General features: G+C 36.3%; 6 protein-coding genes and 1 non-coding gene across 11 annotated transcripts; 4 read left to right on the forward strand and 3 right to left on the reverse strand.

Annotated features, from left to right (window-relative positions):
* Positions 1 to 1302: 1302 nt before the first annotated feature.
* eif4g2b (eukaryotic translation initiation factor 4, gamma 2b) lies at positions 1303 to 11241 on the forward strand. The gene is made up of 22 exons (XM_058751817.1): positions 1303 to 1485; positions 2167 to 2275; positions 2568 to 2662; positions 2956 to 3021; positions 3099 to 3224; positions 3457 to 3559; positions 5611 to 5742; positions 5913 to 5979; positions 6081 to 6232; positions 6331 to 6441; positions 6828 to 7010; positions 7099 to 7237; positions 7318 to 7481; positions 7573 to 7683; positions 7993 to 8121; positions 8242 to 8346; positions 8431 to 8646; positions 8743 to 9001; positions 9102 to 9306; positions 9403 to 9611; positions 9751 to 9872; positions 9965 to 11241. Exons 3-22 carry the CDS (start codon positions 2652 to 2654, stop codon positions 10028 to 10030), a joined length of 2676 nt encoding a protein of 891 aa, XP_058607800.1. The 5' UTR covers positions 1303 to 1485; positions 2167 to 2275; positions 2568 to 2651; the 3' UTR covers positions 10031 to 11241.
* Positions 7728 to 7906, forward strand: LOC131524992 (small nucleolar RNA SNORD97). Its single transcript, XR_009267146.1, has one exon. It is a non-coding gene; the product is annotated as a small nucleolar RNA SNORD97 (small nucleolar RNA).
* LOC131524843 (trichohyalin) lies at positions 10988 to 15892 on the reverse strand. Its single transcript, XM_058752204.1, has 8 exons — positions 15620 to 15892; positions 14028 to 14168; positions 13203 to 13403; positions 12931 to 13118; positions 12556 to 12769; positions 11904 to 12002; positions 11733 to 11800; positions 10988 to 11661 (listed from the first exon to the last, which is right to left on the reverse strand). The coding sequence occupies exons 1-8, from the start codon at positions 15890 to 15892 to the stop codon at positions 11508 to 11510; spliced, it is 1338 nt and encodes a 445-aa protein (XP_058608187.1). The 3' UTR covers positions 10988 to 11507.
* Positions 15893 to 18665: 2773 nt separating this feature from the next.
* lyve1b (lymphatic vessel endothelial hyaluronic receptor 1b) lies at positions 18666 to 20598 on the forward strand. Its single transcript, XM_058751405.1, has 6 exons — positions 18666 to 18779; positions 18888 to 19053; positions 19414 to 19553; positions 19753 to 20172; positions 20264 to 20345; positions 20418 to 20598. The coding sequence occupies exons 1-6, from the start codon at positions 18701 to 18703 to the stop codon at positions 20593 to 20595; spliced, it is 1065 nt and encodes a 354-aa protein (XP_058607388.1). The 5' UTR covers positions 18666 to 18700; the 3' UTR covers positions 20596 to 20598.
* Positions 20599 to 20781: 183 nt separating this feature from the next.
* rnf141 (ring finger protein 141) lies at positions 20782 to 25942 on the forward strand. Its single transcript, XM_058751406.1, has 6 exons — positions 20782 to 20935; positions 22075 to 22269; positions 23463 to 23571; positions 23729 to 23910; positions 24016 to 24123; positions 24709 to 25942. The coding sequence occupies exons 2-6, from the start codon at positions 22136 to 22138 to the stop codon at positions 24857 to 24859; spliced, it is 684 nt and encodes a 227-aa protein (XP_058607389.1). The 5' UTR covers positions 20782 to 20935; positions 22075 to 22135; the 3' UTR covers positions 24860 to 25942.
* Positions 25943 to 26128: 186 nt separating this feature from the next.
* Positions 26129 to 38067, reverse strand: ampd3b (adenosine monophosphate deaminase 3b). Of its 5 annotated transcripts, none has more exons than XM_058751399.1 (16): positions 37921 to 38067; positions 37135 to 37236; positions 32715 to 32937; positions 32437 to 32614; positions 31397 to 31562; positions 30929 to 31148; positions 30237 to 30366; positions 29954 to 30148; positions 29737 to 29868; positions 29448 to 29611; positions 28902 to 29028; positions 28331 to 28494; positions 28078 to 28198; positions 27803 to 27976; positions 27576 to 27686; positions 26129 to 26904 (listed from the first exon to the last, which is right to left on the reverse strand). In XM_058751399.1, exons 2-16 carry the CDS (start codon positions 37190 to 37192, stop codon positions 26728 to 26730), a joined length of 2340 nt encoding a protein of 779 aa, XP_058607382.1. In that variant the 5' UTR covers positions 37193 to 37236; positions 37921 to 38067; the 3' UTR covers positions 26129 to 26727. The 5 variants fall into 5 exon arrangements, with proteins under 5 accessions (XP_058607382.1, XP_058607384.1, XP_058607385.1 ...); XM_058751401.1 differs by lacking the exon at positions 37921 to 38067 and adding an exon at positions 37589 to 37856; XM_058751402.1 differs by lacking the exon at positions 37921 to 38067 and adding an exon at positions 37373 to 37559.
* Positions 38068 to 40701: 2634 nt separating this feature from the next.
* On the reverse strand, positions 40702 to 42999 carry admb (adrenomedullin b). The gene is made up of 4 exons (XM_058751829.1): positions 42869 to 42999; positions 42432 to 42544; positions 42218 to 42346; positions 40702 to 42000 (listed from the first exon to the last, which is right to left on the reverse strand). The coding sequence occupies exons 2-4, from the start codon at positions 42530 to 42532 to the stop codon at positions 41814 to 41816; spliced, it is 417 nt and encodes a 138-aa protein (XP_058607812.1). The 5' UTR covers positions 42533 to 42544; positions 42869 to 42999; the 3' UTR covers positions 40702 to 41813.
* Positions 43000 to 70584: the final 27585 nt, after the last annotated feature.

Here is a 70584-nt window from a genome sequence, read left to right on the forward strand (position 1 = left end):
TTATGGATTACATGATTACATATTTTCAGATTCTCCCTAATTTCTCTTTTTCATCTTTTAAATTTTCCTTTCTAAAATAGCCTACCGATATACATTCAGAAAGTCCAGTTTTGTGGACATTCACACAAAGATCAGTCATTAGTCAGGTGGCGAAGCAGCATTTGACCACTGGATTTACAAAAATCATTTCAGGTTTAAGAAGGGTTTCAACATTGCATCAACTACTGATGAACACATTCGTTTTTATTTGAATTATCACTCTGTATGTTTTTTTTTTTTATCATTTATTATTATGCCTTTTGGAAGGCTTTTGTCTTTAAAACTTATTAAAATGCATATATTCACATTATTTTTTATTTACATGTAATACAGGCATTCACTGCAGCGGCTGTTAGAAGCTCCGGTTCCCATAGAAATCTGAGGCTAGACCAGCCAATGAGCATGCACAGTTATAAGCATGTTAAAAAAAGAAAGAAAAGCTTTTTAAATGCTATTTGAACATCAGAAACAACATTCATGGGTCAATTAATTTTAGATTTTTGTTGCTGATTTGACATGTGTAATTTAATTGCTAGTTCAGCTAGCAGTTTTTGAGATTTCAGGATTCGTCTTGTATGAGCTGCCTGGAGGCATTGCAAATATGGCCGCCGAGTGAAGAGACTTTCCTTGAAAGGGACTTTGTTTTAAAATGATTTATTTTAATTGACATTTTTTTAATGATTTAATTCATTGTTAGCTTTTCATTAAACTCAGAATCCCCCTGCAGTTCCTTTACGAACCCTAGTTTAGGAAACCTTAATGTAATAATGTTTAATACACTTCATGTTGTAAATTACAATGAATGGAACCAGTTTTCTTACTCTTAGCATTTTTTACATCATTATGGTACAAGATAATCTCATTTAAATCAATGTGATAAACGAGTTAAATCAAAAGTAATCTAAAAGTAATCCAAAAGTAATCTGATTATATTACCTAAAATGTGTAATGTACCGATTACGTTACTGACTACAATTTTTGTCATGTAATCTGGAATCAGTAACGGATTACAATTTGTAAGTAATCTACCCAGCTCTGATGACTGGTTTTGTGGTCCAGGGTCACAAATGATAGTTTATGATCAACCGTTTTGTTTATCATCAAATGTATGATTCTAAAATTATAATTACAAATTTTAAAAAATAAATAAACAAAATTGTAGGAGCCCATTCCGAAATATCCGTAGCTAATGTGTTTCTTCTCATAATAACGGAAAATTACTGCCAACGAAAAGTCCTGACAAATACAAATCAAGTTCCTGTGTGACGTCAAGCAGTCAGGCAGGAGGAGGCACGCGCACAACATTTCTCACCCACAGTGAACTGCAATCGTGTCTGACCGGTTACCGTCTCAGTACTCTCAAAAACATATCTATTTTTATATCTATTCTCTTTTCTCTTTTAGAAGAACAAAACCAAAATCAAAACTGAGGTTGACTTAGTAAAGGTAGGTGTTTTTTTTTTGTATTTAACGTAAGTTAAAATGGCTGCTGTAATGAGTGCGTGAATGCAGAAAATGGCGTCGTTATAGAACAAACACCTGAGAGTGTTTCTGCTTGCATTGCTGTTTATATAAAATATCGATATACGTGTCAGTCGTTAGATCGATTAATATGTCTTTTATGGCTTCTCTCTGTGTCCTGAAGCGTGGAAAATGTTACATGACCAAACACCGCACGCATACTGGCTATTACGCAAAAGCTATTATATTTTAGGAAATGTTCAGCTATATCTGTTTACGTTATTGTTATTAGGTGATTTGGTCGTCTTTCAGGCTTTCAAAATAATGAAAACTGAAAGACGTTAACCGGTGTTTGCTCGTTTTTCTTTGTTAGCCTCGTTGCTGTGTTAGCAAGCTAAAGGTTTGGCCTCTTTTGTTATGAAAGGGGGTAAATAATTTGATTCCGACCGAATATATTGGTGCTGTAAACTATTTTTGATCATATTTGATCTCAATCTCTGATGCAGGCCCTTTTTTTTTATCCTTAGAGGAAGAGGAAATTGTTCAATCTGATCAGACTTGTACCTCCAGTGTGTGTAATACGTAGCCATTTCTGAGCATGGCAGATGTTTTCTCATGTTTCCTTGACTTTCTTTCTTTGTGTTTTCTTCTTTCTCTTTAATACAGTTCGGATTTCCCCACCCCGCCCTTTGATTATTATTCTTTTGAAGATTCTTCGTTGTCAAGCCGCCAAAGTGGAGAGTGTGATTGCAGAAGGGGGTGCTTCTCGTTTCAGGTGAGTTCAAACACCATACATTGGCCAGGACTTGGCTACCAGTTTTTCTTAACTTGTCATCCATCAATAGAAGAAACAGCTTAGCTGTACCCTAAAATATAATGACAATTTGCCTGTTTACATCATTGTTTGTTCAGCAAAAGGCTTCATTTTGAGGCACCCAATTTATATGGGATTTCCCAATGTTGAAGCTTTTCACTTCAAGATTGTCTGTGTATAGGCTTACTTTCAGATGAAACACCATAAACATTGTGTATTGACTGGCATTTCTCTCTATTGCACACTGGTTCAGTTGCGTTTTAGACCCGATCATCTGCGTTGATGCCACACCAGTCACCTTGAGCAAGTGGACAGTTCAGTCGATTTAACTTAACTCATGACCGAGGGGTAAAGCATTTGCCTGAATTTTTAAAAGGATTTTTGAATTGAAGATTGAAAATTGATCGAGATGGGGGAACTCTTTTTGATGGGTGTCTTAAAATGGAGTCACTCAGATATTGGGGTACTTGCCACATTAAAGATAAAAAGTCATAAGGTGTATTAACTGGTCCACCAGTTCATTTTTCTGCTGCTTTGCTTTTTAAAATGGCTTCCACAACTTCAGTTATGTATTGTCTTGTGGTTGTTGTGTGAATGATTTTCTGAAGTTGTCTAATCTAGTATTGCGTTTATAATTCTAGTGCTTCTTCGGGCGGAGGAGGAGGTAGGGGTGCATCTCAGCACTATCCCAAGACTGTCGGTAACAGGTATGGTTTGTTGAAGTCAAGAACAGTCTAGCTTTGTAATATGCTTTAGAGACGCTAATCGCTTTGTTTCCCTTCAGCGAGTACCTGGGGAAAACCCCAGGGCCTAGCGTTCAGAGATGGGTTCCTTCACGAAGCACTAGACGAGATGTCAACTCCTCCAATGAAAAAGAACATCATGATGCAATATTTAGGAAAGTGAGAGGGTGAGTGTCCTTAAGGAGAATGAATATTCACTTCAGCAGAGATGGAGTTTAAAGAGGCCTCTGTTTTTGAGCTCTTTTGTTCATTGTGCCCTGAGCCTTGTGAGCATGTTTTTGTGGTTGGGTCAGCTGACGCTCTCAAGCTCAGATAAGCACAAATTACATGTGGTAAACAGTGGTCTTTGTTTTAACTGGTTCAAGATGTTTATTCTTTGCTCTTGTTTCTCTCTTGTAGCATACTTAATAAGCTGACCCCTGAAAAGTTTGACAAGCTATGCCTTGAGCTTCTCAATGTGGGCGTAGACTCTAAACTTGTCCTCAAAGGAATCATCTTGCTGGTAAGATGGTTACTGGCTTTTTTATAAATTTCACCAGATTTCATGGTGAATTTGATTTGAACCATTTAAATGTAAGAAACCAGGCAGACATGTTATGTAGAATAGCCTAAGAGTTAAAAAATAAATACACTAGTGTTAAAAGGATTTTGGGTTATTTTGATGCTTTTGAAAAGTATCTAATGCTATTATTTTATTAAAAATACACTAAAAACAATAATATTGTGTAATATTACAATTTAACTGTTCTACTTTTTTAAATAATTAATTATTGTAATGATAAGGCTGCATTTACTCCAGTTGTTAGTGTTACACTGATTTGGTGCTTTTTATTATTAATGTTAAAAACAGTTGTCCTGCGTAATATTTGTGGGTAAACCATGATCATTTTTCAGCGTTCTTTGAATGTAAAATTCAGTAGAACAGCATTTATTTATGGCATCCTCCTTGAATATATTTCTTCTTTAAAAAAAAAAAAAAAAAAATCTTACTGGCTGAAATCTTAATAGTGTAGGTTATGGGTTTTGCTCATGTATTCGATTGTTTGACTGTGGTGGAAATTATAATAAAATAAATATTTATAATATCTTACAAACTTGTTCAAATATTAGTCATTAGCTAGTCATTACTTTGCCACTCCTAAAGAACAGCTCTCAGGAATGTTTTAATGCTGATTCTGACCATTAAAGCAATAACAATGCATTTCGTATGTTTGAAACACAAACCATTTTGTCAAAGTCATACCAGACATGTTAGGATAATGACTTAAACCTATGCTGCCGTGCAAAGGCAAAAGACCGTAACTTCGATTTTGGTCGAAAATGAGTTATTGATATTTTTGGGACATTCAAGACATCCTTTATCATGTGCATAAGTATCTTGAGTCAATTTCGTTGTTTTTCCTAGAAAATAATGGGTCGTCTTAGCCGTAACTTCAAAAAGCCCAAGAGAAACCAAGGCAGAACACCGTATAACACCAGTTATGGCGTTCTGTCTTTGTTTAGCCGCGCATCAATATGAAGTTACGGTGCTGCCGTCCCGGCTTGGAGTTATAAGGTGTTCTCCCTTTGTTTTATTGACCATTAAAGACTGCTGCGTATTTACTTTCATACAACTGATCTGTCACTGAAGCACTTTATTAGACAAATGAATTAGATTGCGATCTACCAAACAGCTCCATATAACAAAGCACTGTAAAGAGACTACTTTGGCAGCAATGCATAATCGTGAATAACCTTTAAAGATTTTTTTTATTTATTATTTCCTTTTTATAATGCGTATTGTTCGCTTCTAGTTGGACGTGTGTGGACTCAAATGCCATAGCATGATCAATCATAAAATCAGTACTAACAGTCCGCAATTAAATCCATATCCTACCTTGTAACCCGATAAAATCAATCAATGGTGACTAATGTCGCCGTAGATGTTTAATCCACAAGCATTCTGAGCATTATTCCTGCTTGCTGGCATTCACATCAATCCACAAGTTGTTCTTTTAGGTTAAGCTATTTTATTCTACCATTCTTTGTTACTGAGCATAGCAAATAAGGTGGTTGCAAAACGGTATCCACTCGCATGTTTAACTTTTAGTCCGCTTGTTACGGTCAAATAATAGTCACATTTCTATGCAATAGCCCATGATCACTAGATTTTATACAGGTGTTACTGTAACGATTTTGTAAATGGTGATCAGCAGCCAAATATTGATAATGTGGAAGTTACTGTCTTTTGCCTTGGTGTGACTTCTCATGTTTTGCAGACAATGCAAAGGCAGAGTACAATAACTTCAAAATAGGGGTAAAAAATCAAGTTTGAGCTCACAATTTTAATGTAGGTAATTTTCATTACTAAAATATCTAATTGCCAAATTTCCAGTGTCCTACCTATAATTAATTTGGCTGGACAAATAAAAAAAACTTAAGTCATTTCTCTCAGTTTCACACTCTAGCGAGTTAAGGTCTTTTGCCTTGGTAGGGCAGTATAGATGTTGACATCAATTTCATGCATTACAGAATTACTATGGTAACATACTAATTTTGTCATCTATCCTGTAGATCGTAGACAAAGCCCTAGAAGAGCCCAAATACAGCTCACTCTATGCTCAGCTATGTCTGCGTTTGGCAGATGATGCACCTAACTTTGATGGCCCAACACCTGAAATCCAGTCATCACAAAAGCAGAGCACAGTGAGTACCTGAATGCCATTATAAATTGTGGCATAATCGCATTTATTAAGGGTTGTTAAATCTGAAAGAGCTACATGTATTAATTCCCAAATAAATCATTGGTTACCAAATTAATTGCCCCTGTAGTATCATTTTTCTAATAGTGCACCGTACTGCGTATTTGCTTGCAGACTTTCAGAAGACTTCTAATTACCAAGCTTCAAGATGAATTTGAAAACCGCACCAAAAATGTTGACAGTGAGTCACTCCCTCCCCCAACATCCTAGTTGGGGTTTTTTATTGCAAGACATTATGCTGTGTTGCAGGTTTTTAACATTCAACTGTGTCTCTTCATTTAGTCTACGACAAACAAGACAACCCTCTCACCTCTGAGGAGGAGGAGCAGCGTGCCATTGCCAAGTTCAAGATGCTTGGCAATATCAAATTCATTGGAGAACTCGGCAAACTTGACCTCATCCATGAATCTATCCTTCATAAGTGCATCAAAACAGTGTGTATCCCACTCAACATATCAGTCTATTAGTTCCACTCCATTATGTGCTTTGGTTAGTGGTGATTTTGATGACTCACACTCTACACTTTCTGTAGCTTTTGGAGAAAAAGAAAAGGGTCCAGCTCAAGGACATGGGAGAGGATCTGGAGTGTCTCTGTCAGATAATGAGGACTGTGGGGCCCAGACTCGACCATGAAAAAGCCAAGGTACCACCTGACCGATAACCATTAAGGGTCACTATTGTCATTCAGCAGTGCGAAAGGGGATTGATTTGATAAATATTTAAACCCCAATTCAAAATTGATCCTTGAATGATGTACCTTATTTCACCTTGTGTCTAAAATTGGTCAATTTGCTAGAAATTGGCTTTGTATTTGTATGAACCAGACATGACTGATTGGAATAATGTCATGGTGACTTTTTGGAAAGTACCCAAAGTGCCTTTTAAGTCTTGTTTTCTTGAACAAAACAGATCTTAGACTGAGATGAAAACATTTTTCTTGCGGAGCAGTTTTAAGAGGATGATGCAGCCATTAAGTTACGTAAGTGTAATTTGTGGGCATGATCTCATCAATTGTTGCCTTTCCCACAGTCTTTAATGGATCAGTACTTTGGCCGAATGCAATCCTTAATGAACAACAAGGATTTGCCTGCAAGGATTCGTTTCCTACTGCAGGACACCGTGGAGCTGAGAGAGAACAATTGGGTTCCTCGCAAAGCTTTCATCGACAACGGACCAAAGACGATTAACCAGATTCGTCAAGATGCAGTGAAGGTGAGTCAGCACGGGCTTTTCTTTTTTGTTACTTTTTTCAAAAACTGTAAAGTGTTTATTACAAGTCTTTATCTTTCCCTCTCTGAAGGATTTGGGTGTTTTCATTCCACCCATGAACCAGGGAATGAGAATGGACTTCTTCCTCGAAGGCCCCTTCATGCCGAACAGGATGAAACTGGATAGAGAAACACTCGGGGGATTGGCCGATATGTTTGGTCAGATGCCAGGTGAGTTTATCACCTGTCAATTGTATTTGTTTGTTGAGAAATGTGCCATGTCTTCATCTTCACTGTATTTATTTTTGCAGGTAGTGGCATAGGGACTGGTCCAGGTGTGATCCAGGACAGATTTTCCCCCACCCTAGGACGTCATCGTACAAATCCTCTTTTCAATGGCCACAGTGCACACATGGCTTCCCAACCACAGTCACAATTTGACTTGGGTATGAAGCCTTTCATCAAATCTAACCAGGTAAGCATAAATGTTTTTGCAGCTCTTACAGTTTTTTTTTTTTTTTTTTAAACAATTATGATGAGATTACTAAACAACTATATATTCCTAGGGACAGAATCAGCATTTTCACAACCAAAACCAGAACCATTCAAATCAGCAGCAAGCTCAATCTAAGGACATGCCTCCACGCTTCAAGAAGGGGCAGCTCAATGCAGACGAGGTAAACCAGAGACACTTAAGTGCTGAGTAAAACCAAAACATTTTCCACCCTGTGATTATAAAAAGACGCGTTATTCTGAGGGACTCCACTGGATGGTAGTTTTCATACTTTGTCTGTTCTTTGTTTCTTCCTGTTCTTTCTCTCCTCCTTATGCTTTTCTTCTGTCCCTCACTCTTAAACTGCCAGCCAGTCCGCTGACTGCGATTATGAGATATGAGGGTGTGAATTGTCAAAATAATATCAAGCATTTAAATCTTTGTAACTAGCCTAACAATGTTCTGCATGTTTTCCCATGATCCATGCTTATAGATCAGCCTTAGACCTGCTCAGACGTTCCTCATGAATAAAAACCAAGTGCCAAAACTGCAGCCCCAGATTCCCACCATGATTCCTCCCAGTGCTCAGCCTCCACGGACACAGACTCCACCACTTGGACAGGTAGAAAACTCTCAGCTTTGCTGAACTCTTTAGTTGGGGTTACTACTGCATGTCAATTAATTTAGATTTCATGGAATGACTTTGCTTTGAAAACTATCAAAGTCCATGTGCTCTTTTTAGCCTCCACAACTTGGTCTGAAAACCAACCCACCCCTGATCCAGGAGAAACCTCAGAAGACTACTAAGAAACCAGCACCTGCTAAGGAGGAACTGCTGAAAATGACTGTGCGTGTCTTTTGTTGCACTACCCTTTTGTGTCAAAAGGTTATTAGAGACTTTCTAATGGTTTACTGATTTTGTTTACACCAGGAGAACATTGTGACTGAATATCTGAACAGTAAGAACATTGAGGATGCTGTCAGTGGTGTGAAAGAAATGAAAGCTCCCAAACACTTTCTGCCAGAGATGTTGAGTAAGATCATCTTTTGTTCTCTGGAGAGGACTGATGAAGACCGGGAACAGGCTAGCACTCTTATCCATACACTGCGTACTGAGGGCTTCATCACTGGGGAAAATTTCATGCAGGTAAGTTACTTTGCTTTTTTCCCCCTTAAGCAGTCAAAATATTTGTTTAGTTTTTCATTGTCTAATTTCCATAATTATGATTTTTTTTGTCACCAGGCTCTGCTGAATGTCTTAGATCAGTGCCCTAAGATTGAGGTGGACATTCCTCTGGTGAAGTCATACCTAGCGCAGTTTGCAGCACGGGCCGTCATTGCTGAGTTGGTCAGTGTGGCAGAACTGGCTCATCCACTGGAGAACGGCAACCACTTTCCTCTTTTCTTGCTATGCCTGCAGCAAGCTTCCAAGCTCAAGGACCGTGAGTGGCTCACAGATCTCTTCCAGCAGAGCAAGGTCAACATGCAGAAGATGCTTCCTGGTATGTCTCCTTCCTACACACAACATATTGATATTTTGCTATTAAATAGGAGGACTGATTTTGATCGTGTAATATTTAACTAGATATTTTTGTTTCTCAGAAATTGACCAGAATAAGGACCGCATGCTGGAGGTTCTTGAGGGGAAAGGTTTAAGTTTCCTTTTCCCCTTGCTGAAACTGGAGAAGGAATTGCTGAAGCAGATCATGGCAGACCCCTCCCCTCAGACCATCTACAAGTGGATCAAAGACAACATTTCTCCCAAACTCCACACCGACAAGGGCTTCATCAACATACTTATGACCAGGTACAGCCCACTGAATGTGCATTACATTCATAAATGGAGAGATGTGAGACTGAGATCGATATAATTGATGTCATTATTGTTTTTTCCATTTAACAGCTTCTTGCAGTATATCTTTGCTGAGCTTGGCGTGGATGAAGGTGATGAGCAACTGGCCTCCCCTTCTAAAGAGCAGCTGGACCAGGAGAAGCAACTTCTACTCTCCTTCAAGCCAGTCATGCAGAAGTTCCTCCATGATCACACTGATCTGCAGGTCAGCGCCCTGTGCGCCCTGCAGGTGCACTGCAATGCCAACGCTTTCCCAAAAGGTACAGAAACTACTCTCCCTGTATCCTGCTGTGCCTGTTGAGATTTTCTGAATCAATTGAACCATGACTTTTGTTTTGTTTTTTTTACTTGAGAATTGATTTTTTTTTTTTTTTTGTTTGTTTTGTTTTTGTATTTTAGGCATGTTGCTTCGCTACTTTGTCTACTTTTATGACATGGAGATCATTGAGGAGGAAGGTTTCCTTGCATGGAAAGAAGACATTTCCCAAGAATTTCCTGGAAAAGGAAGAGCTTTATTCCAGGTAAGTTTAACCATAATGTTCTCAAATGGAAAGGTCTTTACCATTTTGAGTACAAGTATGTAGATTTACTGGGCTTTAATCTTTCTTTTCAGGTGAACCAGTGGCTGACTTGGCTTGAGACGGCTGAGGAAGAGGAGTCTGAGGAGGAAGCTGACTGAGGAACCAGACTAGTCTTCTAGTACATTAATTTCCTGCTACATGACTTGCTGTCTTCTCTTTGGTTCCTGCACTCTTTGCAGTAGCTCACACTCAGCCAATTACAGTACACTGCTGCTAGGCTCATGAATTAAATGAAAAATGTAGTAATACCATTATCATAACGTCTCTAATGTGTTTTCTCGCATCATAACCAATATCAGGCTTGTTATCTGCTTTAGTTTCAGAACCACTATGCTTTTTCAGTAGAAAAAGTGGTAGCTAAATCTTCCTTTACATGTTTGTTTTTGTTTCACAAGACACAGGACAAAACCTTTTCAGCATCTCGGCGGAAGTGAAACTTGTTATATAGAACCAATGATTTGTTTACGGTCTGTCTTGGGGATTGATTAAAATGAATCATGAGATCCTGGTTGAATGGCCTTTTGTAGGTTACGCTGTAGACGCTTTTATTAGTGTTATTCTGGGTCGGTTGCAATATCCTACACCCCTTGCGCATGATTTAAACATCCGTAAAACTGTAATCACTGTAACATGTTAGCAGTTTCCATTTCTACCTCCTACTGAATAAGCGTTATTTAGTGCAGGCTTCTGATGTCTAAAGTTTTAGTCATGAATTAAGATCCAGAACATCTGCGTAGTTTGATTTTGCACAACACACTACCTAATACGTATCTCAACTTGCAGTAGTTTTAAGTGCTTTCCATTGAAGATGCAGAAATCAAGCTACTAGTGTCAACTTAATGCCTCTGCTGCCCCAGCCTTACTTCATTAATGTTGTCTAGTGTGTTCTGACAAGGTAACTGAAATGTATTCTCTGTTAAATGGCAGTAGTAATGTTGCCCTTCAGGTCCCACTGATCTGCTGCAAATTATTCCAATCTTAAACATCAAAGTGATGGATTGTTAACCTGCCTTTTAATGGGGTCATTAAATGTAAAAAAAAAATAAAAATGGGGGAAAATCCAGAAAAAAACGAGGTGAAAGGCTTTTGCCCTTGTCAATAAGGGGTTCTCGGACAACCTTTTATTGACAGGTGTTTTAACTGTTTGACAAAGTTAATCTTGTACACTTGCATTTGCCAACATGTTAACTGCAATCCAGTTGTCAGAAAGGAAATTGCTTATGATCATGTCATTTGTAAGGCTGTTTAGTGCTGTATTCATCACCACTATTGCTGAATTCACAATAAAGGACAAACTTGATCAGCTAAAGTGTTTTAGTTGAGATTTTTTGTAAGAAATGCTCTGAGAATTTTACCTTTCATTGTGCTAAATCTCTTCTAGTGAAGATAGATTTGACCAGATTATCATTTTTTATTTATTTTACCACAGGGATACAGTACCGTTTGTTAAAGTATATTTTGTAGGTGAAAACATTTACAAAATTAAATTTAGGCAAATTAAATCTAGTAGGAGATTTTTCAACATGTTTACAACTAATATTTTTAGGCAATATATCTAAAACTAAACATTTACAGTTATTCCTCATCAGTGGGGATCCAGAAATATTCCACTTTCCTGTTTCTCCTTGATAATCCCGATTCATGGATGTCTGCCATTGGTGACAGCTCGCTGAAGTGGGCTGGGCCGGTGTCCCGTCCAACTCGAGGTGCAGCCACCCTAAACATCGTCCTGCTTAGATAAGACAAATTAAGTCAATACATTTACTAATCAAAGATTAGCCTTTGATAAATAACACGTACCTCCCTGAACTCCTCTCTGATTCCTCACTGTTGAGGTCAGGCGTGGAGATATACACAGGGTCTCCTTCCTGTTGTGTGCATATTATCAAATGCTGTTATATAGTAACAATGGATGTTTACACTTGTTTATTTTGTTAGTAATGTATTGGAATCACAGACAAGAAACTTTACCGTGAAGTTCCTTGGTGTGCCATCTTGATTTTTTAGGATCTTAACCCTCTGGTCACTTTCAGTCATACACAGGAAGTAGCTCTTAATATTAGCTTGACACTGAAGTGAGATGCAAGCAAGTGTTATTGTGCCATCAATTCAGAAAAAAAAAAAAAAAAAATTAACAATCATTTCACAAGGTCATAGTTACATTTTGAAAAGGCTTTTTTTTTTTTTAGGGTTGGTTCTTTTCTGGTTTTTATTCTGTCATTATCATTGTTATTATTATTATTTAATGTTATGCCCATGAACATTTGATTTTTAAAAAGTTTTTATTTCCATACATACAGGACTGTTCAAAATTTGAACAGTCTAAGAATTTTGCTCAGAATCTTTGATCGGTTAGATGTTTTTAAGAAGAAAAAGAAAACAACCTGTTATGCTCACTAAGCGTAAAAAATACACTAAAAATACAGTAAAAACAAGAAGTGTTTGATAAAGTTAAAAAGAACATTTTTTTATTTTATTTTTTGAAGTAGAAATATTTTGTAAATGTCTTTACTGTCACTTTTGATCAATTGTATGCATCCTTGCCTACTAAAAATATAACTTTTAATAGAGCAAAATTCTGTGTCTTTATTCAAGATAGACACAAAGGGAATGGTGGACATACTGCTTTGGTCTGTCTCAGAGACTTAAGTTCTTCCTGGGCTCTGATGACTTCTGCCAGAACCTGGTGTTTCTCTCTCCAGCTGAGACACTCCCTGGTGCGATCTTCCCTCTCCCGCTCAGCTAAATGTCTTTCCTGCTCGGCTTCCTGCTGGGCTTTATTGGCCCTTTCTCTCTGCTCTTCAGCAACCAGAGCTCTGCGTCTGGAGTTCACCTCCCTACAGAGAGAGGATGACAGTGACAGACAGCATCATAAACCAGACTATTCCTATATAGCTTTTATTGCATTATAATGGCCTGAATGCTGCCGCGCCAGGATCCATTCACAATGCTTGTATTACTGAAGATTAATGGCATTATTGAAGGCTTTCGAGCTTACTTTTCCATTATCTTCACATTCTCCTCAGTCAGCTCCTTCAGTTTGCGTCGTAACGTGTTCCTCTCATCCTCCAGTATTCTGTTCTCCTCATGGAGAGCCTGCTTTTCTCCTGACACCCTGTCTAGTTTTAGCTTGGTCTCAAAGTAATTCTTTTCAGCTTGTGCTAAAAGTAGCTGGACATCATTGTGCTATGGATGACAGAATGCAAATGAATTCAGTGGAGCCATATATAGAATTATTTTGCATTTATGTGTTGTTTGTTGTATCTGTACCTCTTTTTTCAGCAGATGTAGTTCTTCACTGAGCCGTGTTTTGTCAGCTACTGCGAAATCTTTTTCTTGCCTGCTGTCTATTGCCCGAGCCTCCGCTAGTGCCCTGCTCTTGTCCGCCTCTGCACGTCCTCTATCAGCATCCTCAGCTGCCCTGGAGCACAGTGTCGCCCTCTGCTGGCTGAGATGCAGCTTCTGTTTCAACTAGTTATTGCCAAGGAAAGAAGTCAAACATGGTTTTAATTAGGGATGTGTTCTGCTACGACTAATTTCAAAGTCGTTTAAATGGACATAACCGACTAGTCGACTCATCTAAAAGTAAGAAAACGATAGTCAAAAACATTGCGTGTAATATGCAATCCACTTTTAAATACCTTATTTATGAACAATCCTTAAATTATTCCAGATACATTATTATTGGAGTTGTTTTATTTTCCATCAAACTTAAAATTTACAACACTGACGGCAACAAAAGCAGCAGACGTGCTGAATGATAATGCAAATTCACTCTCAGACATTAGGTGGCGCTTTTGGACAAGCAGAAACAGCGGTTTCAAGGGTTACCACTGTAAATAAACAGCGCTAAACTGATAAACACTATTTCATTAGGCATTATACCAAGATAACATTCAAAATGTCAACGAAATCTTTCTGAAGAAACTCAGTTCACTTTGATACATAATGTTTCCCCCCTTTAAACCGGTAAATAAGCTCCCACACCTTTTTCTCCAACAATTTTGACTAGTTGACTGGTATTTCAATGTGGACTAGCAGCAGCAGTTCTGCTCTTCTACATTGACTATGATTCCACATGTGTAATGTGCACACCTCTTTTACATGGGCCTGGAGTTCCTGGTTGAGATTGCGCATGTTTCTCATGGTGAGCTCACTCTCAGTCCTCATCATGATCCTTTCCATGTGAATTTCGTTAGACAGATACTTGTTCTCCTTTTTTAGGTCTTCACATTCCTGAGCAACACAGATACAGTGGAAATTAGGGACTGTGTGCACCCAGTAAGACACAAAATATATTTTGAAGAATGTTTCAGCTTTCCCAGCTTGCTGAAAATTTTATACTTTATACTTAGATTTAAAAAACATAAACTATAGTTAGATAGATAGATAGCTATTTTAGTTTGTTAATTTAGTATAATTGAGTTACTATTATAATTTTAGTTCATATTAATATTTTGAATCAGTTTGTATTTGTATATTTTCCCATTTTCAATTTTAATTTTAGTGTTTTAGTAAATTTTGTTTTTTTGTCATATTTAGTAGTTTTTGTATACACACACACACACGTTTATATATATAGCTACATACACTGAACAAAATTATAAATGCAACACTTTTGTTTTTGCCCCCATTTTTCATGAGCTGAACTCAAAGGTCTAAGACTTTTTCTATGTATGGAATGTTGGACACTCCTTTTCAATGGCTGTGCGAAGTTGCTGGATATTGGCAGGAACCTGTACATGCTGTCTTATACGCCCATCCAGAGCATCCCAAACATGCTCAATGGGTGACATGTCCGGTGAGTATGCTGGCCATGCAAGAACTGAGATGTTTTCAGCTTCCAGGAGTTGTGTACAGATCCTTGCAACATGGGGCCGTGCATTATCATGCTGCAACATGAGGTGATGGTCGTGGATGAATGGCACAACAATGGGCCTCAGGATCTCATCACGGTATCTCTGTGCATTCAAAATGCCATCAATAAAATGCACCTGTGTTCGTTGTAAATAACATACGCCTGCCCATACCATAACCCCACCGCCACAACGTTGACATCAGCAAAAAGCTCACCCACACGACGCCATACATGCTGTCTGCCATCTGCCCTGTACAGGATTATCTCGGCAAAGGAGAAGTGCTCACTAACACAGATTTAGACAGATTTATGAACAATATTTGAGAGAAATAGGCCTTTTGTGTACATAGAAAGTCTTAGATATTTTGAGTTCAGCTCATGAAAAATGGGGGCAAAAACAAAAGTGTTGCATTTACAATTTTGTTCAGTGTATATAAACAGAACAACTGAAAAAACTTCTAGTTTCAGGTTTTTTTTTTTTTTTTTTTTAAGTAACTATAATGACCCTAAAATGATGACAGAATGTAAATTTTTTGGTTAACTCTCTTTAATCTAAAAAGAAAAAAATATATAAAAGACAACATATAAATGGAAAAGTTTTAGTTTTAGTTTTTTACTTGCACTGAAAATTACTTATTTACAAATTATTTTTCACATGTAGCCTACATCAATCACATGAGGCCCAAGTCAGAATATTTGAGAAAGACCTCAAATACAAATACAGAATTCTATAAAACTATTAATGTGTGTGATCTAGTAAAATACACCCTATGTTCTGAATGTGCCCACAGGATGTTGCCCTAATGTTCTCCATCATGTCAGCACCTACCTTCCTCTTCCTCACTAGTTCTCCCTGCAGGTGGTTGATCTGCAGGAAGGAGCCGCTGGCACTCAGAGCACTCACAGGTCGGACTGCACGTACAGGTCTTCGAGGAGGGTGCGTGGGTTTAGAAACTCCTTTAATCTCCTCAATGCTTTCAAATCGGCCGCTCATGTTGTTGCTGCTGTGAGAAAGAGACTTAAAAGTACCGCTGTCTGAAGCAGGGGTCTTCAGTGAAGTCAGAGCCTGGAGCTCTCCAAGAGAGCTGGCCCTTAGGTTCATCGCTCTCACTGGACACTGAAACCAGATGCAAACTTTAAATTTTGAGCCGTTGTGAAATGTGTTTTCCTCCTGCTGACCCAAAGTCCCTGTAGACGTGAATGCAATGGGAACTAAGGAGACTCACCAATATGCAGCCTAGTTCAATAATTTATGAGGAAATGTTATACCAGGGAGCAGAAACTCTATGCTACCACAAGGGATCAAACACAGCTCATCTCATCCTTGACTAATTGCATCATAGTGCTTCTCAACATCCTGAAATGAGCTGGTTAGGGTTAACACCATATTGGTAATGATGCCAGAACTGAATACTGACTAGATTTTTGTGTATACCTGCTAGCAAGATGCTATGGTGTTGAGGGTGGTTCCTCAAAAGTGTCTGTGCTATTCTGATCATTACATATGACTCAGTCTATATCAGTCTCTTGGAAATTCCTCATTTTATCATGCATCAGGCAAAAATGTTGAACACATCTTACATTTCAGGTATGGATTGTAGTCAAAATGACCTCAGACGATTTCAATATTATTACTGCGATCAGTGCTGGTCTGAGACTTCTTGGGGCCCTAATCAAAACTTTGTCGGGGCCCCTGTCATGTTGATTCTTATTAAATTTATTAAAATTCAGTGAAAAGCAGTGAATGATTCTCTCATTTTCTTTTGTTGTTTGATTAATGACAGAGACAGCAGCAGGTTTATTAGGCTGCTGTCACTTTAAGACCGAATGCACAGTTCTAATATACTGACAAGCACTCAATTACTTTCCCAGCTGTTTATGTTCACTTTAGACACTTTTCATTTTTGTGTGTATTAGTCCATTAAGTGCAAACCAGAAGCCCAATGTTTCACTCCGTCTTGGATCACGAGCACAGAAATCCTTCTGGGTAACAGCATCTCTTTCCAGTTGGAGATGTTATGTAGGAAGGGCAACAGTGCAGCACTTTAAAAGAACAGAATGCAACATTACATTTTCATAATCGTTGGAAGCCAAAATAAAAAACAAAACGAATTCTATTAATTGCCCCACCATATCATTAAATCATCTTTGAGAGCAAGGGGTCCCCTGGTGGTTCAGGGCCCCTAAGCAACTTACAGAGTATAAAGAGAATAGCACTAGCTGTAATATCATTGCAGTTTTCATCTGTTGCTTAGCGGTTGCTTTGCACATTGCAAAGGGGCTGTTCAAACAGAACACGCTTTTGCATTCAACTGTGCTGCTTTTCCTTTGTTTTTCTAAGAAAACATGCACTGAACCCTTAAGGGGCCATTCACACAGAATGTGATTTTGCTTTCCTCTGTGCTGGTTTTCCATTGTTTCTCTATGTAAACATGCGCTAGAGGGACATGTTTGACTGTTACGCCTAACGGACTGGCCTGCATCTCACGTTTTTTAAACACAAAATGCGTCCTGTGTGAACGGTTCCTAATGGACTTTTTTCTAAGAGTAAGTTTAAGATAATAAAAAATAATAGATTCAACTCAAATCAATATTTCATATCCATATAGTTATTTATTTTGTGATCACTCATTGTCACAATTTCACAAGTAATAGTTTACCTCAATATCACCAGGTCCTTTACAAGTATAGTATACAAGATTGATTCCCTTTACTTTAGAGAGAAAGGAAACTCAAACCCCTTCATTGTAAATGTATTATTCAAGCAGAGTGAAGCAGCACAAATAGAACAATTTCCACTGGCCCAGATAGCTCTGTTTTTGATTTTGCAATAACTATTAACTGCATAACAACTGTATTTGACTGAACAAAAACAGATATTTTTTTCTTTTTCTTTTTAGTAATATAAAAGCAGAGTACACAAAATTCTTCAAATGTCAAAAGAATAATATTGAAAATCCCAGTCAAAAACTTTTGTCATGGTTCATTTCCTGTGCTCAATAAGAAAAGTCAGGGAAAGGTGTGTTTATGTTCTATGTCAGGAATTTTGAGATTAGATAATTATTTGAATCTGCAAAAATGTTACAGGATGCTGGGAATAACTTCCTGTAATTTTCTACACCTCCCCTATGGGTTCATTCAGCAGAGATGCTTTCTATGTTTGCCTGCATGCCTGACAAGTCATCACTATGCACTAACGTAGCCTGTAATTCACTGTTCTCGGTCCCAGAGCTTCTCGCAATAGCATGCAACTTGGCTGGTTGCTTTGAAAGTGAGGTGGTAATGAGTCTTTCTGTTTATTTAGCCTTCAGAATCACAGACAACCCTGGAAAGAATGACCTGCAGAAGGAAGCAGGCCTAATTCAGCAGTCTTCTGCTAACGTCACAGATGCTACACATTAGGCTTATAAAATTTTCACTTGTCCAAGGACACATCGAGAGGAAATATTTTTTCAGTTGGATAACAAATCATCAAGGACATCAATAATGTTTTAAGTCAACATTTACAATCAATTTAACTTGAATTAAATATATAGTAATTATAACAACAATTTAATCAATTTAAATTGAGAGAGAGAGAGAGAGAGATATTTATCTGTCTGATAGTCGACTAATAGTGTCCAATATAGCTGCCTTGGAGTGACATATTTTTCCAACTTGTCCAGAATGTCTATGTGTGCATGATGTATCAAATGAGTTCAAAGATATTTGACATAAATGATGCACGACCACAGGAACTGTACGTTTTTTAGTTGTCCTCTGACCTAGCTTTAAATGCCCTCATTGGGAAGGTCATCTTACAGATCATCCTCAACCTCCTGTTTCCTATTTTCATGGGTCTCTTTCTGCAGCATCATCAGAATGATTGTATTCAAACTTCTGGACAGTTTTGGTGGCATGTTCTGTAGTCATGGCTAGAGTCTGGTTACAATTATGTCTGCTCTTCTTATTTACAAGCACACTCTGTCTAGATGTGAGTCTAATCCAAGGTAGGTTTATCTCTTTCTTGTTCTGTTGATTTAAATGCAATTTTTTAATAGTTTGTGAATCTATACTTTTGCACTTTTTTAAAACCATCTTTTGTTGGTTGCTTTTAGTCCCTACAAATGATGGAATTTCTGGAGTATTGTTAGTCCAAACCAAGAACAAGGTGTACAGTTTTAATGCTACCACAGCCAAAGAAGCATGTGAGGCTATTAAAATGAGAATTGCTAAAAAGGCTGAAGTGGAAACAGCAAACAAAAATGGCTTACAGACATGCAGGTAAATCACTATTTAATGTGACAATTAAACAGACATTATATAGTCAAATTAAAAATATGATTGTAGATATATGGTATTGATCTGCTCTTTTAGGAAATATGATTCTTGTTTTTAAATATTTTTTTTTAAACATTTTGAATGTCCAACACAAAGACCTAAAATTACATTCAATACCCAAATGTATCACAAATTAATTTTGTGGATATACTGTCATTATCCGAATAGTAATCTGTGTGTGTGTGTATATGTGTGTGTGTGTGCGTGCATGCATGTGTGCATGTGAGAGAGATGGTTAAAAGTTATTTTTGAACTCTACATATTCTGTTTCTTCTAAGAGTGCAATATCATGCTTTCACACAGGTTTGGTTGGGTTGAGGAGCTAATCGCAGTTATTCCTCGAATCGAAAAAAGTGAAAAATGTGGTCAAAACAAGTTAGGCATTTCTGTTTGGAGAGCTGACTTCAGCAAAGTGTTTGACGTTTACTGTTTTAAGCCAGCAGGTATATGTGTGATATGTTTCTTAAAATACTTTTATCATAATAATCAGTGTCCTGCAATCGGTAATAATGGTGTTTAAAATGTGATATAAAAAATCTACAATATGCTTATGTCTGGATTTTGTTATGAACATATAATTGTAAAATCAGTAAATAAATCTACTAAGCTTGTCAGTAAAATGTCTCTCACAATGCATCTCAGGTCCTGATGGATCATTTGAAACAACATCAAGCAGGTCTCAATCTACAACAGGAGGAAGAACACCATCAAACAACCATTATTCCACTAAAACATCCCATCCATCATCCATTAAGTCAACCTCTACTCCTGCCTACACATCAAGATCACTTCCTCCCTATACATCCACCCCATCCATTTCCTCTGCTTTCAACACTTCCTCCACAACATTTATAACACTTAGTCTTTCTAACATCAGTGACAGTTCCCAGGCAACAACAAGCCCTCTGTCTTTTTCGTCTCCCAGAACTTCACCCGAATTCTCAACCTCATCCCCCTCGTCTTCCTCTCATTCATCCACTGATTTTCTTCTTCAGCATAGTTCAACTACTACAGACCAGCCTGCATTGTCCCAGACAACACCTAATGCACCATCCATTAGAGGTTGGGTTTTGAAACTTAGATCACCTCCTTAATAATTGAATAACTTTGCACATTCATTTTATCACACTCTTTTGTCGTTTTTATATTTTAGCAGCTACCAAAACATTTGTTGTCATTTCCATCGTGCTGCTGTTCTTGCTGGCAGCGGCAGGTGCAGATTGGTATCTCAAAATGTAAGCGTTTAATCCACTGTCATGAGAATTGTTACATGCATACTCTTCACTGACTAGTGTGCTTTGCTTTAGTAAAAGAGGACAACGGTTCCCATCCTGGACCAGAATAAGGCCAAATGAGATTACTGATACCGAGATGTGGAAACGAATAAGTGAGAAGCATTGTATGCCAGAACAGACCAGCAAAGACAACAACAATAGGAAATGCAGCATCATCCTTCAAATGGAACAAGACCTGGACTCATCCTGAAAACACTGCATTAAAAAAATGACACGTTTTTTTTTTCACATGTTAGGCCTACTTTGTTTTTAGTTTGCTGCTCATTTCATTTTCAAATATTATTTTACTTTCAACTATCAATAACGGATGTAAATACTAGTCTGTTCTTAATAGTGCTGTATGATAAGGCTAAATGCTAATAATTTGTACTCTTTAAATTCCTCAGTTGTACTTGTTGTCTGTAAGCATCAAGGTTCAATAGATTTTACCATTGACCCTGCTCGTGACATCATCAACCCGCGTCAAGGTTTTCTTGTTATCATCCTACTTGTCATCTCGAATATTTGCCGGATAAAACAAATGTCAGCAGGTTTGTAGTCACTTATTTTCATCTCACTGGTCTCACGTACGTTTGTAACTAATACTGAGTGTTGGGTGTGTTTCCGTTACGGTCTCTTATGTATTGTTTTGGTTAGCCAAGCTAACACAAGTAGCTACAGTAAATGTTTTATATCAGCATCGTCTATATTTAAACCGCATTTTCACATTCTGAAACATATTTATATGGTTCACTCGTCTACTTGGTTGTTACGTCTTTTGAAAGACAGTTTGTTATTTTTAGTAAACAATAGGGTAGGTGAGATGAATAAACACCTGTTCATTTCGAAAATTGGTGCACATTTATTATGAATTAGTGTTTCGGAATTAATGTCACTAACAACATGAGACCTTCATCGATATCTATGAAAAATGACTGATGTAACATGAGTAATTAATATTAATATATAAGTAGAGAGGTGAATCATTTAATATCAACAGTTTAATATGATTCATTTCAGGCCATGCTTTTTTAGCACATCACGTTCACATTGTTTCTCTGTAGGTAACTTAGCTGACTAATAACATGAGCATACATTTCATTTTTATCTATATTTTAGGGTAAAATATATGGACAGTGGGGTCCATGTTTCATTTTCCATTTCTCAGCAATTACAAATTATGTTTTCAGCAAAGAAGTTTAAAAGTGTTTAATTGAAATGTGATCAGGTTATCCCTTTGATTTGAGAATGATTCATATTAATTTGAGAATTAAGTAACCTATATTTTAAGCAAGCAAGTTCACATGATCAGTGTCACAAAATTACGTCTATTAAAAAATATCTACATATTACCATTTTTTAACCAAAATTCACAGTTTTGATTCCTAAGTTTTCAATGTGGTCTCAGAGTTTTGTACCCTACCTTTTATGACCCTATAATGAAATATTTGGGTTCTGTGACAGGCCACCATTTATTTTAACACTTTTGAGCACATTTTAGCATTTTGAACTTCACTTAAATATGCATTTGGTGTGACATGAATTTGAAATACAAATATTTATTGTATGCTATCGATTAACGTGAGGTCATAAAATTCCATGTGTAAGAAAATGCTGTTTAAAATAGTTTTTATCAAGTATAGCACGTCACACTGCATGATGTGTCATGTCAACATCCTCTCTTATCTAGAGCCTCCAGCAGTGAATGAGGTCTAGAGTTGTTTTGGAGCAGCCCTCCATCTGGAGCCAAGATGGGCCAGCAGCTTTCTGGCCAGGCAATGACCAGACTCCCTGAGAAACTGATCAAACATGTGGGGCTGGTGCGTGATAGTGGCTACCTCACCTATGATGAGTTCTTGGGACGTGTGGCAGAGCTCAACGATGTGTAAGTGAGGTGTTAGGATTACTAATTTTAGTGACACAATAACCTGCTGCAGTTTGATAAGAATGTTATGTCCCATAAAAACCATAATATTATATTGATGATATTAAAAGTTCTGCCATGAAACTCTAGATGGCGTAGATAGACTGATGGGTGGATAATGCAAACTGATGGTATTCGCAGTGTTAAACTACTTGGCAGTTGGCACAGGATGATTGGTTCATATTGCATACGCAGCCAATGAGCTTATTGCTTTACATTTTAAATGGCTAGTTAGCATTCACTAGAGCAGTTCGCAGCATGCTTTCAGAGTTCCTCTGAAACCCTCACCTTCCCCAGCTCCACCTGTATAGATCTGCTACAAGTTATTGTATATGCTACAGCAGTGTAGCAGATCCTTTACCATGCTAAAATTTGTTGAGTTCTTTTGATAGAAATATTATAATATATAAAAAATAAATGTATAATGCAATTTCCCTCTTGTCCATCTTTTATATAATGCTTGCCCATAAAGTGTTTCTTTTCCTGCAAGTTATTTTAGTAAATGTTCATAATGTTTGGATGATAAATTTATCATTGAAAGCTGTTTAAAATTAGTACTGGATCATTTTTCTGTAGGAAATATTAGGACTTTATTACATCATTAAAGAAAACAACAATCTGGGTTACAGCACATAAGGCACTTACAATGGGATTGTGCAATGGCTAATTCATAAATGTTTAATTACTTACAGTTTCAATTGTATAGCCACAAGATGTAAACAGTATGTTTGTTATCATGATTTTGGTGTGAAACAAATCTCTTAGTAACCTGTTCTGTGTAAACTTATACTGAATTTTACAACTTGTCACAATGACAACACAATTTAATAAACTCTAAAACCCTAAATCAGTGGTTTTATGTTAATTAAATAATTTTAAATAAAATTAATGAAACAACAATAATATTTTAACTGTAAATAATAGTAATACTAAGAATTTTTATAATTAATAATTTTATTTTTTTAAAGAAAAAAAAATATATATATATATATATATATATATATGTACTACTGTATTTATGAAGGTACAAAAATAAGAATGAGCTCACTATATTTCCTGCTTATTTTTAAGTTTGGAGTTTAATATGAAAACATACACATTATCCAGTCTGATGTGATGTGATGGGTAATATAATTGAAATTTTTTATACACAGAACTGCTAAACTAGCCTCTGGCCAAAAGAAACATCTTTTGTTTGAAGTACAGCCGGGATCTGATGCAACAGCGTTATGGAAGGTTGCTGTGAGAATAGTGTGCACCAAGGTGAGATTAATGTACAGACCTCTGAATTTATAGGTGGAATATATTAAATTATTTTCAATCTAAATAATATAGTCATTTGCTCTGTACTACAAATGTGTGATTGATGTTTGTCTAGGGTGGGATGGCAATTGTTACTGCTCTCTCTGTGTGCTTGTAGATTAACAAGGAGGATGGAATGGTGGAGGCCTCCCGTATTATGAATCTGTACCAGTTTATCCATCTCTACAAAGACATCACCAGTCAGGCAGCTGAAGTATTTTGTTCAGAGGCTGCAGCAGAGGGACCCTCTGGACCGCTGCCATCAGAAGACACCTGCCAGGCCAGCATGTGGATGGGCAGGTATTTTACAGACTGCATTTGCTCTGTTTACCAAATCTACACCTGATGTAATGATGCATAATAGATGACTCATTGTCTCACCAAGCAAAATGTGCTCTGTAACAGGGTGAAACAGCTGACTGATGAGGAGGAATGCTGTATCTGTATGGATGGGAAAGCAGACCTTATTCTGCCCTGTGCTCACAGCTTCTGTCAGAAGTGTATTGACAAGTGGTAGGAATCTGTGATTCATTATCATGATTTATTAATGGATTACATGATCATCGTTCACTCACCCTCATGTTGTACCAAACCTGTATGACTTACTTTCTTCTGTGAGAAACAGAAGAAGCTATTTAGAAGGATGTTGGTTCCTATTGACTTTCATTTCATAGGCAAACAATACAATGGAAGTCAATGGGATTTTAAAAAAATATCTTCTTTTGTTTTCAGTCAAAGAAAGATAGTCATACAGGTTTCAAATAACATGAGGATGAGTAAATAATGAGAGAATTTTCAATTTTGGGTGGATCAGTTTAACTAAATAATTAAATCTGTCGTCATTTACTTACCCTCATATTGTTCCAAACCTGTAAGACTCTTTAAGACCTTTTTTAAGACCAACACAAATAAAATGAATACCATGTGTCCCTACAGAACAAAGCCATAACATCTCAAAATATCTCTTAATTAAACAGGCCAAAAGTATAAAGAAAAAAGTCAAAACAGGTTTGGATCAACATTATGACCGTAAAAAAATAAATCATTTTAATCAGCCATGACAAACCCAGCTCTATTGTGTGTCTGTGCCTCATATAGGAGTGGTCAGAGCCGAAACTGCCCCGTCTGCCGGATTCAGGTGACTGCCGCTAATGAATCATGGGTCATGTCAGATGCTCCCACGGAGGAAGATATAGCTGGGTACATTCTCAATCTAGCGGATGAAGCCGGGCACCCACACAGACCTTAAAATGAAGCACTGTGCCACTGTCATACTCACTGTCTCCCCATAACAGATGACCCTTCTTTAAACAGTTATTTCATAGGGTGACTTTGGGTATTCGTTGCACTATATAGTGTCACTCACTGGAGGCAATAACTGCTGAGTTTTTGACTTTTTAATAAACTATTTTTAGGTTAATGCATCATATTATAACACCTGACCTGACCAATCCATAGACATGTGACTGTGAACTGTATGTAGGTAAATGCTAGACAAGATGTAGCTGTAAAACTTCATTTCCTCGTTGCACTTGCCGTTTTATCTTGTTTGTGAAGTAATTGCACTTAATTGCATTTGTTCCGTAAAGGCCTTGTAATACCTGAATAAGCATCACAGTATCAGCATGTGCAACAGTTTAATAGTATTGATTCTGTAATTCAGTCACACATGATTCAGTAACATTAACTGTACAGTTGATGTGCATTTATAATCTTAGGTTTAACGGAATAACTATAGTGATCTGTTTGACATGAACTCCTTATCTATGTGTAAGTTGGATCAAATGTTAATTATAGAGCATGACTCTCATATAACATTCATTATGGAACATAATTAGGATGGATTAACATTTGAGTGAGCTAATTTTCTTGCTTTCTTTAGTTGCAAATGAAAGCTTTATTTTAAAGGGCATCACTGACGCTTTCAGATTTTTTCTGGTTTGAAATCCTGGACTTTTCATTCTGCACTCTTGTGTGTATGAGCGAGACTGTGAATCTGTGGGCTTAGGGAATTCACTTGTATTATAAAAGATATGTATAGATCAAACTTTATATGCAAGTCTAAATTTGTGTGGCAGTTTATTAAGATTTAATCTAGTTCATCAAGATCTGCTAATCTAGTTTTAAAAATGTTAATTTCTGCAATATTCTCAGATTTATAGAGATAGGACTGAATGGTAGTAGTTTTATTGGAGAAAATGACACTAGTTGCTGTTTTCTTTTGTGAGAGTGTTCTTTCGAAGGAGAGTACTTTTAAATATGGACTGAACTGGGATGTTCGGTGTTGCCTTTTCTTGTGTAAATCTCGAATAATAAAGTAAATTGAATATTTTGTTCTAGCTAGTTCTTGTTTGAAGGCTGTAGCAGTTCCCACGACTTCCACTGGGCTGCAGTGTTGAGCAAATAAAGAATCATTTTTCTACTTATCTGGAATATTAACTCACATCATGAAAGGGTCTTTTTGACACACCTTTATTTATTGTACTTTGAAAGCAATATTCAAATATTGCTGAACATATTCAGCACCCAGGCATGTTTTCAAAAGCCACTGTTCCTTAACAAAACAGCTTAACCATCTCTGTTTGTGTACAAAATGTGCAAGTTCCAGTACACAATATTTTGTGACAAAAGATAAAACGCCACCCCATAGGATGCCCGACAGTATAACAGCCCCAAAATCTCAGGTTGCAAACAAACTAGTTTATCAAGGCAAATTTTTCTTCCAGTCTCTATTGCATAAAACGTTTATCTGAACAAAAGAACACATTGTTCAAGTCACAAACCCAAAGATTTCCTCATTAGAAAAAGTTACAAATGTATGCTCCCTCAAAGCATCATTTTCAGAAAGCATGTAAAACACAGGAACGTTTTATCAAAACGTCCCATTTTTTAAAAACATATTTGAGATATATAATGGACATATCCATCCCATTAGGCGCTATGGGAAAGGCTATGTCCATCATAAGGCACCAAGATGCATGTCTCCATGACTTGCTACCAGAATGATGTATTTCCATGGCTGTTTGGTGCATCACCTGTAGCAAGATAAGGTTTTATGCTAATGTATGGTCCACTGATATGGGCCCGTGTTCTAGCCTATCTGTCACCCTGCCATGTTTACGAGACGTTTTCAGCCACTGCTTGTGACTTGACAGCATCCACTAGGAAGCTGAGCTCATTGCACAAGGTCTCATGTCGATAGGCCATACGGATCTGTGCCACATTTGTCTTACGGATGTCATTTCCCTCTGGTCCATCCTGTAGATAATTCTCACCCAGGAAGTGTTTCTTCTCCTGCAAGGGAAATTTAAATGTCAGGTTAAGCAAGAAAACCATTCAGCCTTTTCTGTGTATGAAAGGGCTGTAGTGTATGGATGTTCGATTTAGTGTTGGAATGTGTTTAATAGTAGCACTGAAGGATTTTTCTTTAGGAAATATTCTGGGTTAAGTAACTCAATAGCATTTGTGGCATATATCGTTAAACATTTTAAAATAGCAACAATCTGGGTTACAGTTGATGTGAATAGGACCAATTCATAAATGTCAAAATACTCACTGCTTCAATTGTATAGCCACAAAACAATATGCATGTTAACATGATTTTTCTGCTCTGTGTAAAGTTGTATTAATTTTTACAGCTTTGTTACCATTACCATAAACTCTAAATTGTCATAAATACCCATGCCATGAAGTCTAAAATGACTGTAAAAATTTAGACTGCTTTACAGATCAAGAAATAAGTTTAAAATTAAAGAATAAATGTAAGTGCTTTTATTAACTTTTTATTAATTAAGCCTCATATTTTTTTTTTTAAATTCACCCCATTTACTTCCATTGGATTTTCCTCAGTGTTACAAGCTGAAATTATTTGTAAATCTGAACCCACGATATGATAAAACTATATGGCATCAAGTTATTTAAAAGATTAAAACCCCCTGCTTTATATAGTAGGACAGAGAGAGTACCTGATGAGACAGACCGCTCTGAAGCACACTATTTCTGGCGATCTCACACACATCGCACGTGCTCAGTTTCCACAGTTGTGCTGCAATGGCATACTCCTCCATCAAGGCCTCCTGCAGGTACATAAACAACATAAAATTACATCACCTGACTGCACTCAGAAGTAGATTAATAATGAACTCATTTAGTGTCAGAAGTGTTTGATTCCCAGTAAACTGCTCTCCCTGACCTTTGTGTAGTGGAACTGTAACGGGTCATCTGTGGAGAGAGACACACACAGGCCCTTTTGCAGGAACTCCCTGAGGGGATTCTTGGAATACTCCAGGAACAGGCTGTTATTGCTGAGTGGAGACATGGCAATGGGCACCTGGGCCAAATAATACAGGTACTGCAGAACAGGACTCTGTATTGAGAAATTGGACAAGAAAAGACTACATTAAAACTGTTTGTCAAGACTTGTTTGTTGTTTGATGTGTACACAGACAGTCCGTCTTTGAGACTGACCTTCTTCAGGTTGAGTCCGTGAGAGATGTTGTCAGCTGTGAGGAAGGCTGACACCAGATGGGTGATGGATCCTGCCTCGCCGCAGTGAGGACGGAACTGGTAGGTATTGAGACCACGTTCCCTAAAAAAAAAAAAAAAACTTCAGTTACAAAGCTTTTGGCTAAATTTGAGGGGGATAGCTTGCTTATTAATTTGTTCTGTGATGACAATGGATTTGAATGCTGAAATCAGCTTGATCTTTATAGCGACTTACTTTCGAAGGTTGTTGAGGACCATGATGTTGGCATACATGTGAAAGAGGTAGTAAGTGTATGGTGGGTTTTCCTCCATGGTCCACTCCTCAGGTTTTGGACTCTTATAGGTGAAAATGTGATCACTGTGTTTGGACTCATCATCCACGCTGTCAAACCCTGTCACCTGTAGAAAAACATCCAAAGCTTTGCTGAAATCTATCCACGGCCACGTTTTGCCCTTATTTTCTTCAAGGCTCGTGTTTTATATAAAGACTGACCGGGCTGTTCAAATATAGAGACATCAACATGTGTGACATATCAACCACACATTGAGTACATTACTGATTTGGGCGTAATCCATGTTTTCTGTTGTTTGTTTTTGTGATTTTATTGTGCGTGACAATTGTACATGAAGTCATAGTTCTCTGAGAATCGTTTAATTGTTCAGAAGGGATTTGGCATGAAAGCTTGTTCCCCTAGTAAAATGACTGTTTTGTGTTAAAGCTGTTAATTGCCCTGTTGGTTACTAAATGTTCTAATGTGGCATGAATCTGCTCTGACTGGTCTTGCCAGCTGTGATGAAGCACTTACATGTTTCAGGAAGACATACGTTTCTTTGTGTTTCTGAGGATTAACGGTGGCCTGAAACAGTGGAAGGAAGATGTTCTCTAGCATCTTGGCGAAGTTGGGAACAATCTTCTTTGATCTGAAAATGTCACTAAAAACAAAGTACGCAATTTGAATTTAGGAAGCCGTACTAAAATGAAATATATGAGATATGTATGTATTTTTATTCATATATAATTTTCATTATTTCATTTTTCGTTATTTTACATTTTTTCGTTATATTTAAGAATTAAGACTTTTGTGTTTGCGTAAATATATATATATATATATGCATGTGAGTGTATTTCTTACATATTTCAAAATAAGTATTAAATATTAATTATTAAATGTAAATTAATGTACAAATACAATAATTAAATATTTTTGAATATGTATATATATATATATGTATGTGTGTATATATATATATATATATATATATATATATATATTATTATTTTTATTTTTATATTACAATTACAAATTTTTATTTTAAATTGGTATGTTAAGTTACGTTTGAGGAGGACTTACTAGATCCTGGGCACCTGTATGATCCATCTCATGTTAGGGGAGTGCAACTTTTGCTTGATAAACCATTTGGACAGGTTGTCCCACTCTTCAGGGGCTCGGCCGTAAATTGAGAGACGGGGTTCTGCATGCTGATATTTACTCTCCTCAAGGTCATGAGCAACCTCCTGTGTAGAACAATAACAATTTGATTGATTCCTGCTTAAAAAATAATTGGGATGCTCTGGCAATTATAGTTTATTTTAGCTTATGTATTAGTTGCTAAATCAGCACGTGAGTTGATGAGTCTTACCTTGATGAGACGTGCAAAATATTCTCCATTGATGTAGTTATCGCTTTTGATATAGATATCTCTGAGCTCACTAGCACCTACTGGGTTGTATTTGGAATTGAATTTATCAAAGCGATGAAACGTTTGTCTGCCCTGTAACAAACAATAATGCAATTTCTTAATTACAGGTCTATTTTGCTTAAAAATGCAGACAAATTAATTCATGTGAAATACGCACCGCGTGTACATCCAATGAGTCTACTGTGAGATCATATGGGTCCATTTTCAGAGTGTCAAACACCTGTTTGAGGGTGAACTTCTTTCCGCCCTTCTCCAGCACCACCCGGTCTGCTTCCATCTTATATGTGTCCTTGATGAACTTCAGTAGATGCTTCTGGTTCATGCAGGCAGCTGCGTGAATGTGCGTATCAACCTGAATATTCACAAATATGTATATTTAGAAAAGGAGCATTATACAGGAAGTAGTGTTAACATTAGTGTAAATACCAATAAATAAATACCTTTCTGACATTGTAGAAGTCTCTGTGAGGAACGCTTTTCAGTTCCTTTAACTCGGCCATCTCATTCAGCATTTCATGTAGATGGAACTTGGACATCAGGAAGTTAAGCCTTCTGTGACAATATGTCTTCCTATAAAAGAGAAAATGTCTAAATAATGTATTTCCTGTTTTTTTGACTATCACCTATCCTGTTTATTATTTAGTAACAGGTGAATGCAGTGTTATCAGTTTTGAAAATGTACTCCCCCTCGGGCCATCCAAGATGTAGATGAGTTTGTTTCTTTATCAGAACAGATGAACGCAGTATTATAGATTATGGACTATAGCAGTTGTTTGAATTTTGGCCAGAAGCAATGGTTTAAAGTTAAAACGCCTTAATGATGGATTTGTTTTTATAAACATGTAGCTTTGGCTTCACAAGACGTTAATTGATGGACTGGAGTCATGTAGATTATTGTGTTTTTATCAGCAGTTTGGACCCTCATTGTGACGGCACCCATTCACTGCAGAGGATCCACTGGTCAGCATGTGATGTAATGCTAAATTTCTCCAAATCCGTTCTGATGAAGAAACAAACTCATCTATGTCTTGGATGGCCTGAGTGTGAGCACATTTTCAAATTTTCATTTCTGGGTGAACTGTTCCTTTAAGTTAGGGTTTGAGGTTTTGAAGTATGACATGACGAAACTCACGTTGGTCCATCTGCAATCATGGCAAGGACGTGGCTCATGTCAATAGCAAAGGTTTCCAAGTCAGGATATGGTAAGCTCCGTGGCTGATCCTGTTTTAGGGCATCTTCATTATCATAGACGTATATGATTCCATCTTTCATCCTCAGGGAGTAATTCAGATTCTGTGGAAGGTCTTCCATACTGTAAGGATCTTCACCCTCACTTGGAGCAGGGCAGATATCTGTTGCCATGAAAATAAAGCATAAAGGCAACTTTTAGATCTGATGAATACTAATGTCATATTTATGTCCTGCCATAAATAGAAACATGACCGGTAGTTTATAGTATCAATTTCCCAAACTTATTAAACGGCCTACAGTTTTTGAGACAGAATATTAAGAATTTGTAAATTCCACTGTTATCATTATAGGTCTTTTAATAGTTAATTGTGCATTATTGCCGCATTCACTGTTGCCGACCATGACATACCTGGCAGCACCTCTTCCTCCTCACTCCATTTCTCATTATTGGCACTCCTTAGAAACTTGGCTGTTGTCCTGGGAAAGCGGTGATATGCCAGCCGAGAATATTTTTCTCTGATGAAGAGTGCTGTCAGCAGGGTTTTTGCTGCTTGCTCATAGTCCTCGACTGTTATCTGTCAGAAGTGATCATAGATGATCATATACACTACAGTTCAAAAGTTTAGGGTTGGTAAGATTTTTTCAAATGTTTTTACATTAAGTCTCTTATGCTGTAATATTGAAATATATTGTTATTTAAATTAGAATTTAAAATAACTTTTCTATTTTAATATTCTTGAAATGTAAATAATTACTGTGATGGCAAAGCTGAATTTTCCTTTTTGATGCTTAAAAAACATTTCCTATTATTAATATTGAAAACAGTTTTGTGAAACCCATAATAAATTTTTTTCAGGATTGTTTGAAGAAGTTCAGAAGTCAATTTTGATCAAGTTAATGCGTTATATATACCTCTGTAATATTAGTTAGAAGTTTAGTTTTGTGACTTATAGTCCATATATTGTTAGCTTTGATGGTATCTATCTGCTAATGTACTTTTAAAAGTAACAGATGTGTGGACACATACAAAATAGTCTGTTCATGCTCCAAAATAATATGAATATCCAAACAGTAATTATTTTATCATGGACACACACTCATAAGGCTTACTTTCATAAATTAGTCCACTAATCTACCACCGTATTTTCAAGGTATTTGACTTTGAAAACACACCTTAACTGTTAATGCAAATCATAACTGAACTGGTGCCACTTGCTTGTACTCTTTTTAGCCTCACCAATTCATATGTGTTTGGCTCAAATTAAATGCCCAGCCCTGTTTATTCACTTTCTTAAACTGCCCCTTATATTACTGTGTGTGTGTGTAAATATAAATAGATATATGCATTATTATATAGATCATACACATTATTTTATATATTATTATATACCGTTATATTTAATATATATATTTAAAGTGTATGTATATACAAAATAATTTGCCTCCTACCCCTGCACAGTAGTCTCCACTGATGGTGACCCTCTGGAATTCTGGGATATTGATTGTCAGGGGGCCTGTAGGTGAGGACGGGGTCAGCAGGGGTGAAATCATAGACATTGCCCATTCTGAAGTAACTGGGATTTGCAAGGAAATTGACTGGGATCGCATCAGCTTGAAACTCTGTTTCCTAAAATGGGGCATACAGCATAATAAATGCATTTTCAATATCACATTAATGCAAATTACTGATTAGTTCTGCGTCCTGTACAATATTTGAGTTTACTGACCTCTTGACTGATTCCTCTGACTTCTGCTCCTCTATCTCTTTGCGTAGCTCCCATTCCTTGGCCTGATGCAAGCCAATGGGACAGTCCTCAGGGACGGTGAACATTGACAAGGTGTTTTTATTGTCTTCTTCCTTCAGAGCCGAAGCGTACACCTTCTCAGCCAAGAGTCGCACTCTCTCATCCACCTCGTGGAGAGAGATCTTCGTGAACTGACGCGGCATTTCTGCAAGGAGTGGAGTTAAATAAAAAGATAAACGCCAAGAATGTTGGTTCTTTCTATTATTAGTTCATGTTAATGATCAGGTTCTAGGAACAGCTTGTATTGTACATTGTGTACATTTGTTCAAAATTTTCAGAGAATACTTTGGGTGTTACCATTTTCATCAGCTTCTCAGTCTCCAATAACAAGCCTGTATCTATTCCACAAAATCCCTTACCATGGTCAAATGAGACTAAGTGAAAGTGTACTGTGTGTTTGTGTTATGCGAATAACCATAATGAGCGGAGTTACTAACATGTTGCCAAAACTTGACAACCGAGACTAACCGAAATTAACGACATAACACTAATAGTATAATTTGTAAAATTTTGGATAAGAAATTAATTGCTGTATTTTGCCATATTTTAAAACCATTATTCAAGGTGGTAAAATGAACTTAATTTAAAGTGGCAATGAAATATTTATGTGTATGTGTAAGCCATGGCATTTTTGCAACTGCACAAATCATGGTTATAAACATGTCCTCAAGTATCTGTCCACACAGTTCAGGTTTCACTCTGCATCTTGTGCCTTGGTCTTAGTCGGGTATCTGTGAGGTTAACTAAGTCCCTGTCCTGAGGTCAGTCACTAGATTCCCAAAGTGTCAGACCAGTTGTTGTTGTGTCCTCTGGCAGCAAACTGTGCATGGCAAGCATGGCGAGCACGGCATGCACCTTTATTTACTTGGCAGGCAATCAAAAGTTGTTTGAGGATAATCATGAGAAATCCTGTTTGTGCTCTAAGTGAGGAAGATCATCAAGAGCGTGTCAAATATTGTATCATTGTTCTTTCATATATCACAAGTATTGAACGAGCAACACTGTGAAGCAGAAGTTTATGCAGCACATTTACAACGTGTAACTTTGTGGTTAGGTTTTAAATGCAACACTGTCAGAAAAGGCACGCAAAAGGCAAGAAAATGTCGTACAGGGGTTTTCACGCATGCATCTGGGTTGTCAAAGTTAAAATGATAACATAAGATATAAATTAAATATTTTATGCAATATTTTTAACAGTTGCTTAAAAATATTATGGTTTCATTCTGATTTCAAAATATGGAAATAACTAAATAAATAATATTTAACACAATAATTGCTATTCAATTGATAGCCTTAGTTGTAAACAGTAACAAAATAATATTTAAAAAAATTAGAATAAATCTGTTTTTGTTTTTTTTTTACAGATTTATATAGCGAGTAAAAACAACATGTTGTCTTAGTAATATGACGCATAATATTTTCCTCACACAATATAAATTTTTTTTTTAAATTAAATTATATATCTACCATTTTATTTTATGAAAGGGATCATCATATTTTGGTCATCAAAAAGTATGAAAACCCCTGTCATGTGAGAGGCTTTAATATTGGATAAATTATATATTTAAATTATTTTTAGGCATTGTCTGCTGCTTTTTTTTTCTTTGACTTACATGCTCTGTATCACAAGTAAGAAGAGAGTGACAGTTACTCTCACCAGACAAACCACACTTCCTCCATTCACACACAGACTCCCTGTGCTATCAGTCATAACCTCATTTACATCCTGTCCAGTAGATTGTAGTTTCATATCAGTTCCCACGTCTTGGCCACCTTTCTATTTCCCACATTACATCAGAGATTACGTCTGCTTAAAGGAGACTCTATGCTTATAAAGCACAGGAATGTAGGTCAGGTCCATCCCTATAATCAGTTTTTAATGGCAGATGGGGTTATGAAGTCAAATGCAAGTTTGTTGACTTCCACCTGTGTTGACATGTAACTGGATATTGCACTGTCAACAGTCTGTAAGCCTTCGATATAGAAGCGTGACAAGCCTGTATGATAGATGATTCCAAGCTACTCCCAGCCCTGCCCATCTAGGAAACCATACCAGACATCACTTTCACCGCACTTTTAGAACAGCTAAGCCATACGCATGGAAGTAAACCCCTCTTAACATATCTCAGTAAAAATCAATCCGAGTGAGAGAAAAAGAGAGAACATATCTTACTGTAAAAATCAAATATATTACGTAGATAATATTTTATCATATATATATTATTTTATCTATATATAGAGAGAGAGTAGGTGAGCATGTCTTACAGTAAAAATCATATATATTACTTATTACTTATATATCAATCAGAATAGAGTAGATTAAAAATCAACTATATATATATATATATATATATATATATATAAAATAAATCTAATATTATTAATATAAAAATATATTATATGACAAATAAAATTATATACAATATTAAAATGTTAATATTAAATAATAATATATTAAAATTAAAAATATATATCATAGTAAACAATTCTTTCGACAATCACTCATTATTTTTCAACCCACATTTAACCCATTGAAAATACCCATTCTGTCAGAAGAATTGTGCTATTGTTGAGCTATTGTTTAACATGTGCAACCAACACGTCACCTTTCTATTGAAGAAAAGCTTGCCACAGTTACTTCCGTTTGACCCTTCCAATGTCCAATCTTTTGAATGTTCCTGACCCCTATTATTCTGCTTGAGCAACCCTTTTGCACCAAATGCTGCAATATACACTTTCTCTTACCTTCAGCACTTATTTTTGCCATGGTTTTACTGGATCTCTGTGTTTGGACTCTCTATTTTCCTGCTACTTTCTAACTGCGGTCTTCACTTCTAGGTCTTCAGACATCTCCAGTCTTGAGTATCCCGCTCCCCCCTATTTAAAGCATCTGACAGCATTGTGTCAGCAGAGAGCTTGGCTGCACGTCACAACAAGCTGCGAGCTGAACCTGAGACTCTTCTAAATGCTGGCAGGTTCTGGAGCTTGCAAGCTGTCAGGGTAATTTCCCAGCCGCTATGTTTTTATAAGGGAATAACATTGTCTTGGCCCTGGCTCACTCATGTTCCAGAAACATTACTCAACCTTTAAAGGAAGGCTGCATATGCAATGGCTTAACATGCAATATACACTGCATGGCACTAAGAGCCATGTTTACAATCCCAAGCTCAACCTTAGCAGCTTGTCATGCATGACAGCTGAACCTGATTTTAAACCAACCCACGCCAACTATGCCCTACCCTGCACAGGTAACCAGAATCACAGGTTACTCATTTTTCAAGTCAACACAACTCATACACCACCGGTATACTGTAAGTGCAGTATTATTAGCAAGCTTCTGGAAAGCACAAGCTGACACGCACACAACCCAGAGGAATACTCTGTTCCAAACAGCATCCCGTAACGTCATAATCAGTATTCATACAGCACCGTGACTGAAGTTACACTCACCTGGTTTTGCTAGACCTTGAAATGAGCATGGAAGAACACAAGGCTTAAAGTAAAAGAACAAAACATTCTCAAAACACACCAATTCGGAGAAACTCCAGTGAGAGCATTTATTTACCTGCGCTTTGAGAAGGTCAGGCTACCACAGAGTTGTCTCGGAGAGAGTATAGAGGGTGACAGACAGAATAGCTCTTTTTATTTGTGCCTATTAACACCGTATCTCCTCCGACCTTTCCTCATTTGTAGGGAAACAATTGGGAGAAGCTGAACTCCGCCCTGCAGCGCAGCGCTGACTCCATACCTGCCCATCCTACTGAGCCTATGCCCCCTCCCCTTACCTCACATTTCTCTTTGTCTGAAGGATTAACTTACTTTCTTTACTACCTCAAAGACGATAGAGGCTTGCTTTCATTTTAACATACAAGTCCAGCCCACTTATTGTCATACATTCGCAGTATGCTTCTTGCAAACCATTAAATTACAGTCAAGCCATATTGAAAAGCAAATAATTAACTTACTCAAATTTTATGCATGTCATTAGTGTAATTAAACTTCATTTAAAGCTATTTAACAGTTAAAGTCATTGAGGCTTGCACAAGTCATCGACACTTGGCACGAGGGAAGTGCTTCATTGCAAATAGGTTATTTATAGAAACTCTTTTGATAGAGCACTTTATGACATGCTTGCAAAGAATGTTACGGACACCTTGTCATGCTATGCTTTTAACTACTTTGACCGAGTGACAACCCCAGACAATATGTCTGCAGGCCACCTTTTTAGGAGTTTGTTCCAGTGGACCTGCACACTGGTCTTTTACAAAGACAAAAGTGGCATATTTTTAAGGTAACATGTAGTGTTCATATACAATATTATCATATACTATGCCAAACTTACCCCTCCCTAAGCTGGGCGTTGATTGTTGCTTGGGTAGAGGAGTTCCTTTTCTGCTCATTTTGCGCAACGTAGTAGATGCAGCACAATCTATGAAACTTCCACCTGAGAGACAGAGGCAAATGCCATGTTCTTAAAATGCATTGCAGGAATATTCTTGAAAGACTCCACAGTAAAAACACCACGATGAATGTATGTGTTGTTATTTTATAAGAATGCTACATTAAAACGGGCTGTTTACCTCTCAGTGAGTTGATGACAGAAACAGGAAAAGGAAATTCGTAAGTACTAACAATCAGACACTATTACTGTAACGTCAGATACAAAAGCAAAACACATAAGGAAATTGCTATTTCCTAGTGTGTTAACTGAATATCCTGAGCACTTCTTTTACAGCATTTTACTGGTTTAAAACAGCTCCCGTTAAATGCTAGAATGTTGTTAGTTGTCAACTTACCTTATCTACAAGAACACAGTTCAGCAGTTCTGAATAAGGAAATGCCTGAACATTCAAAACATGCCACCACCCCTGATAAAACTGTACCCTCTTTAATCCTTCAGTTTTAAAGGTCAATCCATTTTACAATAGGAGATATGTAAACAATGTAAGAAAGAGAAAAAATATGTGGATTAAGACTCAAGAAAAGTAGTGTGGAATGAGGCAAGATCCCACAACAGGTTCAGACCTGCAGCACATGCTTGAAAAGAGGCCACAGGTTACAGCACTTATGTGGTAACCAAACAGCCAAGGGGTTAGTAAACTTTGTTTTAAAGATTTTAACCACTCACCTTACGGGTGCAGAGTAGACCTCTGTTATTTTTCTCCCTACAGTCTTGCTGTCTCTCTCCCTCTGTGTGCGACTGTCACCTGAGACACTCTGTGCTTTGTAGTGCAACACTCACTGGGTGTGAAGATATGCCTCAAGGCTCTGACAAGCTACATCTGCAATTGAAAAATGTCACAGCACTTAACCCTTTCAGTGCTGGTGGTAGTAACTGTTTTTATGAGGCTTGAATCTTTTCTGGTGGGGTTTTCTGGGTATTTAAACTTTTTCTGAAACTTTTATTGTGTTTTGCATATTTTCTCAGTGCGTTTAAGGAGACTTTGGATGTTCTGTTGTTATATAGCCTAATCCTACCATATGTTTGCAGATGAAAACAAAAATGAGTGCACAGAGGTCATATTTTGGTCATATTACTCACTGTGTACACATAAACCTGTCATTCTGTTCATCTGAGCAGAATACTGGCACTGAGATGAACTAGAATGGGAACTGATGCTACCTTTCAGGTATAACTTATTTGTGTTGCTTTTAAATTTTTTATCCATATCAAAATACGAATAATAACATGAACTTCTACAAAACGCATCTCGAGACCAATTCATCTCATTGTGAGTGTACATTATTTTAAGCTTAATTTTGAGAAGTACAATTCTTTTAAATGTAGCTTTTCTTTTAATTAGAAAAAATGTGGAAGTGGTCTGTTTCGCTTATAACTCATCACATGAACGATGTTTCGCAAGACTGCCTTTTTATCTGTAGGTTAAAGGGGTCCTATTATGCTTTTTCACTTTTTGAATTTTAGTCAGTGTGTAGTGTGTATGTTTGGGCATAAAACGATCTACAAAGTTACAAATCTCATAGTCCACTCCAAAGGGAGATGTTTCGTTTTTTAAAAATCCCTTTTCAAAAACTACAACGAATGGTTCGTTTGGACTACAAAGTTGTTTTCCTGTATTTGTGACATCACAAATTGTAAATCCCGCCTACGGAAATTTGAATGGTTGGCGGGAGAAAGCTTGGTTGAGCACTACAAGTTTCAAAATCGAAATCCAGTACTGGTGTATTTATATCACTGTATTTCTGATGGAAACCAACTGTTTTCAGAAAATTTTGGATGTCATTTTCATTTCATCTTGCATGTAATGTCTGATAAAGCGAGATGGTCCTCACTGCAGAACACAAGATCCAGGGGGTGTGGTTGGATCTAGATCCAACTCCTCCCACCTTACATTTACCTAAACCTACCCGTTTCCACCCCCTGATCCCCACCTATCTCCACCCCTAAACCTACCAATCTCCACCCCTTGGATGTGGATCCAACCCCGCCGCCTGGATCTTTTGTTCTGCAGTGAGGGGCTACTGGATAAAGCCGCGTTTGTGAGCGGAGCTCTGCTTTGTGTACAGCGTTACCGGGGAAACCTCGCTCTCTCCCGCTCCAACAGCGCCTCCCGCTGGCAGAGAATTAATTTGCATATATATATATATATATATATATATATATATATGGCCACAAATAGTGTAAGTCTGTGGGACTATGGTATAAATAAATTCAACTGTATAACAGTTTCACTGTAATTCATGTTATAATGGTAGAATTAAAGAACAATAAACATAATACATATTACTGTTGCACTTATCTGTACATAGTAAATGCAGTTATTTTTAAGCTGTTGTTGACATCCTATCTAAACAATAAATCAAAAATTTTGATTTGATCAGTGTTCTTCATTTTGCTGCTTCTTTTGTTATTTTTAAAATTACGATTAATATGTTGCAAAGAGCTTGATTGACAGGCGATCTGACCAATCAGAACGCGTATATTATGTGCCACCGCTGCTATCCGCCATCTTGCCTGACAGCGACGGCCTGTCTCCATAGAAATACATGTTAAAACGGGTAAAAAAGAATATAAAAATGTTCGGAGGGTTAAGCTGTGCTGTTGTTGGCTGCCATAGTAACGGCAATAAGCTAAGGTATTTCTTTAAAGTACTTTTTTTGCGTACCAGAAAACCTGTCATGTCCGGCGCTGTATGCATGGCCTGCAGAGCTTAAGTTAAATAACGTTACTGATAAAAAATAATAAATCAGACAGGAGAGTAAATTCATTTAGGTGTTCCGCGGTTGAAATAAAACACTTTCTGATGTTTATTCATGTTCATTGTGCTTTAAGTAAATATGAAAAGACAATCGGTTCACGTGTTTGAACTGAGGCAATACAGTGATCTGTCACGACACATTGAAGAGCCACAAAAGGGTATTTATTGTTTGAATTTAAAAATGACTCGATTTAAAAGCCGAGGGTCCTGAGACCTTGTTTCATATCAGAAGTAACCTGCTCTGTCTTTTCTGTCAGTGTGTTGTCAGTTTCCTCTGTGCTCTGCGGTGTGTTTTTCGCTGCGTGAGAACATGAGTGTAGTGTGAGAGCGGCATTGTTTGTAGGTCATTGACCGGTCATGGCAACAGTAACTAAGCGTGGGCGGGTTTTGCGAACGGTCAACTGAAGAGGAAAGCGCGCCCTCTGTTGGATTTGTAATGTAGCTCTTGAAGTTCTTATTTTTCCCACAGACCATTAAATTAAACGGATTTGTTTTTATTTAGCTTTTTTGCAGATATTTTAGGTTAAAAAAAAGAAATTGTATTATACTGTGTCTACTTTACTTAAGTCACAGTAATTGAAAAGCGAAACTTTTATTGTTTAAAGAAATGAAGTACATTAAAAATGTAATTTCATTTCATCACTATCAGGCTAGATGGAATCAACACACAAGTTTTAATATTCATTCGGACCACTTCATATTTTATTATTATGATTTTTTTCAAGTTAAAGAACCGAAAGCTGCCATGGTAATAATGGAAATAACACAGGCAATTTTCATTACTCACTCTTGCTGGAGTTTAATAGGTTACTTATTAATTAACAGGTGTCACATTATTGAATGATTCATGTGGAAAAAAAATGCTTCTCATTATAGCGATATGAACTTAAAGGATAAACATCTTATTTCAAAATAAACTATAGATGCCCTTTTTCTGGATACAATAGTTTCTTAAGAATACATGTACAGTATGTAGATATAAATATGAACTTTTAAGATACAGTATTTTCATATATATATATATATATATATATATACACACACATCTTTGTACACATTAATAATAGACTACATAACAACATTAAAGTGAAATATTGCACGGCTCCCACAGTATATATATAAATCAGTCTTCAAGTATGCAGATGTCCTTGAGGACAACAAAAATGATTTCTTCCATAAAGAGTTCTCTCTCTCTCTCTCCTTTCTTCATCATTGGTCCTCCAAGGTAAATAGCTTTAAGTCATAAAAGTTAGTTCCTTTTCCCTCTTCTTGCTATTCTCTCTCCGTCTTCTTCAATGAAAGTTTAGGCTGGCAGAGTTCAAGGCTGTTCCTTCATTCCTCCAGCAGAGGGCGCATCAGTGCTGCAGAAGAGACAGAGAGTCAAGTCCCAAAGCTCCATTAGAATGACAAGAATGCTAAACACATGCACAGATCATTGACCACCTATTTCCTGTCATATTGCATTAGACCCACACTTTTTTTAAATTTTTGGGAAATATTTTTTTTCCAACTGATAGCACTCCTGTTTTCCAATTTAAGTGACCTGAATCCTTCTCAGTCCAGCCCATCAGGCAGAGGATGGAGAGAAGGATGCTCCAATTGCTCCTTTGTGCCTGAAGAGAGTACACTAACGTTCAGCAAAGGTAGTATCAGAAGTATCTCAGTAAAGCGAGCCAATAGAAACCAAAGGCTCAGGACAAACCACAGAGGTGTTCCCGGGTTGTTCTTTAAAGGAGAGATTGAACCCATGCCAGCTTTAGACGGCCCTTGTGGAAAGTTAGCGCAGGGAGGTTTGATGGAACTAACGTCTCCGCCTCCGTCCATAGCCCTTTGAGCTGATCTTTTCAGGAGGGGCGTTGTTCGTCTTTGTGTTGATTATATTCACCAGGTGGGCCAGTTCATGCACCGAGCAGGTGGACAGAACACAGCCCGCTCTTTCCACTCTTTTGACTGAGTAGGCTGGTTCTGTACGCTTTACCCTCACACTCCTGGAGAGAAACAGAAAGCAATTAGTTCTCCTGCCGGTACCCAGCTAATAGGGAACATTCTCTCAAAGTTATGAACAAACATTCTTCCAACAATGTTAGATCTGGTCTTTAATGACGTGCTCAAAATGTTAGTACAAAAACATTATTTACACATTATTCATGGAACTTTTTAGTTGGACATTCATATGTGTCTATTCAGTCAAAGAATGTGACATACCTGTGCTGTGGTACAAATGACTCAGGATCGCTGCTCCTCTGAGTCAGCAAAGCTGCTGAGTCGCTCTCGCTCCTCTCGGACAAGCTGTGGACATCTCTCCTCACCCTACCCTGAAGCCAAACACTGAGCCTAGCCGATGACAAGAGAAAGCCATTAGATTTGATTCAAAGTCAGGGCACTTTGAATGAGATGAGTGGTTCAGTCATGAGCGTACCTTCTCAAACCATCCGTATTCAGAGGTTTTGCACTCGCAATGCTCGGCAGAAGTGCTGTCAGCACACACCACAGGAAAGCCTTCTGAAGCACCGAGTTCATTGTGAATGGAACCTGTGGAAGAACATGCACAAAGATAGTTAGTCATATAAAAAGCATGCTCGTTTTTGCTTGAGTTCTGAACAAATGTCCAAATGACATGATCTTCCTGTTCCTGGTTGACTCCACACTAGTCATTCATTTATTTTCAAAGTTACACAGAGGTTAAGTTTTGCTCAACCATGCCATTACCCAGTAGTAAGTCTTATGCTTGCCTGTGGAGTCAAGTGCACCTCTGGTGCAGTGATAATGACTTGCCATAAAGCCAATTTTTTTGACCTTTGAGGTCACCAAAGCCAAAAATCCACAAGTCAGAGTTAGCAAACCAAGAAAACATACCTGATAGTTTCAGTCGGTCTCTAGAATTCACTCAAAAAGTGGTGATGGTGAAGTCCGTACTACTGTGTATTTCCAAGTAGCATCCAGATCTTGGTTGGCTTGGGATGAGTATTCAGCTGTGACACTGCTAATGGTCTGAGTTTCACAGAAAAACCTGAGTGCTTTATACACTTTACAGGGGGTGGGAATGGGGCGGGAATTGTCTTGAGTGATAGCAGCCACATCCCTGTTCTAAACTAGCCAACAACTTTACATGCCCTGTCTTAAAATAATGGAATATAACCCCTGAGAGAAATCATTACTTCAGCATTCCTGTAATATTGTTTTTAATTAGATGACACCATTTGTTTTGGTTCCGAATCATTTTCATATCTCCTGCTTGTCTGTATTCACAGGGTCGGAGAGGTTTTGAATTGTAGATGGACAGACAGAATTGTAGATGGAAAGATTCATTTACCAGACAAATATGCTTCAGAATCAGCCTTGTAAACATCTGATGATTAACTTCCTGCGAAGCATCTGGAATGCACATCTAATTGGTGATCGAGTTTATTTCAAATGATGTGACTGGGAGATGTTGTCCTTGGGATAATGACTCCGTACAAGCCCTCGCACATTCCAGCCACCTACACATTTTGTTAACAAGTTAGGAATGTGGAATTAATGATTTCTATATCGAGTACAGCTAATATGACACCAGATGCTTTGCCAAAATCATTTGAGAATGGAACATGCCCAAATTTGTAACTGAAGAGAGAGAAAAACTGTAGATGATAATTATTCCTGCTCAAACATTTTGCTCACCCCAAAAAATGTGATTTGGTTCTTCTCTCTCTCTCTCTGGCGTATTTTTCCATCCATGGATATACAAATAAATGGCATTCATTATATACACCGTATATACTATACCATTCAAACATTTGGGGTTAGATTTTTTATTTTATTTTATTTTTTATGTTTTTGAAAGAAATCCCTTACGTTTACTAAAGGTGATCATTTCTTTGATCAAAAATACAGTAAAATAATAATATTGTAAAATTGTTACATTTCAAAAACTTTTTTAATATATTTTAATATGTAATTTATTTCTGTGATGGCAAAGCTGAATTTTCAGCATCATTTCTCCATCTTCAGTGTCACATGATCCTACAAAAATCATTCTAATATATTGATTTGCCCAATAAATATTTAATACTAATACTATTTGATAATGCTGATAATACTTAGTACAGTTGTGCTGCTTAATATATTTATGGAAACGATAGAAAGATAAAAATAAATCATTTGTAACATTATAACTGTTTTTTTTAATGTCATCTAACATGTTCTTGCAGGGAAAAAATAGTTAATTTCTCAACATTCAAAATTTTAACCAGTATTTTTTTTATTTTATATACCCAATTAACAAAAATCTAAATGTCTGGGTATTTTATTTTTTATTTTTTGGAATTGCTACTGTTTTACACAGTTGTGTCTGGTCTTTAAAAGCACCATTTCAGCACATTAGACACAATAGAATTGCAAATAGGCTGCATGACTATGGTAACATTATGGTAAGTGTCTCATAAGATTGCTGGAAATGTTTCCGCCAAGTGAAGACATGCTCAGGAAAGACAAATTTACTCCTACCAGTTTCCATTAAGTTCAACAACACCCAATTCTATATTTAAGCTAGAGCAAAGCCTCTCCCTCTCGTCTTTTTTATCTGTAGAAAGTAGAAACACAGTGTCAGTTTTTTTTTTAAAGGTACCGAGTGTTCTGGAACGATAAAGCGCAATCTGCTGTGCTCTCACTCAGATGTTTCTGGTCTCTTCCACAGTCTTACAGTCTTGGTGTAAGTGACAAACTGACTGTCTGAATCCATTTGTGGTTTTCTATCGTTCTACGATTGATTGGGGATTGATATAATGTGGTGATTAGAGGTAAAAATAATACTGTCTCAGGAAGAAAGCTAGAATAAACCAGAACTGGATTCTAACAGCATCAAAGTATTACGTCCATAGTGAACTTCTTTTGAGGGTCAAGTGTTTTAATGTAAGCATGACAGCTCAGCTGTGATGTTTTTCCTTTTTTCAGTAGTAGAGTGATTACATATATGTTAGTACCCCCTCTGTGTACATTACCAGCTGTTAAATGTGGTTGAAGCAGGTTGAAACCAGACTTTGGTTATATCAGCGCTTGAGCGACGACTCCAAAAAAAATTGAGGGTGTATTCCAAGCAGATGGGGCAAGTCCCCTAGAGGCATTGTTATTGCAACATCATCAAGTCAATGAATACAGACAGCCACAAATTATTTTAAGCCTCAGGAAGAGAATCTCCTCCATGAAAATGACACATCTCATCACATCCCAATGTCATGACATACATGCTCTCCTGTTTACACTTGCCAAGTAATGCATCGCGAAACCACCGTGACAATTTAAGCAAAATCCATTCTGTTTTCAGCAAGTTATCTGCTTGGCACTTTCTTTATTACTATCGGGTGTCCTGTGTATATTGTATTATATAAGTGGTTTGATGTAATGACATGCTCGGACAGCACATGTTATTTATTTGTTAATAATCTGCGCATCAAAATTAATATTACTCCTCACAGGCTGATTTCATAAGCAGCCCCTGGTGGAGATCCAGTGGATTTGATTCAAAACAAGTGGGTCGTATCTTTTTTACTATCAGTCTTTGCATGGTGTGAACTCTGTTTTCGTGCTCAAAGAGAAATCACTAACAGATTTAGAAGTGTGATTATTTCAACTCTGTTTCGTGGAAGCGTTTATGTGGCCTGCCGGTTACCACAGTAGGTCTGTTTGATTTTAGAGCATTTTTTCTGCTCTGAGAAAAATTATATGATTGTATGAGCTAATAATAATACATGTTTTTAAACAATACATTTATTTCTCTTACCCCATTGTTCGTTCTCTGAAAACAAGTAAATGTTAGATGTTTTGACATTTTGATTAGAAAACGAGACAAAAAGAAAAAAAAAAAAACAGATTAAGAAAATTATTTTTTGCAGTGCAATAGAGCACTGCAGTGATGACATTTTTGTTGGCCAACCCAGAAATTAGCAGCTTCCCTCGACAAAAACCCAATAGGATTTTTACATTGGCTTTAAAGGAGTCATAAACTGCCTTTTTTTTTATTATCATTATTATTTTGTACTGTTCTCTGAGGTCCACTTATAATGTTATCAAGATTTTTACATCAAAAGACATCATAATGTCGACTATTTTCTGTTTTGACCTCTCATCTGTTTGAATAGTTGTGGCGGATTGTAGCCTCAGAAGTAAACGCCCACTGCTGTGATTGGCTAACAGTTGTGTATGTTTGACAGCCTACATCCTTCACAGATGCTGTGATTTAGGTTAAAACGCATAAATACTTAGTACATATAAAACAAACTGTAATAACAGACAAAGCAATAGTGACCACGCAATAAAAACAGTTATTTGCACTTGTGTGCTGCAACATCAATATCAGCACAGCATCGTCTTTTAGTTTCAATCTTTCTGAAAATCCTGGATCGAATTGTGCCCCATTTGTAAATGAATCCGCGTTAAAATGAAGTTAACAAAGGACCAAGTTCTTACTGATGTGGTCTGGCACTTCATCAAAAATAAAGTTCATCAAATAAAGTTTATTGTTTAGATTCCGTTTTCAGACTAACAAGAAAGCTTTGAGAAACAGAACATAATATTTTTATAGCACAATAACCTCAAAAGATCAAGGGAATTTTGATTTGTCAGATCATGACACCTTTAAGGACCTGTCCTAAATGGCACCCTTAGGTCTTGTGGTCCCTCTTTGGGTTCAAACTTTGATGAGGGAATTTTGCATAGGCTATCGATACCTGTAGTCTGCTTTTTTTTTTATCTCACAGACAAAAAATATAAACATGGAGGCCACAAGTACACATAAATTGTGACATTTATGATTGAATTGTGTGTGCATTGTTCAGTTTTTAGCTAATGTTTAAAGATTTTAGACTTCAAAATCACATTTTCAAGGATGCATAGCATACTTAACCAAAACCTGAATGTTTTGACATGCATGACGAGAGTCACGCATGCTCTCATAAATGACTTCCTAGCAGCTACAAGTCCAAAATTTCTTTGGAAAACTAGCTTTTAGGAAAACTAGAAGACAACACGCTAACAGGAACTGTGGACGATTCAAACCCTTTATTTCAGTTAAAAACATTAAAAGGTGTTTCAGGTACATAACTGGCAGCTTTCTGGGAAGCATCGCTGGAAAGAGGTGAATGACTTTCTGAGGAATTAATCTCTTAAAAGTTGTTTGGTAAACTACAAAGACTATAAATGCCACAGTCATTATTTAGTTTTGGCTGTTCGTGCACTTAATAATGCTTGTCTATTCTCTGTTTTGTGTTTGAGTCACATCATCACTTCAATTTGAAGGCATTTTTGCTCTCTGGAAGCACTTACATGTAATCTTCCATGGCATTTTTCTAGCTATTATTGTCTGGATTTTTATTACTCACAGTTGCTGGTATTGCGCAGTTTTGATTGGTCAGTCATTGGGCCTAATCTGATTGTAAAGACGCTGTGGATCACTTATGTCTAGCATGTGAATGTGAAGTGAAAGTATTAGGCTTTAAAGTAATGATTCTTGGAAATGCAAACATGATTCCCTGACGGTCAACCATCGGTCGTTGTCACAATCATTTTCTGCTGTGCTGGTGCTCATGTTCTGTCATGCATAGCTGTTTTAGCGCTCATCTGTTGCCATTTGTGACATTATATCTTTGTCACGCAGTTTATAATCATGCTTTTTTTGTCGTCTTACAAGGATGGACTTTAATGTGGGATAGGATGTGGTAATGAATTATCAATGCAAAACACTCAATAAATAATGTTTGTTTGTTTGTTTGTTTGTCTAAGTAAAAACAACTTTTTGTTTGTGTGTTGGTTTGCTTGAATTGAGTCCACACAATATACAAGTAAATATTTTCATTGTTTTTATTTGCCAGCTTTCTCCTGGTCCAGAGGTCCACCTTTTAGTGCTTAGCAGGTTAATAAGTGTCAGAGAAATGCCTGTAATGTATGCCAACAGAGTTGAGCATGGAAAACTACACTGTAAATAGATGTGCTGTCTCCTGAAATAATGTGGTTAGTAGCAGGGATCTGCAGAGAGTTCCTCAGGGGCAGGGGCTCAAATGTAAAAAGGGGCAATATGAGGGGAATAAAATTATAGGTCAAAAATTTGGATACATTACTGTTTTATATTTTTGCAAGAAGTCACTTATAGTCATCAAGCCTGCATTTATTTGATCGAAATTTTAATATACTTTATTCATTTATTTTATTTACTGATTTATTAGCAATGTTGGAAACCTGTGATTCTTTTTTCCAGGATTCTTTGATGAATAGAAAGTTAAACAAGAACATAATTTATTTAAAATATAACTTTTGTAACAATATACACTACACTGTAAAAAAAAAAAAAAAGTTGAGCCAACTTCAAATTTTAAGGCAACCAGCTTCAGCAGATTTTTGAGTTTTCTCAACTTGCCGTTTTAAGTTTATACAACAAAAATTTGAGAATCTCCCACAAAAATAAGTTGAGCAAACTCAAAAATCTGCTGAAGCTGGTTGCCTTAAAATTTGAAGTTGGCTCAACTTTTTTTTTTTTTTTGCAGTGTACCATTCAAAAGCTTGAGGTCACTACTTTTTTTTTTTTTTGAAAGCAGTTAGTTTTTATTCATCAAGGATTTGTTCAATTGATAGAAACAGTGATAGTAAAGATTGATATTGTTAGAAAACATCTCTATTTTGATTAAATGCTGTTCTTTTTCATTTTTATTTATCAGTGAACCCCAAAAAAGTATCACAGTTTCCAATAAATAAATAAATAAATAAAAATACAAATAAAGCAGGCAGCACAACTGTTTCCAACATTGATAATAAATCAGCATATTAGAATGATTTCTGAAGGACCATGTATTAATTAAAGAATGGAGTAATGATGCTGAAAATTCAGATTTGAATCACAGAAATAAATGATATTTTATTAAAATAGTATAAAAGTATATTTAAAAAACAAAAAAACATTCTATTAAACTGTAATAATATTTCACAATATTAGGCTACAGTTTTTTTTTTTTTTTTCTGTATTATTGATCAAATAAATGCAGGCTTGATGAGCATAAGACATTCATAATGCTGCATAAATATAAAAAAATGTTATATTTAAAGTCCTTTCACGTCACCATTCGGCCAGCCTACACTTCCATTATTGCGACTTTTGGCGCTGCACGGTTTTGTGCAGTGCTTTTGTAGTCATCTATATTCTCAGCAATGTAATTTGATTTAAAAAATGAGACAAACCACAGATCCAGATCGCTCTACAAATAAGCTCGTCTGTCTCATGTAATTTTCAACCGATTTATGAATAAGAACGGAAAATAACCGCTCCAGTTCACATTATTGTTCCATGAAATGTGAACTCCTTGTGCCAGATCATGCTTGGCTGGTGTATTATACATGACAAACGGTATAATTTTCCTTCCATCGACCCATAGGCACTCACTGAAAGAACCATATGGTTTGAGAGCCTCGGTTTCTGAACAGACTGTAATATCAGTCATCAAGAAAAACGCACGAAACCCATATCTACGCCTCAGGTTGACAGATATGTAAAAAATAAACAGGAATTTTCCGACTTGAGCGATTAGTTACTGTTTTGTACAAATTGTCATGTTAATTAGAATTCAAATCCATTTTGTTTTATTGACCACAATATCATTGCTATTTGTCCGAGAGGGGCACTTTTGAATAATTTTGAAAAAGGGCAGGGGCTCGAGCCCCCAAAGCCCCCCCTTCTGCACGTGCCTGGGTAGTAGAGGTGACTTTTGAAAAAAAAAGGGGCCCATACTTTTTCTGAAAAGTATATGCATTCAGGAGTGGGTTCTTCTGGCCTCAGCCATTAGATAAGGTGCCTTTGTGCCCACCAAGAACATCATAGTGACCACTAGCAATACCCTATAGCAACAAACATTGGCACCAGCAAGCACCTGTCACTTTTTCTTCAGAATTAATATTTACTTCATTTTGTGGATTTTTAAATAAACAAAAGCAACAGAAAATAAATGCTGTTCTTTTGAACTTTGTATTCATCAAAGAATAAAAAAATCTGTTTTCAACATTGATAATGAGAAGAAATGTTTCTTGATGCCCAATCAGCAAGTTCCTGGAAGATTCTGTGGCACTGAAGGCCTTGAGCACTGGCTGCTGAAAAATCAGCTTTGCCATCACAGGAATAAAATATATTAAATTAGAAAACAGTTTTTAATTTTAATACTATTCTCACAGTATTACTGCTTTTACTGTATTTCTTTTTTTTTTAAACACATAAATGCAGCCTTTGTGAGCATAAGAGGCTACTTTCAAAAACATCAAGATATCTTACCCCAAATGGTATTGTGCTTATTTTTATGTATTTAATTATTTATAAGTTTATTTTTTAGTCAAACTCAACAAGGAAATTGTTTTTTATCACTTCTCATCACTGTTCAAAAAGTTTGGTGATGCTGATATTGTTTTGTTGTAAATAACAGTTGGTTTTGAAGTCACCGTTATGGTTGAGTATATCAAATTAATTATTTCTGTAAATAATATTAAATGACATGAAACAATCCTGTGTCAGGTCTCAGCAAGGCTATGTTACAATGTCTTTCATTGTTATTAGCCAGTTAAATACAAATTAAGTAAAAACAATTATTTTAATTACAAGACTGAATTAAGTCAATTAATTGTGACGACCGTTAGGTAAAGTTTAAGACATGAAATTACTGTGAGGCAATGCTCAGATAATTTTTTTATTTACTGAGTTCATGGTGTACTCTGAAGTCTTTCGAAGTCACACTCAACCTGCTCAGGGTGTGTTCATTAGAACACTTGCTGTTAACCAGCATGTTATGTGACCTGCTCTCAAAGTACAATAAAATATTTTCCACTGCATTTTTAAAAACTGAGTGAATGATTATACGAATGATGACACATGCTCCTCTTTATGTAATCTTAATATTGTAGCCAGACTATAAGTCAGTAATCAGGACACAGTAATTCAGAGATTTTTCCTTGGCTATGAGCAGCGCACAGTCTAATTTTGCTTTTGGGACTTCTTGTTATGTCAAGTTTAGTTCTTTGGTTCTTGGCTTGTTATCTTCTTTGTGGTGATATTAGTAGATGTCTGAGTTGCACTACATAATCCTTATTTTTGCTTATGTAATCTTTATACTAAAGAATCTTTAGACATGGACTCAATGAAACTGTTCTTATTTATGTTATACAAAAAGGAATCACTTCATTTCCAGCCTGCTTTCATGGAGGTCCATTGTAAGGTTTGCCGCACATGCTAATTGTATCTTATTACCATCAGTACACATTCAAGGGAAGTTACAAGAAGATTCTGTCAAAATCAGATATGTTTTTTATTTCATTTAATTCACTTAAAATGTTTTTAAGATGAATGGTTAAATCCTGTAACAATGAGTGTTCAGGAAGTAATGTGAGACAGCATTCCTAACATTTAGGGTTATTTTGGGGTTACTTGAAAATCTTCCAATCTGCACAACTATAATGACCTAAGACTGACCACTATCCCATACTAATGTTTTAATATTACAAATCATCAGTGGTGTTTCTTCTTCTTCTTAATATTATTATTATTATTATTCAGTATTTTATTCATATCAGCAGGACCTATGCCAAAAAAATGTTTTCAGTAAAAGCCTGTTGGCACTTTGTGAATGACACCTCATCTATGAAAAGTGCAGCATGTGGTTTTAACACAAAAGTCTGAATAGATTCGCTGTTGTTACACGTGATGGGATTCCCGTTATCTGTGTTTTTCCATGTAGTTTAAACTTCCTGAGAACATAGAAGCACTGCACACACTCATGTGTAATGTTTAAACAAGTGTTACATGTTCCCTGGAGCTACACCTGCTTTGTCAGACATTCAGTCAAATACAGTGACATTGCAATACGTGTGTTGGATCCTTAAAGGAATAATTTGCCCAAAAATCAAAATAGCTAAAAAAAAAAAAAAAACTTCTTCATCTGAACTGATTTGAATAAATTTAGCATCATATTACTTGCTCACCAATGAATTATCTGCAGTGAATGGGTGCCATGAGATTGAGAGTTCAAACAGCTGGGGGAAAAAAAAAACACATTAATCCACAAATAATCCACACAACCCACACACACAAAAAATATGCACAGATCAAACACTTCCCTACTGAAAAATAAATATACTTAATTGTATTTAAAATATATTTATTTTATGATAAGTATACAAAAATAGATTGACGTGTCTATACTTACTGAAAATACATTCTAAATGTAGTTATTTCATGCTTTCATCAAGCACAGTGCACTACAAATTCATTTGTAAAATACTATACTTTTTACAAATGCATTTGGGGAAGGATGAAATATATATTTATCTTTAAGAGAGTACACTGGCTAGGTTCTTAATTCCATCTGCAACATGCTTGAAACTTGTTAAAAGTGATTTTCACACATAGATACCCATATAAACTAAATGGATGTAACCTTTGAAAGAGGACGCCACTTCATAAACCCAATGACATGTGCATGCTCACTCAGCCCAACAGCTAGTGTCAATAAGGGATGAATGAAGCAACTCATCTTATGATCCTGTAGCTGTATGAAGGCCATATAATGTATGTCTGTGGGGATTGTTTGTATTGTGTGTTGTCATATCATTTAAGTAAACAAGGCCGCTGTATGAGTTCTCACCTAAGACTATGGCACAAGAGACAATATCACATTCTGTGTATTGATATTTGTTTGTTCCTTCACCCCTTAAAAGTGTCTTAAGTATTTTAATAATGTGATTTTAACATTGGCCTAAATATAGGCTACAGTATGTTCAGTGAAGGGGGCTTGATAAGTCCGTCTCTCCTCACCTTATACTTTCATGAGCTGTGAAATTCACCAACATTCGGTTTTGCTGTACTTTTGCTAAACATCTGAACTCGGTAGAGTGCACACTATTGGGAATTTTTCATAAGAAACCTTTTTAGAGTCTAGAAACTCATTGCAGCTAAAGACACTAGTCTCACCGTGTATTTCAAATCTGAGAATGATGAAATTATTTTAAGATTGTGCCGTGTAATTTTTTAAGATGAGACTTTCTTTTTGGGCAAACCAAAGAAAATGTGAGATATGAATTGAAACATCCAACATGTTTCTGCTAACAGGTGCTGTAAGAGCAGAGTTTCCAAACACAAATTTTGCCTACAGCACAATGGGGGATTTGTAAATAAAACAATTTATTTTGTTAAATATTGAAGTAATACTTCAGTAATTTATTTTAGCTGAATCCTCTGTTGACCTGTTATGATTAAATGTACAATACAATACACTGTATTTGAGTTCTACTTGTTGAGTATAAAAATAGTTTTGAGTTACAAATAATTAAAATAATAATTCATAATGATGCAGTACTTTGTATAGTTATGAACTTTACATTTTCAATAATTTAACCACACTTCAAATAGTGCTTTTCACAATTTTGCATTGTTGCAAAATACATTGTATGGGTCAAAATTAGCGATTTTTATTTTGTGCCAAAAATCATTAGGATATTAAGTAAAGATCATGTTCCATGAAGATATTTTGTTAATTTCCTACCGTGAATTTATATAAACTTATAATATGCATTGCTAAGGACTTCATTTGGACAACTTTAAAGGCGAATTTCTCAATATTTTGATTTTTTTTTGCACCTTTAGTAAACTTTTCAGAAGGTTTATTACTTTAGTATATTCATAATACACTCCAATGCACCTGTACCAACACACTTTTTTCCTTTAATGGTTCTTTAATGTCCCGTACGGACAACGACAACGTTTTGCACTTGGAAATGTGGACTGCAGCCCTTTGGGCTGTCAAAATATTATGAATTATTAAACGAATTATTAAAATGATCCTGACCAGCCCTCAAAACTACACAAAAAGTTAAAATGTAAAATGAGATGTTAACTACATGAAAAGTAACAAAACGTATTAAAATAATTTTAGTTCATACGTCACATATAAATCCGCGGCGTACTGCCAGACTGTCTAACTACAGCGTTAATGACAGATCATGTCAGGTAAAACGGAAGCAAAACATTCTGCAGATGATATTTAATGTTGTGTCCGCTGACTCTAACAGCTTCAAGTTTAACGCACTTTCGTGTTCTATACAGTTTGACGTTTTACTGCACCTATATTAAGACTTTTCAGAGATTCGCAGTCTTTAAGCCCGTATAATTTGTGCTGTCATTGATGGAAAAAAAACTGTTTACTTATAGTAGTATTTGTAATAGTATAGAAAGACTACAAAGTAATGCAGTTTATCACAGCGCATGTCTGCTTTGGTGACGCATCTGGTAAAGTGAGTGCACGTGTGTGGCAGCGACACGAGTTCGAATCCAGTCCGCAGTGTTTCCTTCAGCTAATGTTCAAATGTCTGTGTACAATGTTTCACTGGTGTTCTCTGGATAATTGAGTTGGCTGGTATGCTGGGGGTGTTAGTAAAAGGCAATTTCTTAAGCTGTGCCATTATTTATAAAGGTTAATTTGTTGCATTAGAAGCATACAATAATTGATTTTTGACTTTCATGAGCTGTAAGCTCTAATCATCAAAATTAAAAGAAATAAACATTTGAAATATATCAGTCTGTGTGTAATGAATGAATATAATATACAAGTTTCACTTTTTGAATGGAATTAGTGAAATAAATCAACTTTTTGATGATATTCTAATTATATGACCAGCACCTGTATATTTAGTTATACTAAAGTACATACGAATAAATTGTACTTAAGTATACTATTTTTTCACTTGGGTTGTTTACAAGTGAAAACAGTTTTAAATAAGTATGTCGGTGGAACCTTATTGATGGATTTGCTTCTTACAAACTTGCAACTTCACAAGATGTTAACGAATGGACTGGAGTCGTGTGGATTATTGTGATGATTTTATCAGCTGTTCGGACTCTCATTCTGACGGCACCCATTCACTCCAGAGGATCAATTGGTGAGCAAGTGTGATTTAATGCTACATTTCTCCAAACTCATCTACATCTTGGATGACCAGAGGTTGAGTAAATTTTAAACAAATGTTAATTTAGGGGTAAACAATTCCTTTAAGGAATTTGCAATCTGTTTAGAATGCTAAGTCATTCATGTATGATTAGTTAGCTCGGGTAGTTTTAATTGCAGAAAATTCAGCAAAAAAAATAAAAATCTTGGAATGCAAACAATTCTGGCATTTCTGATCAGCCATAGAAATCTGTGTTCATACATTCCTGACTTCTGACCATGAAATGAATTAGGCCCCACAGAGAACACCTGAACATCCATCTGCAAAGGGGCTACGCTGGACATGCCGCATGGTCCAGGGACAGCTTCATCAGAGCTTCTCACAAAACAGATGGAGATCTGCTGAATTTGGTTTCGAAAACCCAAATTTCATTATTTCTGACACCTTTCACTATTTGGAGAAGAAAACCTTTGCTCCGATCTGTTGCCCCTGTCAATCCAACACATGGCTGATCAGATAATATAGCAGGTTGGCTTTTATCTGTTTACCTCTCATTTTATGATTTTATAAATACACGTGCTGTGGTGCATTTGTCCATAAATTGTTGGATTAAAATGTGTGTGGGCTGCTGCCAGATTCTTGTTTGTTGAAAACATAAATGATTGATGCTTCGCTTGGCCTGTATTAGGCACCAGGGGGTGGTTTCAAACACACAACTTCACTCCGTGAAGATGAGACGGTTTGTGCATATGAATTATTTTTAGCACTTCATAATCTGCTTTGTGTTAACTGTCCCTTTACTATTCATTCTTAATCTGTGACCGCATTCCCTGTTCACATCTTGATTTAATCCAATTCTGCCCTTTATTTATGATCCGTGACTGAATTCGCTCCTCCAGATGAATTTTGACTCAGCACTTCAGAATTTCTGCGTGTTTATTTAGCACACGAAAACCACGGTCACTCTGGAATTAAGTGTGTTTTTTAGTGTCAAAAGGTCAGGAAAATAAGGATTTTTACATGTCAGAATTATTCAGAAAAGTTTTTTTAAATTACATCCTTTTTTATTTTGGTGTAACTAGATTTGTACACAAACTGCATTAAAGAGTAGTCAAATGAAGCTTGATGTTGTGCAAACATTAGATCATGTCTCATTGTTGGAAAGCTTTACCGTATATAAAGCAAATGTTCACAGCTGCAAAAGGAGTTTTCAATTTTTATTAGGAAAGAACATTTGATTTTTTTTTACATGTCCAGAATTCACTTAATTAGCACTATAAGCCGCAAATAAAGTAAAAAATAATTCAAAATAACAATCAATAACAAGAAACTTAAAGTCAAACAGGTTTGGATCTACATGAGTAAATGATTACAGAATATTCATTTTTGGGTGAAATATCCTTGCTCTTGAAAAGATGCTCTTCAAAAGCAATTATTGTGAAAGCATCTCGACAATAAAATGTGTTTTTGAGACAGCATGTGACTTTTAAACTCATATTGTATAAAACACTTGCATCATTGTATAAAATGTAGATATTTAATTGGAAAACATTTGAGGTTCTCCCATCATCCATCGTTAATTTCAACTGCCTTTGAAACCCCAACTCTAAGTTTATAGAGTCAGGTGGGGTCATCTTGTAATTAAAAAGCTGCATTGCACATGTACTTTTGAAATGCAAAACATGTGCTTAGTGGCTATTTTTCAGTCATTACACTAATGTGCTGTGATTGCTTTGAAATGCAACATAGCTGTAGATGCATCTTGTTTATCCCCCAGATATGATTTGGCTGAAATGAGACAGCAGATACTGTTAGAACATGTGTGTCCAATCAGAATTACCTCGTGCGCATGGAATGTATGGCATTTATAGTGACTCTGGTGTCAGAAGTCAAATGAATGGCAAGCTGCAGCACAGAATGTATTTAACTCTTAAAGGACTCTTTTTATAGATGCATATAGTTGTTTTGTACAGCAGTCATTTTTGGATTCACACATTCTGTGTTCAGCGCAAGTTAAACTCAATGGACAGCGCTTATGGCATAATTTGTTTAGACTCCTTTTCTTTAACAAAATATATCTGGGTTACAGTTAGGCACTTACAATGGAAGTTGTAAGAGACCAGCTTATTTTTTTAAGGTTAATGTCCAGTTTTTAAACACCATAAACCTTAAAATGAACGTAAAATTGATTAGAGCAACTTTACAGCTCTAATAATTAACCATGAATTAACTACGAATATTCCATTAACATAGAAATATGAATATAAATGTAAATGTTTGCTTGTTTTATACTTCAGTTTTTATCATAAAAGCAGCGTGCTGACCGTGATCTCTTTCCGTGCTGAAAATCTTTGTTGACTTAACACTTTGTACTGTTTTGTTGCTGTGAATACAAGACATCCATCAGTGTGGTTGGCAGTTGATCTGCAGAGCATAAGTGAGAGCAGCCTATAGCCTGCAGCAGCAAGACTGTTTCCTTATGAGTTCCTTGTGGATGAAGGGGGGTCTGCAGGCTCGTGCCATTTTCTGACACTGTGCCAGAGATAAGCACTGCTTATTGGAGTCAGAGCAGAGAGACGCGGGACCTCTTAACTGCTTCAGCCCTACTGGCTCCAGCCAAGCAAATTGTGACTATACGCTGTCGCTACATCATCTATGAAGCATCTGTGCACTTTTTGGATAAAATGGGGCTATAAAAATCATTCAGATGTGCACAACCTTCTGAGTTCTGAATATATGTTTGCTAGGAATAATACTTGGGTGCCCTGCCATATAATGCTATCTGTAAATGATTTTTTTTTTTTTTTAGTATTTACTGAAATTGTGGCACTCAAAAGATGTTTTGAAAGGCTTTCAAAACATCTTGTTTTGTGTTCCACAAATTCTCTAAATAATGTCTTTCAGTGTATGGACAAAAAACACTTTTACACTAACATTTAAAAAAATTATTATTATGATTTTTTATTTTATTTTTATTTTTTTGTGGTGCACAGTAAAAGGAGAATTGAAACAACTTGAGTGTGAGTAATTGATGACTGAATTTCCCTTATACATTGACAAAAGCTATTGAAACAATTTTCATTTTAATTGCTAGTTTGACATCCGTAGTAAAAAAGTCATCTATTTAAAATACATTTATTTCATGTTAAGTATAGTTCACATCTAATAACATATTTACTGACATATCACTCAAGACTTACTGATATAAAAATTATAATTAAACTTTATATGGAGCATCACAGCAGATATTTTAATAATATCTGTCTTTAAATGCAAGATTCCACTTTAGCACAATCAAATATGTTTCAGTATATTCTTTAGTTGGACTTCAGCACTACTTCAGCACAATTAAAGTGCATTAAGTACCAGTTTAGTACTAAAATTAAAATCGCAGGGTATTAAGTACATAAATATGTAAATATATTTGTAGTATACTTAGCATGAAATAAAAGTATTTCAAATACATTTTAGTATATTTATTTTTCACTAGGGAAACAAATACAAAAACAAGTAACTGAATTAAATGTGAAATTCTTAAATAGAAAAACTAAAATAGTGATTTCTTGTAAAAAAAAAAATTTAAAATAATAATAACAATACTCCAATAATCTTTCTTGTATTTTACAACTTTTTTTTAAAAACTAAATCATATTTTACAGTAATAGTGCAAGGTTATATCCAATTTTCTGACCTGGCATTGCAGTAATAGCATAAATCCTAAAACTGACAAGAACAACTTTACAGCTTATATACATGATACACAATAATAAACATGATTTTTTTTTTTTTTATGTTAACCAAATTTATGCCACAAATACTGTTGATTGAGCTCAACTTAGTAGTTGTACAGTGTATCAGTAACAACTTACATCTATTTTGTTAATGTTAGTTCATAATGACTAGCAATATATTTTACAGCATTTAGTATATGAACCTTTGTTAATACTAGTTAATAAAAAAAATACAATCAATCTTTGTTTGTTCACACTTCACAGTGTGTTAACTAATGTTAACAGATGAGTTTTTGAATGTATTAATACAAGTAGAAATTTACATGAACAAAGATAAATAAATGCTGTAGAAGTGTTGTTCATTGTTAGTTCATGTTAACTAATGTAGTTAACAAATGAAACCTTATTGTTACCATTACATCTTCAAGCTTCAAGGTAAATAAAAAAAGACTTTGCTGTATTTTAACAGCTTTATAACCAACAAATGAAGAATTCATCTCTCTCATTGTGGGTTCATGCATATAAATAAAAAATAAAAAAAATAAAAAACTGTGACTAATAAAAAACATTAATCAATGACAATTGCTATAAATCAGAGTGTGTTTGTGTATACCCCTTATTTGAACTGAACTGAGAATCAAATCATACTTTTTTGTTTATATGAATTCTAATACCTTGAGCAAACAGGGTGTGATCAAAGCATATAATTTGCATGGGCTCCCATTTTGTTTCCATGGTTACACCCTAACACATGCACAGACAAACAGTGTCGGGAACGCAAGCTGTGACTGTAACACCTGCACACCCTAATCCCAAAACTGGAGTCATATTACCCTGCATGTTTTCTAGATCTGGGCTGAAACATAATACAAATATCTGTGTGCTCTCAATGTAGCAACAGCAACAATAAAAACACCCTGACAAACAAAATCAGCACTAACAACTGGCTCATCTGCCGATGAATCACAATGTTAATGCCGGGATAAATATACTAACAGCTGTAATCATTCCATATTTTATGGGGCTCGACTAGAAAATGGAGATTCAGCTGTGAACGACAACAGACAGACGTGGGACAGTTGAAACATCTGACACCCCAGTAGGATACCCTCTCTGGTTTGAATTAGACCTTCATTCCACCAGGTCCAAAGGGTATCATAAAAAGACAATTTATTTTTTGCCAGAAATAGTTCGGAGAATGTTATCTGTCTGTTGGGCTGTCTCTGGAAGCGTCATATTGTCGTAATGATTAAAAGCACTGTCATCTTCAGTTCGGCATTTTTACGGCTATGCGGCTGGATTTTGAGTAAATATGTAGGAAGAGCTTAGCAGGAATTCAGGTGGATGACTTTTCCTGAGGCCTCTGGTGTATTTTGAAATGTTTTTAATGATGAGTCAAAAGTCATGTGAGTTAAAGTGATAAATCTTGCATATTATGTATCTAAGGGTTGTGACTATTCCCATTTGGCATTTGAAAAGAGTATCAGTCACATGACAAGATGCTTTTGAGCTGTGCTTTAGAGCACATGACAGACAGGTTTAGAGCTGTCTGTATAAAAGTAACGGGTTTGTGACGATACTTTAAGCACTAAGAAGAAACCGCAAGGTTTATGTTAGAGAGCGAGAGAGTTATCAGTGGAAAAAGATAAATGTTATGTTAGTAAGGGTGCCAATCATGTGCCATGTTTAGTAAGATGGAGCGGTTGTCATCCTTCTAATGTTTGTTAAACATTCTTCGAGCCAGCTAATTTAATTCACAACAGTCCTCTGTAATCGCAAAAATAATTACTTCACCCCCCACGGCCCACGACATAATTGCATTTGATTTACGTTCATTTTAAATGGAATATGAAAAACAAAACCGGAATCTAAGAACAACTGCTGTGCCTGAATAGTTTGTGTGTGTGTGTGTGTGTGTGTGTTTCAGTTGGAATGTAAATGTTTGATAGAACAGGGGCCAATATGGGGACAACAGATGAGCATTTTCTTCTTTTTCCCCTTCTTGCATTTTATCTCTATCACAGTGGGGTCAAAAAAAAAAATAGACAGAGAAATAAACAGAGTTGACAGGTTTTGAATTGAAAGATTCAACATTATTTTTAAGTGTGATCATTTTACAAAAGCACAAGATGCTCTTTGGATCATCTTAAAGTATGCTGGAGAACATGATCGTCGGGTTTTGGAGTTCATGCAGCTTGAGCACTGCTGTAAGCAAAGCAAACCGAGGACACATTAAAAATAAGACTGAAATTCAAATTGTTTTAATTAAATTCAACTCTCTCTCTCTCTCTCTCTATATATATATATATATATACATTCAAAAGCATTTTTGAATGAATTAAGTCTTTTATACTCACTATGGCTGCATTTATTTGTAATATTGTAAAATATATTACAATTTAAAATGATTTTTTCAGCAGCCATTATTCTAGTGTCATGTGATCTTGCAGAAATCATTTTAATATGCTGATTTGTTGTTCAAGAAACATTTCTTCTTATTATCAATGCTTATTTTTGTGGAAACGGTGATATTTTTTTTCCAGGATTCTTTGATGATTAGTCAAAATGAATGGAGCACAATAGAATGAATAGAAAGTTCTTTGCTTAAAAATATACCTGCTAGTTGCCATGAGATTAACATCATTACATTGTCAAGAGTTTCTGCCCTGAGACCTGTCAGATTCAAACGTGTTTCTACAAGAATAGCAATGATGTCAGTGCTGATGATTCAAAGATGCTGTTTGTGGCTGAGGGGGGTGTGAATGAATGATCTGTGCCAAATGCTTTAGCATGATGCACCATTGTGACTAAAATCTTGGAAGTAATTAAAAGTAAACAGGAAATACATTTTGGTGGCTTTTTGCATTCAATAGTTCATATAAGCCATCCACTTGCTTTGCCTCTGACCCCTGCAGATATTTCCCCAAATCAGTCCAAGCTTCATTGCAACATGGAAAATAAAAGAATAAATCACATTGCCAAACTCTTTGAACCTGTGAGGCCGCAGCCACATTTTTCCTATTTAGAGCCTCTCTCGAAGTCTCTCTGCATCCACGGCACAGCATCCATTCCAAGAGTGTGCACACGCCAGTGTTGCGTGTTGACTGCGAGAACTGCACTCTGTTGTGTTCCTTGCTATTTCCTCCCATCAGACCACAGGCTTTTTTTCTCTCATTTGATTAATGCTGAGTTAATGACCCCCCATAGACCAGAGAACCAGGCAAAAAATGTTAAGCATCTTAAACCGTTGCAGCTTGTTTGCTCAAACTGTTTATGGGGCACAAGGACATGCTATAAACATAGAGTAAAGAGCAAGCAATGGAAAAGATTTTGTGCGCTGTGGAATGTACCAGACTCCTTCGCTTTGTTTTAGAAGAGTTGTTTCATATGTAGCCGAATTACTGTTTGGCACCCCAGGATGATATGGATGCAATGGATGCGTTTTTTATTTTTGCTGATACTCTAGAATAGAAACTGAACACATGCTGGAGCGCACTTTAGAAACAAAGAAGAATGGATTGTATAAGTGATCTAATTTTAGTTTGAAAGTATAATTCTGTATGTATCTGATTATACTGAGAGTATGAGTTGTGTACGTTCTCAACATAAAATCAAGCCATATCTGTGGGATATAGGAAAAGGTTGGGGAAGATATGTCAGTGGGTAAGCTGTGTCTCCATCATCAATACATTTCAATACACAATATGATAATGAGATGCATAAAGTGCCCTTTATATACAGCTACCTGTGACTGAGTGATTTCACTGAAAAATGTTGTTTTTTGCAAGCCTTTTTTCTATAGCAGATATTATTTTTTAAAATCTGAATCACACGTTGGTGAATTGGCAGTATATAAAACCACGTAAATTACTCAGCTAATGATTAGTCATGAATTATTAAATAGAGCAATTTTTTCCAAAATGGTTGCAGTGGGGTAAAGTGTAGCCTATCATATGCTATAGGGCTGTAAAATTGAATGTGAATATATGAACATATAAATACACACATACGTGTGTGTGTATAAGAAATATATTTAATATATATTTCTATTTATATAAGATTTATATCATATATAAATATATATTACATATATTTCTTGAATATATACATGTATCTGTGTGTATTTATTTATACTACATATAAATATACACAATACACACACATATATTATATAAACAAACTTTTATTTTAGAAATGATTAATCGCATTTTATTGATTTTACAGCCCTACTTTAATGTAAGCTGTGCCGGTGGTTGATAGTAATAATTAGCATGACTGCCAAAAGCATAATAAATAAATAAATAAAATAATATTTAAAATTGTTTTACTCCTTTTAAATATTCTGAATATTAAAACTTTTCCTGCTTGTTATGAAAATATGATTTCAGTTGATATCAGATATTCTGAAATAAAATTAGGTGTATTAATATTTGACCTCATTGACACAGCTTACTTTTACCCTACAGAATCTGGATAAAAACTCTTAATTTCATTGCATATAGATAAAAGTGAGGTATTCACTACAGTGATGATGTTATGATCAACCCAAACCACTTCAAGGGAGACAACTTTACAATGACAATATCTGTCAAGTGTTTAATTGTGTGTCTAAGATACTGTACAAACATGCCCTTATAATTGAACTCTGGTTCTTAAGGACTCGCTGAAGATGGCACGTACACTGGGCCGTGCTGAAAGACAACATTAAGGTTGAGGTTGTAAGGATGTGTTTGATCATGTCTGACTGAATGCTGACTTTAAAGTGTGTGTGTGTCAGGGGGAGAGACAAAAAAAAAAAAAGAAGAAAGTTCACATTGAAGGTCATTTAAAAAGAACCATCTGTGTTTGGCAACTTAAGGCATTGTTCTGTATTTCAAATTAAGTTAAATGAACTTTTCCTCTGCCTGCTGACCACTTGTCTGCACCAAGATTCATTCCTGTTTTTTTCTCTCCTAGACCTCTGCCGGATTGACTCCTGTCATTTTGTAAGGTAGCACATGTCATGTGTTTAACCGATGCTGTTTGGCGCTGCGGGGCTGGATCTTTTCACTGTTTATTAGGGGCGACTGAGAGCGTGTTCTCAAGCCCGGTTTCGTGGAAAACTCCACCGCTCAGGGGCAAAACATGAACAAAGAGCGGGAGAGGGCAGGTTAATTTGGAGATCAGTAATAAGAGATGAACAGAGTGTGAGTTGGCTCAGGGAGGAGGAGAGGAAGCACCTGCATGTGGGTGGCGATCACTGCAGCTTCTGTGAAGAAGGGAGGAGGGAAGCAGTGAACAGCTGACAGGCTCAAGGTGAAGTTCAGAAAAAAGAGGTGCCCCTTCACCTGATTATAAGAATAGCATTGAGTTTCCCTATACCTATTTTTATTGAGACAAACTTTAAGATAAAGTCATTTATATTAGGCTAATAATAATTTATATTAGGCTAAAAAAAAATAATAATAAAAAAAAAAATTAAAAAGTGGGGCAGTCGTGGCCTAATGGTTAGAGAGTTGGACTTGTAACCCGAAGGTTGCGGGTTCAAGTCTCAGGTCTGGCCGGGATTGAAAATGGGGGGAGTGAATGTCCAGCGCCCTTAATACCACGACTGAGGTGAGACCCTAGAGCAAGGCACTGTACCCCCAACTGCTCCGGGTGTGTGTGCGTTCACTACTGTGTGTGTGCACTTGGATGGGTTAAATGCAGAGCACAAATTCCAAGTTTACTTGGCCACACATCACGTCCTTTCCTAATAATTTAGCAAGTTATACACACTGGTCAGAATTTGGGGGTCAGTAAGTTTTTTTTAATTTATTTTTTTAACAAGTCTCTTGTGCTCACCAAGGCTGCATTTAGTTGTTCAAAAACACAGTAAAAATGTAATATCGTTGCTATTTAAAATACCTGTTTTTTTATTTTAATATACAGTGGTGTGAAAAAGTGTTGGCCCCCTTCCTGATTTTTAAATTTTTTGCATATTTGTCACACTTAAAAGATTCAGATCATCAAACAAATGTTAATATTACACAAAGATAATGCAAGTAAATACAAAATGCAGTTTTTAAATGATGATTTCATTTATTAAGGGAAAAAAGCTGTCCAAACCTACCTGGCCCTACGTGAAAAATTAATTGCCCCCTCCTATTAAATCATGAAAGAACTGTGATTAACCACATTATTTTAGAAAGCTGAGTTAAATTTCACGAGCCAAACCCAGGCCTGATTACTGCCAGACCTGTTGAATCAAGAAATCACTTAAATAGAACCTGTCTGACTTAGTGAAGCATGCTTAAAGAGCAACACATCATTCCGCGATCTTAAGAAATTCATAAACAGATGAGAAACAAAATAGTTTACATGTATCAGTCTGTAAAGGGTTATAAAGCCATTTCTAAGGCTTTGGGACTCCAGCGAACCATGGTCAGAGCCATTATCCACAAATGGAGAAAACTTGGAACAGTGGTGAACCTTCCCAGGAGTGGCCGTCCTACCAAAATTACTCCAAGAGCACAAAGACGACTCATCCAGGAGGTCATAAAAGAACCCAGAACAACATCTAAAGAACTGCAGGCCTCACTTGCCTCAGTTAAGGTCAGTGTTCATGATTCAACAATAAGAAAGAGACTGGGCAAAAACAGCATCCATGGGAGAGTTCCCAGGCAAAAGCCATTGTTGACCAAAAAGAACACAAAGGCTCGTCTCACATTTGCCAAAAAAATATCTTGATTATCCCCAAGACTTTTGGGCAAATATTCTGTGGACTGATGCGACAAAAGCTGAACTTTTTGGAAGGTGTGTGTCCCGTTACATCTGGCGTAAAACCAACACAGCATTTCATAAAAAGAACATCATACCAACAGTCAAACGTGGTGGTGGTAGTGTGATGGTCTGAGGCTGCTTTGCAGCTTCAGAACCTGGATGACTTGCCATAATTGATGGAACCATGAATTCTGCACTCTATCAGAAAATCCTGAAGGAGAATGTCCGGCCATCTGTTTGTGACCTCAAGCTGAAGCGAACTTGGGTTATGCAGCAGGACAATGATTCCAAACACAGCAGCAAGTCCACCTCTGAATGTCTCAAGAAAAACAAAATTAAGGTGGCCAAATCAAAGTCCTGACCTGAATCCAATTGAGATGCTGTGGCATGACCTTGAAAAGGCGGTTCATGCTAGAAAACCCTCCAATGTGGCTGAATTACAACAATTCTGCAAAGACGAGTGGGCCAAAATTCCTCCACAGCGATGTAACAGACTCATTGCAAGTTATCGCAAACGCTTGATTGCAGTTGTTGCTGCTAAGGGTGGCCCAACCAGTTATTAGGTTTAGGGGGCAAGCACTTTTTCACACAGGGCCATGTGGGTTTGGATTTTGTTTTCCCTTCATAATAAAAAACTTCATTTAAAAACTGCATGTTGTGTTTACTTGTGTTATCTTTGATTAATATTTAAATTTGTTTGATGATCTGAAACATTAAAGTGTGACAAACCTGCAAAAAAATCAGGAAGGGGGCCAACACTTTTTCATACCATTGTATCCTCAAATGTAATGTATTACCGTGATGGCAAATCTGAATTTTCAGCCGTCATTACTCCAGTCTTTAGTGTCACATGATCCTTCAGAAATCATTCTAATATGATTAATATCAATGATATGATGTTGAAAATAGTTGTGCTGCTTCATACTTTTGTATTAATTAATTCAGAAACGAAACAAGTTACTATTATAGGTGATTCATTGAGTCGATTCGTTCAAAAATAATTCATTCACAGATTCATTAAACAGTAAACAGCACAACTTTGTATTCCTCCGCGATGCCCAACGGCTGATTCTGTGGTATAGCTTCCTTTGGACTTATTCTCGTCGGCGGAGCAAAACTAGACAAAGTACTGGCAATGTTGTATCTAAAAGGTAAGTAACTCACTTTTAACGTCTTGTCTATTGGACTGTTGTATGAAACATAATGTTAGCAACTTTGTTTTTGCTCCATTTTTGTATATCGTATGGTCAGGGCTGGGGAGTAACGAAATACATGTAACGGCGTTACGTATTTAAAATACAAAATATGAGTTTTTCGTTATAATTACATTTTAAATAGGTGGTAATCAAATTACAGTTACATCCGAAAAGTGTTTTAGATTACCAAAGTGATTACTTTGATTAAATTAATGTAATTTCGTAATTTAATATTTATGTAAACAGTTTGGGGATTTTAACCATTCTCCATTGAAACAAAATAAAAAGTGCAACAGCCTGTTCATTTAGCAACTCATATGCTCATAACGACACATAAATGGACGACACAACAGAAAGCCGTTTGCGTAATGCATTTCTCTGTTGGAAATACAAAGACTAATATAAATCTGAAAAAGGTAGCGTAACATCTCAGTGCAGTGCCTACCTGCATCAAAACTTCTATCAGCATCGGAGGATACGTCTAATCTGAAAAAGCATCTGTTGTTCTTGATCTTTGAAAAATTTTATCCAGTAACTCGTTTTTCTATTTTCTCATATTTTGAGTGTTGAATCATTACATTTAATATTTCCAAGAATTTAATTGAAAAATGACACCGAATTCTCTTAGATTTCACACTTTGCATTCAATTAACAGATCTATACGAATCATGCATGAAATAAAAAGTTTATAAAGTCAAACGATAGCTTTGTGTGTCTTAATTAATTCGAAATGTTCTAGAATAGATCGTCTTTGGCGCGGTAATGCGAGTTCATGATTCGATTCGTGCGCAGGTGATTCTTTTGAGTCAATCTTTTAAATGAATCATTTCTTTTGTTTAACGAAACCAGTGTGAATGGTTCACATTAAACTGGATAGATCTGGAGTATGTTTCCCAAAAGCATCGTTAGCGAACTGTGGTTGTTAAATTAACTATAACGACATTATTTGCGACCATAATTGCTTTGGGAAACGAGCCCTGTCCATTTCGACTCAGCGATCGCTTCGCCATAGAGAGGGTTATGTAATCACTTAAAGTTTGGTCCATAAACAAATCTATTGTATAACTTGGAGAACTGTGCCAGTTGTTTTGGCTACTTTTATGATATGTTTGGTGTGTTTGGATTCGTTTTGAAGCTTGGAATGCAGCATGAAATCGGAATCCCATTCATTGTATTCAAATTGAATTTATATTGATTGGTAGATTTAAATGACATAAAAAAAAAAATTGTTGTTGTTCATAGAAATGCTGTGGAAAACTGATGTTGTTAAAAAATGCAAAGAGAAAACATAAAAACAAGACATTAAGTTAATATGTTCCTTTGTATAGCTTAAGTATTTCAAGGTATTCTAAAGTATTTAGATTAAGTTACTAAACCTGAGTAATCTAACGAAATACATTGCTGATTACTTTTTAAAGCATGCATTTTGTAATCTGTAGTGAAATACATTTTAAAAGTAACCTTCCCAGCCCTGCGTATGGTTGTGATTACCTCAGAACAAGATTAGAGCTCTCTCGGTATGTCTCTCTTCACTCGCACCTGTTAACCAAGTTTTCGGTTCTAACGATTTAAATCTAATTTTGCTCATCAGCAAACTTCAGTGCTGATAATTGCTGAGATTTCCTCCACCCTGTTTTCCAGAATTGTTGATCTGTTTGATGACAGTCAACTGTGATCCGATTTGACCTCATTGAAGAACCAGAGCAGGTGTTTTAACATGCAAGCTACATTTTTGAGAGACATCTTGCCCTAGTGAAATATAATGACCCCTTAAAGACTAAATGCTGACTACTACTCTCCACTCCCTTTCTTTCCATGTCATAATTCATAGAATTCATCCTCCTAGACTCTGTTTTCTACCCCCAGCAAACCAAACCACAACAGAGAATTCCATCTTTCTTTTACAAGCATCCAAATTACCAGGAATAAAAGTAAATAAGTAAATGTTAGTCAGGAATGCAGAGCTTTCGTTTGGTTTACATTGTTGTTTTCAGCATTGCACGTTGAAATGTTTATCCACTTCACACAGAAACAGGGACTTGGCCATGTGTTTCCAATATATTTTTGTCTATGTGTGAGTAACAAAGGCACTTACTCCACTTTCTGAATAAAGATGCTGGATGTAGATGGAAGACTAACACAGGATTTTGAAAGACTAAACCAATTATCAGCTCATCCCGCAACATCCTATTCCATTGTAAGGATGTTTTGCATTCTCCTCATATTAATCATTTGCTGAACTTCAACCCACTCTCATATAATTACACTTCTAGTAATTGCCCCCAGCCATCACCCTCTGCCCCCATGTGTACCATTCAGAGTCCGTCACCTCCCCATCGCTTTCTAAAAATACACTCGCTTAAGGCGAAACACATGTGTACCGTAGCAGAAGAGCGCAAACAGTGCAATTGAAAGCCTGATGGATTTGGGGCAGAGGTTTGAGAATGCGCCCGTCGTCAGTCATCATGCGTAGAGTTCTGGGTCTTGAACATCAGGTTTGGGTCATTAATAGTCAGGCCGATGTGATAAACATCCTTAAAAATGAAACCTTTCTATGTCTCGGAAGCATGCAGGTTCTGACTGATGCAGTTTCAGTGTCCAGTGTTGAAAAGGTCTTTAATTTGTTCACAGATAAATCAGAACAGACTGTCTGGCCTCTGTTATAGTCTGTTCAGTTTTTTTATTGATTTATGTAACCGGAATGCACATATGTTTGCCTCACTCAGAATATATGAGAACACAGTAAAAATAATATATGTGCACTAGTGGACTGTATATTGTTTATAATAGCTTGTAGTAGAATCATGCAAAAGGTCATTTTAAGTGCAGATCAATTATTAAAGTAGATCATATGCTGTTGAACTGCATAAGAAAAATCATCATTGGCTTCATTATTTTTTGTAATTTGCTCCATGACTGTTTTAGACACATCCATCATCACATTGCTAAAAACAAACTTTAAACAAACATAAAAAAATATTTATGAATGAAATTAATATGAGACATTTTCGTAGTCTTTGTAGTCATTCTAGTACACCGGAAGGTATAAAGTTTGGGGTAATTTAGATTTTTCAATGCTTTTGAAACTTTAATTAATCTCTGATGCTCATTAAGGCTGAATTTATTTGATCAAAATACAGTAAAGCAGTAATGTTGTGAAAATCATTATATTAATCACAATTAATTATTTTGATCTGTGGCTAGCCCTAATAATTTATTTTATTAAAATGTTTCCAAGATGTCTGCTCTGTTACGTAATGATGCACTCCTGAATGCATTATATACAGATGTTACACCGAATGCTTTTTCTATATTTAAAAATAAATAAAAATCGAATTTGTGCTTTACATCACCAGCAATCTGTTTTTTATAGAGAAGTGTCACATATACTCATATTCATAATATATATTTATTGGCATGTACCCAGGACCATATCCACATTGATCCCACTATTCATATTAGTCATTCATCAATATGGGAAATATGTGCTTTAATAATATTGTCTGTTCAGAGCAAGGCATAGTGACATCTATTAATGACCGGTAAATTGCATTGCAATGTTCACCAACAGTTTAATTATACTCTTCCACATTCCTTGTAAGGTCTATTATGTGCCAGAGCATGGCAGGTAACCCTAACTCAACTCTAGATCTTATAAAGTATTGAGGGTCCCACAGTGGATGGCATGTACCATCCGCTACAGATTTACAGTTTTTACAATTTTATTATAAAAAAGGAGCTGCTACTTCATGGGTTTAAGAAATATTATATTTGTCAACTGATTAAAATTGCTTACATTGTTTGAGGTTTTGTGAAAAGAAAAATAACTTAATCTGACCTAAATCTTCTAGATTGCAACTGTCATCAGGAATCGTTATATAACCCATATATAACCCATGATTTCCCTTGATTCATCAACGTGTCCGCATTCTCATAAGCTGTGTAATTAGACGCAGAAGAGTTTAAT

The sequence above is a fragment of the Onychostoma macrolepis genome, chromosome 18 (genome assembly GCF_012432095.1).
Source record: "Onychostoma macrolepis isolate SWU-2019 chromosome 18, ASM1243209v1, whole genome shotgun sequence".
NCBI lineage: Eukaryota > Metazoa > Chordata > Actinopteri > Cypriniformes > Cyprinidae > Onychostoma > Onychostoma macrolepis.

Excerpts from the sequence above, each read along its gene's own strand:
- eif4g2b (XM_058751817.1), top strand. Across the intron at positions 3,022-3,098 it reads CCCAAGACTGTCGGTAACAG|CGAGTACCTGGGGAAAACCC; the intron begins GTATGGTTTGTT and ends GTTTCCCTTCAG. Across the intron at positions 7,684-7,992 it reads GGCAGCTCAATGCAGACGAG|ATCAGCCTTAGACCTGCTCA; the intron begins GTAAACCAGAGA and ends CCATGCTTATAG.
- LOC131524843 (XM_058752204.1), bottom strand. The coding sequence starts at position 15,892 with ATGAACCTAAGGGCCAGCTCTCTTGGAGAGCTCCAGGCTCTGACTTCA. Across the intron at positions 14,169-15,619 it reads AACTAGTGAGGAAGAGGAAG|GAATGTGAAGACCTAAAAAA; the intron begins GTAGGTGCTGAC and ends TGTGTTGCTCAG. Across the intron at positions 11,801-11,903 it reads GCACACCAAGGAACTTCACG|GAAGGAGACCCTGTGTATAT; the intron begins GTAAAGTTTCTT and ends TGCACACAACAG.
- lyve1b (XM_058751405.1), top strand. The coding sequence starts at position 18,701 with ATGGCTAGAGTCTGGTTACAATTATGTCTGCTCTTCTTATTTACAAGC. Across the intron at positions 20,173-20,263 it reads TAATGCACCATCCATTAGAG|CAGCTACCAAAACATTTGTT; the intron begins GTTGGGTTTTGA and ends TTTATATTTTAG. Across the intron at positions 20,346-20,417 it reads GCAGATTGGTATCTCAAAAT|TAAAAGAGGACAACGGTTCC; the intron begins GTAAGCGTTTAA and ends GCTTTGCTTTAG.
- rnf141 (XM_058751406.1), top strand. The coding sequence starts at position 22,136 with ATGGGCCAGCAGCTTTCTGGCCAGGCAATGACCAGACTCCCTGAGAAA. Across the intron at positions 22,270-23,462 it reads GTGGCAGAGCTCAACGATGT|AACTGCTAAACTAGCCTCTG; the intron begins GTAAGTGAGGTG and ends TTTTATACACAG. Across the intron at positions 23,572-23,728 it reads TGAGAATAGTGTGCACCAAG|ATTAACAAGGAGGATGGAAT; the intron begins GTGAGATTAATG and ends GTGTGCTTGTAG.
- ampd3b (XM_058751399.1), bottom strand. The coding sequence starts at position 37,192 with ATGAGCAGAAAAGGAACTCCTCTACCCAAGCAACAATCAACGCCCAGC. Across the intron at positions 32,615-32,714 it reads TCAGAGGAATCAGTCAAGAG|GAAACAGAGTTTCAAGCTGA; the intron begins GTCAGTAAACTC and ends GCCCCATTTTAG. Across the intron at positions 27,687-27,802 it reads TACAGTTCCACTACACAAAG|GAGGCCTTGATGGAGGAGTA; the intron begins GTCAGGGAGAGC and ends ATGTACCTGCAG.
- admb (XM_058751829.1), bottom strand. The coding sequence starts at position 42,532 with ATGAACTCGGTGCTTCAGAAGGCTTTCCTGTGGTGTGTGCTGACAGCA. Across the intron at positions 42,347-42,431 it reads AATACGGATGGTTTGAGAAG|GCTCAGTGTTTGGCTTCAGG; the intron begins GTACGCTCATGA and ends GTCATCGGCTAG. Across the intron at positions 42,001-42,217 it reads TCATTTGTACCACAGCACAG|GAGTGTGAGGGTAAAGCGTA; the intron begins GTATGTCACATT and ends GTTTCTCTCCAG.